Source organism: Herpailurus yagouaroundi, unplaced genomic scaffold (assembly GCF_014898765.1).
Source record: "Herpailurus yagouaroundi ecotype Mexico unplaced genomic scaffold, PumYag 160, whole genome shotgun sequence".
Classification (NCBI taxonomy): Eukaryota; Metazoa; Chordata; class Mammalia; order Carnivora; family Felidae; genus Herpailurus; species Herpailurus yagouaroundi.
In genome coordinates, this window is record NW_024412401.1 from 32,727,453 (window position 1) to 32,799,541 (window position 72,089).

A 72,089-nucleotide genomic window follows, 5' to 3' on the forward strand; every position below is an offset into this window, starting at 1 on the left:
ATACCTGTCTCTCCCTAGATTTTATGCTCTTGGAAGATAGCAGCATGTTCTTGTTGATCTGTTTTCCCAGAGCTGAGCCAATTCCCAGGCACATCTAAGTGTTCTACAAATATTTACTGAATGGACGAATAAATGAATGAATGACCTTCCACGTAAAGAGAAAGGAATAAGCAGAGGCACAGAGAAGACAAGTATCTAACTCTTTTTTAGTTTTCAGAGGTAGAGTATTTGGAAATGGAATTTAGAATCAGTTAGATTTATATTTGAACCCATCTCTTACACTTACAAATTCTTTAGTCTTGAGCAATTTACATATTCTAAAATTTGATATTCCCTTCTGTAAGCCAGGAATAGATCTCCCTGCTCAAGGATTAAGTAACATAATATAGGTAAGTACCTGGCATGCTAGTTCCTTTTCTTCCATGTGATGCAAAATAGTTATACATTCTCAGAGTGTCATAACCAATCGAGTTGGATTACAGCTCTGGAGAGAAGTGAGAGAATGGAAACAGAGAAGCTGATTACCCATCTGTCTCTATAATGGCTTTCCCTATAGGTGGTTTTTGCCACTTGCATATTGGTGACGACAGATGCAATTCTTAGGCCAGTGAGAGTTCCTCCATATTGCTTTAGTGCTGAGGGTCCCTTCAACATGGAAGTGTACAGACATTCAAGATATTTCTATGGTCATATGAGGAAAGCCTGCTCCTCACAGGCTTCCTGGAAGTAAGACATGTACACGAATCTCTTCATGGGCCTTTCCTTTGAATTTAATTACCTGTCAAATAACAGAATCTTAAGAGGCCTTGGGAGAGTCTATCTTCAGTGCAGCATTTAAAAATCCTTCCAACAGTCATTTGTTTTAGTTCAAATTTTTTGTCTCAAAAGAAGATTCTTCTCCGGAGTGATCTATTTCTCCTGTATCTCACAATCATGAGAGGAAAGGTTTCTCCAACACTAAGCAACAATTCTGCTTGCAGAGTTCTTTGGAGGCTGAGTAGGGAACCAATAAACACACCTCTCCCATTTGAGTTCTGAATCTATTTAAGAAAGAAACACTGGGGTCAAACAAAAGTCTAAATATTACTGTTACTGATGGAAAAGTGGTACTGGAAAATGTGAGATGAGAGGTTTATATGAACTTCTATTCTTTTTTCCTAAGTTCTAGATCTTGAGACAAGACTTGAAGCAAGTCGGGTCTGGCAGCTTCCAGCTACAAGAGCATCGTCACTTGCCTTATTGAGTATAGAAAGGCCAAGACACAAAGGCCACTCGTGAATAGCATTGTTTATCTTATCCAAAAGAGAACTGTCCACCAAAGTAGACTTTTACTTTCTCACCAGAGTCAGGAGCCAAGAAGCAGAGCAATGCTTTTAAATGGGAAGAAGTTCCTATGTAATGGGCTGGCAGGAAGATGGGGATACTGCTCTGGTTGTCCTGGTGCCTTTATCCTGCCTTAGTAAATCCCAGGCCCTTCATGTGTTATTCCCCCAGAGTATAACAGAGCACATGGCCTCCTACTGAGCCAAGGCTTATTTACAGTATGCCAGATTTCTTCTTCCTCACATTCTCTTTTTTAGAATCAGTGATTGTTTTTGTCACCTTATCCCTAGATCTTCTCTAAATTCCATATTTTTCAGTCAAAGGATCCTCAAAAATAACTGCTATGGCTAAGATCAACCATATGGGAATTAGGTTTTCCAACAATGGAAAAACTTTCTGCACACTGTCTGATGCCGACACTTGTGATTTATTGTGACTGAGTACTTCTTTCTTATTCAATAAATAGTTTATTTCTCTCTCCTAAGTGACTATGTTGTACTTCCCCCAGTGGTCTTCACCTACCCATTTGGCCAACCCCCAGGGTCAAGAACATTCCTAATTGTAGCCCAGCTTTCCCAAGGGCTTACTGTCATGCCAATTTATATAAGAGGCCAATTTAATGAGGATAGCTCCATTCATGTATCAAAGATGTTAATTAAATTGCCAAATACCCCAACTTCCTCCAATTCACTCAAAGGAGAAAAGAGCCCTTGAATAGCCACCAAGTACCTGATCGAATTCAGACCCTAATTTCTGGGAGCCACAGGAGCACATGAGCAATTCTAGAAATGAGTACTGTGGTCTCAAGGATCAAGAGAGAAAGGAAGGAAAGGTTTAACTAGCAGGAGGGAGACGGTGATCTGCTGAGGGTAAAGAGGACCAAACACATCACAATTGTCCTTTGGCAACTAATAACAAGTATGGCAACAATGATAATAGCCCCCTACATAATATTACACCATAAGTCCTTCCTTTTCATGGGGAACCGTGAGTCTGCTACAATTATCTGGTTAATTAAAGAGGCAGCTGCTGTTAGATAGACTATGCACTAGCCTTGGTATCAATTTTCTGGTGCTACCATACCATTCTTAGAGCTGTGACCTTGGGAAAATCACCTTCCTCATCTGGAAGATGGGTATGGTAATACCTATGTCACAAGGTTGTTGTATTGCTCAAATGGGAATGAGGATACAAAAGCACTTTGGAAACTGAAGGACTACACGAACTGAAGGTATTTTTATTGCTAATAACAGCTATTATTCCACCATCACTGAAAGGCCTATAAAGGGATGAATATTACATTACCCACTTTACAGACAAGAAGGCAGAGGTACAAAGGACCCAAGTGATTATAACATTGGAAAGTATCATGAGCTTCAGAATCAGGTGGATTTGAATCCCATATACTAGCTGTGTGAGCTGGGGGTAGTTACTTAACTTCTCTGAACTTTAGTTTCTTGCCTAAAATTGGTGTTTTTGTGGGAATTGCCCAAGATAATACCAGTAAAGTACATGATACATTTATTTAACACCTAACAAGTATTTAAGAAATGGTAACTGTTATTGTTTAACCAAGTCTACTCTACACGGCAGGATTGTTTCAGCCATCCTTATCTTACTGAATCACTTTCATCACTTTTTGTTATTTCTGAAAGACCGAGATGTGCACAGCCCTTAACTACTTTTACTTCTTGACTCAATTTGTTTTCATGGAATACACTGCCAAAAAAACAGGGAGGCAGTCACACAATAGAAAGTTTAGGAGAGACTGTGTTTTAGCTGGACAAGCATGAATGAACGGTTTCCCCTTTGGATATCCACAGGCTCTTACTGGTAGCAATGCTTAAAGGCCGAGTTAATTGGTATCAACTATGTACTATGTAAAACAAAAGGGTTTCCCCCACCACTTAAAGATAAGTTTTTCAATAAAGGAGAAAATGATGTAACAAGAAAGAGCCTTTGCAGCTGCAAATGGAAAGGCTTGGGACAAAGTGGCCGGTCACCCCAACCCTTCCTCCTTTCCTAAATCACAAAAAGTAAAAGCTTAGCTGAGACTGGGTGAGGGTGAGCGTACCCCATAGTTCTGGGTACTGTGACTCTCAGCTCCCATCTGTTGGCTGTCCGGGTTCCCCACACCTCACCCACTTGCTATGATAGGGTCACACCATGTCAGAGACTCTGGACAGCTGGTGAGATAATCTCATTTAAAACTTGTCTGTGCCTCCTAGAGAAAGGGGCCCTTGGGTATCAACGTTTTAGGCTCAGCTCAAAGCACAGAGTCCCACTCTAATCTGGGCAAGAGAATAGCACGTGTGTGCCTCTGTGTGTGTGAGGCATGTTTATGCAAGTGTGTGCTAGCATCTGTATGTATGTGCATTTATGCGTGTGTGTGCACACATACAACTTCCATTTCTGTGGAGCCCACTTGCTGCCTCAAGAGAGCAGTGAAGAGAGAGGCTATGGTGAGGTGAACCCAGAGCCATGGGGTAAATGTGGCTCAGGGAGGCCCAGGTTCTGGCTGCCTCCCATAGCCTCCTGTGCCTCAGACGCTCTGCCTTTTCCCCTTTGCGCAGTGAACATCTCATCCTTCCCTTCTCCAGTCAATGGACCTTTTCCAGTGAACCATCCTTGATCTCTAGAACTTAGTCAAACCCTCCCTTATTTCAAACTCCAAAACTGTGTTCCTTTCCCTGAGTAAATCACTCTCCTTCATGACATTTACCAGGAGCGCATTTTGACATTTTTTGAGTGATCAGTTGTCTCACCCACTAGGTGGAAATCTTCATGAGAGCAGGACAACATCTGTTATTGTTTACTAGTGTGTCTAGGCACATGGCAGATCCCACAAAAACACTTGGTACTTCAGGGAACCTTGAGTGGAGTCATTCCTAGTCTCTGCCTTTAGTACCTCCTTCTAGTAGGCAGAGGAAACTTGCAAATAGATCCTTACATTAGAATGTGCCAAGGGCTAGGGTACAAGTTTGTACTAGCAGCTCTAAGACTCAATACAGATAAGGAAAAACTTTCTCTGCTTGGGTAGATCGTTCAGGGAGGACTCTATAGGGGGCCATGCATGAGTTCCACTTTGACACACAATTCAGAATCCACCAGGCAAGGGAAGTCTAGCCCAGAGAACTAACAGCATGTCCAAAGATGAGGGATGTGACAGCAAAAGCAGGCTTGGGACTTTTCCATACCTAAGAGCGGAAATGATGTAGGCTGCAAGATGATATGGAAAACGATGCCAGAGAGGGTAACCTGACTTGCATTCCTGCTTCAGAGGAGCAAGCCGCTCCCAAAATTCTTTGATGGAAGGAAAGATCAGAACAATGGCCACCTGAAAGAATGTGAAAAATGATTTAAAAAAAAATCGGCTACCGGCAGACTGAAGCAGCTGGAGCAGATGGTTTAGACCAGTGGTTCCCTAAGTGTGGTCCCCCAATTGGCAGCATCTCTGGGGAGCTGGTTAGAAATGCAGATCTTCAGGTGCCCCTCCAGAACCGCTAAATCAGAAACTCTGGGTGTGCAGCTCAATCAACTGTGCTTTAACAGACCCTCCAGGTGATCCGACACAGTTGGAGAACTACTGGTTTATGGAGGTTCCCAGAGGGCTGTAGCTCTTTTTTTTTCTCCAGGATATAATTCACAGAGGTTGATATAAGAAGGAGTTCTTGAAAATAGCATTTTATTTATTGGCAAATAAACAAGGGCTTTGACATATCCAAGGGGCCTTCAGTCTTAAGGTACTTCCCCTTCAGGGAGACTGAGTTCCGCCAGCAAAAACAGTGCCTCCTGTTGCAAGACAGGTGCTTCTGCCTAACAGGGGAGAGGAGGAAGCCTTGCTCAGGGCATGAGGGCAAACCTGGGACCTCCTCTGGCCACAGGCTGCCAAGCCTGCCTATGGGTCTGGAAATCAGGACAAGACAAGATTCCCACGTACAAAATTAGAACTTGGAATCAGATTAGTTATCTTGGATAGACTTAGCAGGGAGGAATGTTATCACTGCACACATCTACACACAGGTCTATATGAAACTGAACTGAAACCATACAGTCTTCCAAGAGAAAGCCACCAGCCAGAGACAGCAAAGGAGCTACAGGATGCCTGTGCTACCCCTTGCCTAGAAAATTCGGGAACTGGGTTTCTATGGATTGTCTCAGGTCAGCCTCTCCCCTCTGCATTGTCATAGCCTGCTTTCCCATCCAGTCTGGGTTGGATGCAGCCTTCAGGGGACACTTCTAGATGTGTAGGACTTTTGTAATCACCTGTCGAAAGGAAGTAACATAAAGTCCAAGATACAGCAGCCAGTTGTGGTGTTTTATTTTTTAGACGAAGACTGTAATTACCCCTCAAAATGAATGAATCACAAAGCACTGTGGTGTGGCTTGACAACTGTGAAGGAAGCATTGGATGTTGTATAAATATTCTTTTCTCTCACCCAGGTCATTAACTTTTAGCACCTCATTCTTTGGCTGCCTCCCTTTCCACGGTGATCTGCCCACTTCTATGGCATAAGGGGGAAACACAAGGGGTTTAGAATGGGATGGACCCGGGCAGCTCCAACATTCACCAGCTGGGTGACCTTGGATAGGTCATTTCACTTCTCTGAACCCCACTTATCTGTGAAATAGGGAAAATAAGAACCTGCCATTTTTGTGAGGATGCAAGGAGATGATGTTTATGAAAAGTCCAGGATAATGACTGGTCCACTCTAAGAGATCAGTACATGTGGTACCTCTCCCTTCCCGGGGGGTTGTTGTAAAGACTACTTGAGATCGTATGTGAGAGGCACTTAGTGTGCTGTGAACATGTAAGTGTTGGCTGTTGTTATTCCTCTTCTCCTCTTTCCTTCTAATTTTTACCTCCAAGCTTTTCTTTACCATAGTTTTAGTTTTCAAGGCAATTACACAATATTAGCTTTAAAAAGACACCCACTAAGTGTCATGCCCACAGCTACATGCATCCCATACACTATCTCATTTAATCCACACAATGATTGGTTAATTCTCCCCCTTTTTTTTTAGAGCTAAGCAAATGCAACTCCAAGGAGTTGCCTGTGGTTTAGGGGGCTCTGCAGTCAGGACTAGCTTTTGAGCCTGTCTCAGTCTGATGCTGCACATGGTCTCCCTGGGAGAGGCCTTGAAGGTCTTTGTCACCCAATCCCAATGCTGTAGCCACAAGGGACTTGTCCAGGGTCACATAACAAATTACAGGAAGCACCAGGGTTCAACTCACAGCTCCCAGTGCTCAGGCTCCAAGATCTCTGCTCCTATGTCTGTTTCAATCACACTCTCCAGACACTGGAGAGGCAAGATCTAAATCATCCTTTCCCAAACTATCACCGAGGAGTCTCTAGTTTGACAAAGAATTCTCCTAGGGTGCTTTCTTTGTGGAGCTTCTAATCCCAGAGTGAGGTGGGGGGCGGGGGGTAGAGGGAGATCTTCAGGAGCTTAGTTCCTGTTTATCCACGTGTCATTCTTCTAGTCCCTGGGGTTATAATATCCATTTAGAAAGATTAAATCAAACAGGATTGGGGACAGAGAAAAGGGAGCTAAGACAGAGGCAGAGAGAGAAGAAAGTGGAATTCTCTAAGTATTAAAATAAAGAACCTAAGACATTACTAATTCTCAAGTAGGTATCACTTCTTAAAGGCAAGCTGCTCCTTGGGAAATCACAGGCAGGTGAAGGCAGTTTGGGTGATTATTTTTTGTCCATGAACCTGGCTTTTCTTTCCAGCATTCTCAGGTGCACTGGAGGCCCTGGGAAGAGAGAGGACTTTTTCAAAAGACACTTCCACCTCCTAATCCCTGTGCCTACAAACCAAATATTGATCTATTTAGTAAACCAGCCTGTGGGAGGAGAGATTGTAAAGCCCTGTTTACTCAGCAGTTGGGCCCCCCTGACAGCTGTTCAATGGGGGATTATGATGTCACAGTGGTAATTACACTATAAACAAGGGATGGGGAGAATAAAGCATGAAAGGAAACTGTAGGGCTAGTTACCAGGCAACGCAAAATATGTAACCTGAAACCCGACAAGCATGTTAATTTCCTTGCAAGCCTCCCAGATGTCCTCACTTTATGGCCAACGCTCAGTTTCAGTTTCAATTTGTTTATTTGCCCTTCTTCAGTCACAAATGTGGAGCTGAAAATACTGGAAGAGAGGAGAGAAAGCAAAGAAAAACGAGAAAAGGAGGGCTTGTGCTTTCCTCCTGGGATGTAAGCAGTCAGGAGAAAGCTAAGAGGTTTGGACTTCTTAGAAAGATATGGAGGTCATTGCCGAAGGAGGGAGCAGAACCAGATAAAGCCGCAAAAGGCAACCGAGCAAGTGAGCCAGAGGAGAGAGGAGGAAGAGGGGAAAAAGGAACAAAAAGTGAGAAGATGAAAGTGATTAAATGAGAGAAAGAGAAGGAAGAAGACTCCACTTCAGGATCAGCTCCCAGAGGCTAGAAGGGGCCCCAGAGCCCCGCTGCACAGCCCCCCCCCTAGTGGTTGCCCCCACATCTTCTTCCATCCCTTTGGTGCCGTAACACTCCTTATAACGCCCAGCAGTCCTGCAATCCTTTGGGCAGCTGCATCCACAAGTTCTTAACGTTGAGCTGAAATCAGCTTCCCTGTTGTAGACACCTCCCCTCAGGCTCAGGAACAGTAACTCACAGCCCCACAGAGACTGGGAAACAGGAACGAGGTATACCCTGTGTTTTCCTGCTCCTGGATTCTCATCCTGTCCACAGTTCTCCCTCCCAAAAGTGTTTGTTTTTTAAATCAAATTCTTCCTTCCGCACCCCCCCCCCTGCCCCCAAGCAATTTTCAGTTTGTCAATGTTCCTCTTAGAATCCTGGCTTTGAAACTGGACACCCCCTCAGGCGAGGTCCGACCTCACAAAACTAAGTAGGATGGACCTCAGCCCCACCTTCAGGCCCCTCTCTTCAGACAGCTGCAGAGGTGTGCTGGCCAGGGCTGGAGCAGCCTCAGGAGAACTGTGAGGTTTCCAGCAATTCCGTGAGTTGGTTTTTAAATCACTGGTAGCTTGAAATCTACCATGGTGACAGTAGTTACACCGTAGATATTGGCAAACACGACAAATCAGGGCTGCCCTTCCCCATCCTCCAGAGAGCTAATTTACCAGCTCACTGCTGTTCCTGGCCAATCACATTTGGCCTCTTTTGGGATTCAGTGATTCACAGGGGATTGACAGAAACCTGTAGCCGGGGACCCCTGCAAACCACAGACCTCCATACAAAAGCTACAGAAGAAGGATTTGTGCTAGGTAGATGTAAAGAATATGGAACAGGATTTTAATTCACCTTGACTCTTTTCATCTATAGTGACCACCTTTGCTGACTGAGACCATTTCTCTTGGGACGGATTTCCACAGGGCACTTCCAGATCCAGATGCCAAATGACCAAGTTGGGGGCCAGAGGGAGGAGCGGAGTTCACTGAACTGAATTGTAGAGGCTGCGGTGCTCCTGGTATAGGCACAAAAACAGCAGCAGGTACGATCAACAGCTTTTCTGCAAACTTGAGGATTCTGTCACATTTCTCCTCCTCCTAAATTCTAATAATAACTGTCTAGAATGACAGTTTGGTGACAAGGCTAAATTCCAGTCCTTGCTCGGCCACTCCCTCGGTGTTTGATTGGAAGCCTATGCTTGTCCCTCTCTGGGCCTCAGTGTCCCTGTCTGTCAGCAGTGAGGATGGAGTCTGAGGACCTCTGAGTCCAAATGACTTTTGCAGCTGGCTCCAACATGGGCCACAGCACTGATATTCTCACAGGCACGGCAAGCTGAGCTCGGCACTGGGGGAGGAGCGTTTTTCCACACAGCAATTCTCACTGTGAGGACTTGTTTCTCGCCTCCACTCCTCCTGTTGTCCTGGGGATGCTTTGTTTGTTGTGGCTCTCCTCAGATGCACTACAAGTCGTCCTTGATATTGCAGCCTTGGGCCACGTTCTCTCCCAGGGAATCTCACCCGAGTCCAAGCTAACTTCCAGTCACTTCCTTAAACCCAGCAACCAAGCCTCAGATGGCGCGGAGACCTGGAGGAACTTGGCAGAGATCTTCCCTTTGGCTCTTACCTGAGCTGTTCACAAGGGAAGATGCACAATGTTTTCCTCTGCCAACATTATGACAACTTAGGAAGCATCCCAGTCCTGGTGCTTGGCATCTTCAAGCCGCCTTCCTCTCGAGAGTCCAGGTTTTGAAGTTAGAGTTCAACATCACTGGCCAGCCCATGCTGATTTCCTCTCCCGTTGCAGCCCCTGCTTCCTGCTCAGCATCTGTATACCTCTTGCCCCCACTTCCCGATCACTCTTCACACACATGTCCCTGTGACCTGATTCCTTTGTGGGTCTGTTCAGATGTTACGTCCCAGGCTTGCCTCTGACAGCTCTGTATGAACAGCAACCCTCCACACGTCCCTCCTTACTCCCCTCCCAGTTTGGTCTGTCAGACTGTCACCATCAGATTGATGTATTTACCTGCATTTAACCCTTTCTCAAACATTAGATCCATGAGCACAGGAGCTTTGTTTTGTTGATCTCTAAATCCCCAGTGCCTGGAACAGTGTCTGGCAGATGGCAGATACACTATTAATACCTGCCAAATGACTGAATCTACAGTCCTCATTATTTGCAGATTCCATGTTTGTGAATTTGCCTTGTCCCTAAAATTTATTTGTAACCCCCAAATCAATATTTATGGCCATTTCATGGTCATTCACAGACTTGTGCGGAGGGGTGAAACATTTGATTTGCCTAACGCACCTGTCCCCAGTTGAAGTTGAGCACAGTGATGCTCTGCCTTCTTATTTCAGCTCTCTTTTGTTTGCAGTCTATCTGGTGGCACGTTTTTCACATCTTTGTGCTTTTTGTCAGTGATTTCACCATTTATAATGGTCCAAGCACAGTGCTAAAGTGCTGTCTAATGATCCTAAATGCAATAAGTCTATGATCGGCCTTACAGAGAAAATACATGTGTTAGATGAGTGTCATCCAGGCATGAATTATAGTGCTGTCAACCATGAATTCAGTATTAATGAATCAACAATATTAAATAATGTCCTTAAACAGAAATACACGTGAAACAAGGTTACGTATTGAATCTCCTGATGAAAATGTTCTGACCAGAGGCTCACAGGAGCCTAACCCTATATTTCCCTTAGAAGCAATGTTCATATTGTTTAACTCAGTGTCCACAGGCACTTTATAGCTATCATGAATAATGAAAATCATTTGTAGATGGGTTTGAATTTTGAGTGCTAACCCATTAAAAGCCGTGGTGATCTAGTGGGTGACTATGACTCTCTGAGCCTTAGATTCCTAACTGTCAGTTGATCATAATAGTGCCTATCCTCATAGCTGTTCAAAAGAATAAGTTAGATGATTAAAGTAACTAAATGCCTAGTGTAGCACATGGCCCAATGAGAGTAGACCATAATCACCAACTCCTCTTACCTTTCTCTTGTTCATAAACATATTTGCAGTCCACAGGGCAAATACATTTTGCTTTCCTGCTTATCAAAAGCATTTCTCCATGTAGTTCTCAGGACTTTGAAACAGCCTATCAGTTGTCCTGATCCTTTCTCTTACTGTTGGACAATGAGCTTACATCAAATTTTGAATTATGCGATGAACAACTTTTTTCGTTGTTAATGTAACTTTTCCTCTTTCTTAAGGAATTTTTTTCTTTAGATGAAAGTTCTAGGAGTGGAATTAATAATTCAATAGGTACAAATAGCTATAGAGTGCTGAGAGTAAGTTTTGATGGTGGTGATAAGAAGAGACTTCTTGGCAGATACTTGGTTGGGTGTGTGTGCACAAGACTTAGAGGTTCACCAACTGATTCACCCATTCTCCTGCAGCTTTCAGCTTCTTAAGAGAATACAGACCTGGGAGAAGGCTTAGCAACTACCTCATTATATCAAGAGGGAAACTGAGGTTATAGAAAAGAAATGGCTTGTCCAAGGTGATATGACCAGTCAGTGCCAGATAAGGACGGGGCTCCAGGTCCACTGACTTTCAGATCAGTCTTCTTCCTACCACCCCTTGGCCATAATGAAAAGTAAAGTTTTCCTACCGGGCATAGTAATGCTACTTTCTCAAGCTTTTAGGACCTATCACTTTGAGGAAAGGAAATGTGAATAGATAAAGTTTGTTTTCTATTGAGAAATTTAAATGTGCTATTCTGTTCACTTCTTCCTTTAACTTCTGTGTTGACATAGTGACTAGCAGGATAGAAAAAGAGGCTTTGTGTTCAAGAACATGCTTCAATTTCAGAAAGACCGAGGGAGAATCTAAAGCCGACCAACACAGTTCTGTCCCTGCACCTGTTGTGGAAACACTTTTCACTCAACTGTTTCCTGTAGGAGGTACCAAGACTACAACTTTTCTCACGAGACTGTGAAGCACAAACTAAGCAGCACTTTTCTGATATGAAGATAGCAGTATGCACATAAACCATCATGACAGTAATTAATGGTTCCTAGAAAATGACAAGGCCTTGAGGAGTCGTCTGCTCTATTAATACAATTTCCAAACCACTCTAAAACCCAGTTGTCTACTTTGCCTCAGAAAGTTCCCAATGACATCAGAACAGAACAAAGCACAATTAGAACTGTTCAAGTTTCATATGGACCTTTTTTGATCTTAGAAAACAGTTCTTGTTCAATTTCAGTTAAGAAAGAAAATTCCCCAGACGTTCATGGAACCAGTCTTCCTGATGGGCCAAGTAAAGCCAATGACCCTCAGGTTGACATTGAGTATGAGAAGAGTTTCACAGAAATGTGTGCCTCACTTAAAATCTTGGGATGAGGATGAGATGGGTTTATCTGCCATCAGAATAATTGCAATGACATAAGAACAGACTTTGCACCTTTTCTCTATAGAAGCTAGCAGCACCATGTGTTTGCCTAAGGTTGCTTATCTTTATAGGAAGGAAGGAAGGCAGGCAGGCAAGCAGGCACAGAGGGAGGGAGGGAGGAGGGAAAGAAGAGAGGGCAAAAGGGAGAGAAGGAAGGAAAGGACAACCTTTGAATTCCACAGAAATTTCTCATACAAAATATATATTGACTGTACAAAAAGAAATTCATATCCCATTTCCTTACTATTTAGTAAAAAATATTTTCTTTTAACCAGAACCAAAGACTTCTTCTCTTTCCGTTTGGATATGATTAACTGTCTTTTATTTCAATCAGCAGCTGCCACACGCATCTTGGATAAAGGGTCAACTTCTTCTCCCTAAAGCTAGTTTTTTTCCATAAAGACAGGTGTCTACTCTAACGTTGGTACCAAGAATAACAGTGAAGATTTTAGCTATGTTTAATAAGGATCCATCAGCAACTATGTGTTTAGTATCCACTGAATACTCAGCACTGTCCTAGGCAATGGAAGATGTACAAAGAATTGAACAAAAAGTTATTCAATATTATTTAGCTCCTGCTCTATGATGACAAAAATGTTCCCATCCTAGATCCTGCTCTTGAGGACCCCAGAAGGGAAATGGACAGATAAGGGGGGAAATTAATATGATGTGACATAGCAATATAAAGGAGTATAAGTTATAAAAATAAAACAAAAAGAGAAATAATTGTCAGGGAAGTAGGGGGGTGATTATAGAAGATTACATTCAGGAGGTAACTGCTGACTTGTGACTTCTGAAGAATAATTAGGAATGCTCCAGATGAATGACCTGGAAAGGGAAAGCACACAACAGCCAATTGGAACCTTCAACATAAAGGCCTTGAACTGTCATCCAACAGAGGGAACATTAGATTGGAGGTATAGGTAAAGGGCCACTGAATGTCATGGTGCACATTTTAGACTCACAGAAGAAGCCCCCAAAGGATTTTGAGAACTCTTTCAGGCAGCAATATGAAGGGTAAACTGAAGGGGTCAGGCACTAGAGATAAGATATTATAGGTAAGAAAAGGTCTTTGCCATGGCCTCATAGAATAGAAGAGAGGAAGGGAGAGCAGGGGAAACCATGTCAGGACACTCGACCACAGATAATTTCCCAAGGAGTGGAAATCCTATACAGTAGGTCAGCATTTCATAGCAGAGATCAGGAAATGCCCAAGCCTGGTAACAAACTGCAGCAGGGCGGTTTTAGACACCCACCTCTAGCCCCTGAGCTTTCCTTCCTTAATGAACTGATTCACAATCCTTCAAGTGAAAGAAAGCAGATACTGCTCATAGGTTTTTTCTGGGTCCAATGGATGTACAACTCTCTGACTTGGAAGGAGTATTAGTAGAAATCAGCCTAGGTTCAGTCTCACTGCACAACAAATGCCAAGGTGAGACCTCATGGTCAACAGGACTGTAATATGGCAACTGTCAATTAGAAGGTGACTCTGCAAGGAAATATTGAGAAGCCAGGAACACAGCCTTCTTCTCTCCATGCCCCGAGGCTAAAAGCCAGAGGAAGCTGGACACGGAATGCTTGCTTGATGGGCTTCCTGAGAGGAAAGAGATGGTAAGTCCACAGTAGCATCTCAAGACTCTGCTTTGGTGGGAAATCTTCCATTTGATCCACTGCTGGCTAATTTAGCAAATTATGTGTGCCTTTCTGAAAACCACTGGGAAATTCTGAAAAGGAAAAAGCACACAAATAAGGGTTCCAACACCAAAGATGGGAGTAGAGATGTAGCTCTCATGACATGTATACATCCCCTCCTCTTTAATCCCGTTGGTTCTATCAGGTGTCTCCCTAGAGAGTGACCAAGCAGACAATCCCATTCATAGTTCTGAAAGTGATTGAGGCCTTATAAGACTAAGGTAACCTCACTAACTGTGCTGAATTCTATCCTAAAAGTTCAAAAGGGCATAAGGATAAAGTGGCTTAGTAAACAATGGGGCAAACAAATAATGAGGGTTATAAGCCATCATTCTAGGTGATGCACCATAGAATATACTGAGAGCATTGTTAAATTTTTTATTAGACCAGTCTTTGAAAGAGCATGCCTTGTTGTTTTAATTTCAAGTACTATAACTCACATCACTGGATTCTTGTTATACCAGCCCTACTACTCAAAAAAAGTTTACAACAATTGACAATTCTTTTACCTGAAGGCCCACAAATTACACTAAAAAGAATCAATAATTTTCCCTAATCATTTATTTTGAATAAGCCATGAATGGAGATGAACGTGGAAGCGAAATATCTTATGAACCTACCAATTTTGATCTGAAGGACAGATTTGTCACCACATCAAAGCACAGTGGGTAATTACCAGGTGGTTGAAATGACAATTAACTCCATCGTTAATAATTATAATTTGACAGACAATAAATCAAGATGGCAGCCATCTGTAAATAAACACCCACAGAGCCAGCTGAATAGTATTGCACAATAGCTTAACCTCATAAAACCAGCAAACTAGTTCTGACTAGCGAGCAAGTAAATCTCCCAAAGACCAGAGAGAAGCAAATTTTTGGGTCACCATGTTCCTACACTTGTCAGCTGGATACAATTGAGGGCCCAGTGTTGTTTTATTTTGTTTTGTTTTGTTTTTATTTGATTTTTTTCTAAGACAATTATTGTTATTTTCCACAAAACACTCACTCATTTTAAAATATGGGATTATGACTTTTTGATGCAAATGAAACGATTCTCTCAAATAGCTCTACCCTGGAGCCTAATCTCCTCCTCAGGATACTTAGCCCTGACCACAGAGCAACATCTACAGAGTTTACTGTTCCCTTTCTTGAAGACCTCTCCTCACTTATCTTCCATTACACTCCCCTACTTTTTCGACTTTTCAGGAGTCCTTCCTGGATTTTGATGATAACCGTGATGTTAGTAACAACAACGACTACTACCTATATTCTTTGTTACTGTCTGCTAACTGATTTCTATGCACGTTATTGGTTAATTCTCTCAACAGCCCTCTGACATGGAGATCTTTTTTCTAATTACCCTTGAGGATATGGAGGCCAAGAATCATCCAGTCACTTCTCCATGGTCATAAAGCTGGTAAATGGTGGAGCAAAGGTTTTTAACTCGAGTCTGTAATTCCAGAGCCCTTGCTTTCAACTCTGCCACTTCATCTGTACAGTCTTTAATTATTACTATTTTTTTCCAAGTTTTATGTTGGCCTTCTTTTTTTTTCAAATCTCACTCAATATCTTTTCCTTGGTCTGTCTTAGCTACTCCCACACATCTGTGACCTCATTGCTAAGGATTCCAAATCTATCTTTAACCTAGATCTACCTGCTGAGTACCAGCTCCTTGCAGCAACACACTGCTATGGTCCCCACTTGAATTAATTCTTTCATTCAGCGGATATCTATTGAACAACTTGTGGTCAGGCACTATTCGAGGTATAGGGAACAGAGAGGGGAACAGTACAGGAATCAGGGCCATCATGACACATGTATTAGAGATAGATGCAAGAGGGTGGGGGGAGACAAATAATAGATAAAAGCTAATGGTAAATAAGAGTATGATAGATGGTGATATGTGCTAAAGAAAAAATGCAGAAAAGCAACGGATGCACTGGGAAATCAGAGGTAAGAGGGACCTGCCGATTTTAGTAAGGCAGTCAGAGAAGGTCTCACTGAGTAGATGACATTGGAGTGAAGACCTGAGGAGGCGAGGGAGATGATTAGGTGAGCATCTGAGGAGAAGCCGTTCTAGGCAGGGGAATAGTCATTGGAAATGCTAATAGGTAGAAGGATGTCACACGTCTCAGGAACAGTAAAGAACCCACTAGGGCAGAGAGATGCCAAAGAGGACGGGAATAGGAGTCTAAATAGCATTAGATCCAGGAGCTCTGAGGGCTGCATCTTGCAAACCATCACTGTAAATACTTTGGGATTTTGGTCTGAGCAAGATGGGAAGGATATAGAAGCTGTGAACAGTGTAGTCATGACCTGACTTCTTTTTATGAGGACCACTCTGGGGGTGCCTGGGTGGCTCAGTTAGGCATCTGACTCTTGGTTTCAGCTCAAGTCATGATCTCATGGTTGGTGGGTTTCAGCCCCACATTGGGTTATATGCTGACAGTATGGAGCCTGCTTGGGATTCTCTCTCTCTCTCTCTCTCTCTCTCTCTCTCTCTCTCTCTGCACCACCCCTGGTTGTCTCTCTGTCTCTCTCTCAAAATAAATAAATAAACTTAAAGTAAAAACCTTTACTTTAAATAAACTTAAAGTAAAAAAAAAAAAAAAAAAAGAGAGAGAGAGGACCACTCTGACTCTGACAGTTTAGGGGACTATTTCAATAATCCCAGGGGCGCCTGAGTGGCTTCATTGGTTAAGTGTCCAACTCTTGATTTCAGCTCAGGTTATGATCTCACAGTCGTGAGACTGAGCTCTGCATTGGAGTCACAATCAGTGTGGAACCTGCTTAAGATTCTCTCTCTCTCTCTCTCTCTCTCTCCCTCCCTCCCTCCCTCCCTCCCTCTCCCTCTGCCCCTTCCTCCCTACTCTCTCTGAAAAAAAAATGACAATGTTCAATAATCCCATAAAAGATGATGGTGACTTTGAAGAGAGCGGTAGCCACGAATATGGTAAGAAACGATCAATTGCTGGATATATTTTGAAGAAAAGGAAAACTGAATTTGCTGAAGGATCAAAAATAGGATTTAAGAGAGAGGAATCATGGAGGACTCTAAAGAATAGAGCTGCCATTTGCTAAGAAGGGGAAATTTGCCAGGATACAAATCTGAAGGTAAGACTGGGGACAAGATCAGGAGCTTAATATTAAATATTCCCAAGTGGCTTTTGTACACATGTGTACAAAACAGACCAGATACTTCTTGTTTCCAGTTGAAAACTCACACACACACACACACACACACACACACACACACACACACACCATACATTTTTCTTGTATTTTCCTCACCTTCATTAACAACATCACACTATTCCATTCAGGCATTCATGCCAGATATAAGGGCTCTTTTTCATGCTCCCTTTTCCTTCAATCCCACATTGAAGCATCCCTCAATTCATCCCTCTCAGCATTAGACAAGTTCTTATGCCATGAATACACCTTGTTTTTCTGTTTCAGGGCACAAATCCTTCACTCGATCTAGATAATCCACCTAATCATGTACTGCCGTACCTTCCTTGGCCAATATCAACTTATTCTTCAAGATACAACTTAAATATCTTTTCTTTGGAGGCTTCCATGAGCCCATCAGCAAAATTACCTGCTCATTCCTCTTACTGAATTATTACTTATCCATGAAGCCAGTATAACTTTTCCACTTTGGACATTTGTTGGTATTTGTAGTATAGCATACATGTGGGAGTGACAAGAGATGAGACCAAAAGAGGAGAAAGGATTGAGTTTATGAAGGACCCTGAATGTAATGCTAGGGGATTGTACTTAGTCCTGAAGTTGATTAGGAATAGTGGCATTGTTTGGAGAAGGTAAGGGGCCTGGTTTAATGCGAGTCTTCAAGGATTCACTCCACTGACAATGTGAAGGGTGAGCCAGACAGTAAAGTAAGTCAGGCAAAACTTGATGACTTCCTAAAATAAGGTAGGAATAATGGGGATAGAGACAAAAAAGAGAACTTTTCTGAACTAGACTCCATGCACTGAGGATAATAACATTTATTGAGCCTTGCCACTGAATCAGACACAAATTTAAGAACTCCTCTTGTATTAACTCATTTAATGCTCTTAATCATCTCATGAGGGAGGTAGTATTCCTATCCCTATTTTGCGAAGGAGTTAAACTAAGACATAGATTTACTAAGCTGCCCAAGTCACATAGCTATTAACTAATGGAGGCTGGATATATATACTGTCAGCTGCTCCAGGATCCATGCTCTTCTCCCCTACTCTATACCTCTTACAACATAATGGATTAATATAAAACTATAGTTAGCTGCACAAGAACATTTTATCACCCATATCAATCCAAATTGAATGTCTACTTCAATCTTTTTGCAAAATTACCCTGCCAAAATACACCGTTCATGAGCAGTATATTCTACAATTCGTGTTTATATGGATGCTTACCCACTATGTGATGTTTCTCTTAGCCTTTTTTCTCCCTCAGTCAAATGAGGGGAAACATCCAGCATATGGAAGCATTTCCACACTGCAAGTTATACTGAAGGGGAATATTATGCAATTTGCAAACACTGTCAAATGAAATATAAATATGCATTAGAAAAAATGCTACACATAGACAAAAATATCTTTGTATAGAAGAGTCATTCAGTCAATCATTTTTTCATTCAACCAACATTAATCAGGCACCCAATTTATGGCAGGGGCAGTGGTCAGCAGTGAGAAGAGAGAGGTGAATAAAACTTATGCCTTGTCATGAAGAAACTCGCAGCCTTGTGGTTTTTATTTTTAAATGGCCACAGCTGGATGAAAATATTGCAGTTGATTCTCTGTAACCCTCTTAAAGATAAACAGAGTTCTGTGTTTTGATTCAGATAGAGCCATGGTCTCTAGTTCTACCTCTTAGAAGCTGGACATGCCCCCCCCACCCCATCTAATCTGATGAGCCTCCGTTTCCTCAAATGAAAATAAGATACTACCTTCCATGGTGGTTATGAGAATTAGGGATTATGCCCAGTACATAACTCCTAGTTTGAACCAATGAACAGTAAGTGAATGACTACTGTGGCTTTTTATTTTTCAATCACCAGTAAGCTTTCCAAGGGTCCAGCCAAAATTCACAATGAACCAAACATTCCCACCTGTTCCCAAACTAGCAAATAACAACATACAGCAAACAGAAACCTCCCTAGTGACTTCAAGTAGGAAGGAAATGGCCCTACTATCAGGAACTGAATTGACCAAGTTCTTGCAAAAGCAGCCAATGTCTTGTCAACAGCTAACGCACAACAGGAGGAAGGACAAACTTTTTGAGCATTAGCCTATGAATGTGGAATGAAAGTTGCTAAAGAAATGGTGAAGACTCATACAGCAATGCGGGGACCAGCTCCCTAAGCACCAGTGCCCCTGTGGAGAGATAAAATCGGAGTTTTCCTAAAGATGTCCAGACAGGTTTTCTTTAAAAAGTGACACTAGGAAAACGGTCAGTTCTTTACTGATAAGGGGACCCCAGTAAACAAGTTGTTAAACAAGTCCCACCCACCTTTCCAGCTATGAGTCAACAGGGGACTCCCAGTAAAAAAGAAATAAATGGTCAGACTGGTTCTCCCACCTCCACAGGGCAGGCATCTCACCATTTAAGGGATAACTAATTGGAGGAAATCAACAAATGCCAAATACGTTCTAAGTGTCAAACATTATGTCAGGCTCTTCTCCTTGGGTAACTTGTTTAATATTCACAACAATTCAAGCAGGTAGGTAAGTAGGAAGCTATTATTTCCATTTTGCTGGAGGAAGACACTGACATTCAGAGAGGGTAAGTTAGAATTCACGTGAAGCAGTCCAACAGGTTTTCTCCAGAAAAGACCCCAAGATATGACCATTAGTAGGTGGAATTTGGGTCTTGATCTTCCTTACATGAAAACCTCTGTTCATTCAGTTATGCCACTCTGTCTCTCAGAGTAAAATCAGAAATGGGTTGGTATTTCAGATTTGGGGTATATAGAGACCCCAAACAAGTCTCTGCCCTTCTCTATCATGGACCCCCAGCAGGCTGACCTCACTGATGAGTACTCCCTGGGCTTGGCAAATGGGCAGCACCAGCAGGAGATTAGAGGGTGCAAGGAGAGGGAGGTCAGGCATTTCTTCTCCTGTTTCTACCCAGCCTTGCTTTCCTCAGTCATGCTGAATTCCAACAGCTATGGGGCCTGTGTCGGTCCACCCCTCTTCCAGGGGTCTAGAGTCCAAGGCCTACCTCCCATCCCTTTCCGCCTGGGGCAGCAAGTCCTTCCTGATGTTGACAACTCCTGGAATACACCATGCCTTGCGTATTCCCTTAATGGTGCCCATGCCTCATAAATACTCTCTTCACAAAATTATATTCAGCTAAACCCTTGGAGTGTGCCATTAGTCTCCTGCTAAGATTCTAATGATATATAATGAGTTAAAAACTGTTGTATATTTAATTCTACCACAGTTTAGATTCTCAAATTGGGTCTTTGGGTATCTAGTAAATAGCATCAACTTGTATCTTATGGAAATGAGTCAGCTGAAATCGAAGAGAACACATTTTGTTTGGATATGATGAGCTGGCCGGAGGGACAATACACTCCCCACATGTTATTGGCAAACTCTGTGGTGAATGAAGCTTCCCAGTCACACTTGGAATGTGATGTTTTTCATGAGGCCATGCTACAAAGATGAGATCCAAGGAATATGAAAACACACTTTGCAGACCCTGCCAAGAAGCTCTCTAGAATGTATGCAAAATGGAGCCGAAAGTATTTGTAACTCTGTCATAGAAAGTAAAGCTTCAGTTGGGAAAACTTGACTGAGATCACTTGAGCTCTCCTGTCGCTGGCTTTTGGAAAGGAGGAGTGAGTAATTTGAAAATGAATTAAGAAACCTTTCAGCCTTAATGACCTTTTTGAAGTTTTCACAGGGCTCCTACACAACAGTAGTCTGTCCAGGAAACACATAAATCAAACAGGCCAAATTGTGGGGCTTGCAGTCATGCCTCAGTGGGTCTGCTCGGTGAAGGTTCAGCCTCTGTTTACACTATAAAAATGAAGTTGAGATTTTAGCTCCTGATCCCCAAAAGTATGCTTCTTGCCCCCACCCCAAAAAGTGCACCAAAAAACAATCACCAGATACTTCTCCTAAAAATTCCCTGCACGATTGTCTCCTTCTCTGCCTTCACCCACAACTAAACACCTGACTTGTGGTTAGTTACATGACGCACAGGAGGTGTTTGTCTTTGCAGAAGTTTGAGAGGACAGTTTTGTGGTTGGGGTTCTTTGGTCTTACAGCTTTTGGCCTTACTGCAAACACACTACTTCAATTTTTATGCCTTCTTTCCTGAAGAACATCCTATAAGACTATGTTTACTTTTCTAAATCCACCTATGACTCGTTTAGTATCTATCTTCCCTCTCTTCCCCTCCCCCCAACCCCAACAAAGTTTTCCTACATGGACTTTACACCCACAGTACAGTACACGGTAGGTGCTCAAATATTTCCATGAATAAATGTAAGCGTTCCATTAACCTATTTATATTTTTAATCAGTGACCACTGTTGTGTGGGTTAGGGAATAGGGCTATAGCAAGCGTGACAAGTTTTAATTGCCCTGAACATAGGAGGTATTCTTCTTTATCCATCTGCTAGCTGTGTGGCTTCAGGAAAGGTAACCCATCTCTCACTTTTCCCTTCCATAGAGCAGGGACATGAGCTCTTGTTTCACTGATCATTGTGGTGATTAAATACTATAAACTCTGTGAGGGGCATGGCACAGCGATGGACTCATGAAAGAGGCTTCCTAAAGTCCAGCCCAGGCCATTCCTTCTGAACTGGTACCAGGGACACACTATGTGAATAGAGTGAGGGATGGAGGAGATTAAGGGAGGTTCCTTATTTGGAAGAAACACGGTTTTAGTTTGATTTAATCTAATTTCATCCTACTCAAAGCTTTGCTGATGTTTCAGACCTTGTAAGTAGGCAACTTTCTTCAGGTTTCCCTAGAGGGCAGATAGTATTGTTAAGCAGTTTGCTAATATATGGCTACCAGGAATATTTCAAATGACAAATTTTACATGTTATCCAATTTTTCCATCTCTGAATCCTCCCCTAGCTCTCTAGCAGATGCCAATTGGTCCCCGATAGTTTGAGAAGTCTCTGATTCCACATGCACTTCCCACATTTGACTTCTTCATCATTTAGAAACACTTCCTGTGTGCCGGGCACAGTGCTACGGACTGAGGTTAGGAAGGAATAAGACATGACCCCTCAGCTAAAGGCGTTCACATTCCAACCAGGAAGACAGACCAACAAATAAAATTCTACAGTGTAATCATGATGACAGGTTGTAGGAAATGTTGAATCCAGGGTCAGGATAGGGGTGAGGCAAGTGAGGCACCTATGGGGCAAAACTGAAGGAGCCACTCGCTGTCAGGACCCCGGGATATGCAGAGTCAGCACTAATACCACCCTGATAACGGAAGCCTGTTTAACTTTTGCACCCAACGCACGTCCTCAGTACCTTTGCCCTGGCCCTGGGAGAAACACAGCAGAAAGATGCAACACCTCTCTACAGAGTAGGAAGTTTCCTGGAGCAGATGACTTTGAACTCAAGCCTCTGAGAAGGGAAGGAGTTGGCCAGGCAGAGAAAGGTAAGCGTGGGGAAGGATGTGAGGGCATCCTTGGCAGACCATCAGCCAAGTGCACACCTGTAGAGGTGAGAGACAGCATTGCTCACAGGTGCACCTTCAAGTAGACTGACACAGGCGGATCGCTGCAGGGTGGAGGGGACAGTGCGGAGAGGGGTGGCAGGACAGGGACTGACTAGGAATGGGTCGAGGGCCAGTTCATAGGACCCAGGAGAGAAACAGGGTGTATATTTGGGAGGAGTGAATAATTTATCATTGAAGTGGGACACTTTTGGGGGTGAAAGGAGGTGCTATCGCTACTTGTCAGAGCAGTGAGAGCAAAGTAGGATATGTCTGTGTACTGTGCATCCACAGGCCATGGCAGGCTGATGCCTCCCGACTCCGTCCTCAGGCAGGCTTTCCCACCCCCACCACGTGTTGCACACACATCACTCTTCCGTATCTAGCGCAGACCTGGGAGAAACAGAGGTCAGACAAATGGCTTGTGACTAGGAGTCCAGTAAAACTCCCTCATAAATGTGAGTTTTAGAACTGTGTTGAGGCCAGTATCACACCTTGTATGTAAAGACCATGTGGCCAGCTTGGCAAAGATCTTTCTACTCTTTAACAAGTGTGTACTTGCAAACATGAATATGTTATCTGAGTTTTGCTTTTCAAGTGGGAAAAGGACTGTGGTATTTTTGTGTATGGTAGTGAACAGGCCAGAAATTTAAAGAGTTTATCCCACCAAGCATGATGCCAGTCTGCCAGCTCACATCCCTATTACCCTCCAGGGGGTTCTAGTGATTTCTGAGTAAGCTCTGCTGAGGCATGGCTGGGGCATGCAATGCGATTCTGGATTTGAGTGAGGTTCCGATGCACTGACTGGAAGAAAATTGTGAAAGAGAATACTCATTTACTTAATGGCATTTAAGACAAATGAGGTCTTTTGAGACACATTGTCCCTCGTCATCATAACATTGTGATATAGTTATGATTCTATTTCACTTTTTATTATTAAGTATAGAAAAGTAGAGAGAAAAAGTGCAATAAACACCTATATATCACCTGGACTTATATAGCAATAACATTTCACTACATTTTAGTTCATGTGTGTATGCACATGTATGTACACATACACAATTTCCAAAGTAAAACACAGATATCAGGATATTTCTCCCTTAAATACTTGACTTTGCATTTCTAAATGATGAGAACAAGTTCCTTCAAATACCTAATAAAATTAACAGAAAAAAACCACAGTAACTCTGTAACATCATCTACTACAATTTTCATACCCAAATTTTCCCAATTACATTCCAAATTTTCCGAGTTGTACCTTCAAGCATGTCCCAATCAAAGACAATGTATTGCATTTAGTTATTATGCCCCTTCTCTTAAATCTTTTGAAAATACAGAACAATCCCCATTTCCTTGGCCCATTGAAGAAGCCAGGCTAGTTGTTATGTAGAATGTCCACTTTCAGGACTTGTTCTCTTGCTGTGTTGTTTCCTCATGATGTCTATTCTTTTTGTGCTATTGACATTCCTAGGTCCTATTCCTTCTAGTAAGCTGGAAGTTGCATCTATAGGTTTAGTTATATTCTAGTTAAAAGTCTGTGGCAAGAATACATCATAGGTGAGTCTCTTTACTTCATATTAAATCACACTAGGAAGCACACTTAACCCAATTTACCATAAAGATATTAGTGATACCGACATCAATTTAACTGACCCTACTTAGGGAGGAGAACTCTAAAGTTAGGGAGATTAGTAATGTACCTAACATAATGCAATTAGTAAGAGATTGAGGTGGAATTCAATGTGTTACCTGCCCAAGCAAGTCAGAGAGGGAGGGGCTGAGGGACAGATTCTCAAAATATCGTAAGCAGACAACTAGGACTATATGACAGGGCCCAGATGCAAGACTACAAGAAATGCTCATGGAAAGAGAACTGTCTTCAATGGCAGTGGGTGGGAATAAGATGATGAGTTGTGACCAGCTCAACATATGAGCTGATAAATGCTTAGTGGGAAACTTTCTTTTGAAAGCTTATATTACAGTCAATTAGGCATTAAAGTAAACTTTTTAATGCTCTCTTACAAACAGACTTGTGTTACAGCGTTTGAGAGAAGGCAGTCAGAGATATGTGTAAGGAGCTCAATGAGCTGATCTGGCACATAATAGGCAGTTAATAGCTATTTGTTCATTGAATGAACCTATTTGTGTCCAGTGTTTAGTACTCATTCTGCCTCAACCCTGACAGCTAATCAATCCCAAGGCCACTGATGCTAGTTCTTCAGTATCTCCTGATTCCATGCACTCTTCCACATCATTCCTCCAAATGCCTTACGGTGAGCCACCATCTCTCCTGAAAATACTGCAGCAACCTCCCAATTGGTCTACTCTCTTCCACACGTACCCCTTTCCAATCCATTTGCCATGCTGCTGCCAAAATAATTTTAACATTGTGAGTTGGATCGAAAAGAGGCTTAAACCCTCTCAGTAGTTTACACTCAGAGTAAGACTCAAGAGTCTTGCCTTGTCTGACAAGGCTCTGCATGATGTATCCCATCTACTTCTCCAGGCTCCTCTCTTTCTCCATTGTTCTACCTCCATTTGTCTTGCCTTCTTCCTTGAACACATCCATCTCTCTCCTACTTCTGAGCCTATCCACATGCTGTTCCTCTTGTCTGGTATCCTCTGCCTCCTACTCTGCTTTATAGCACAGACATCCTGACTATTTCACTTTGAATAGCACTTTTTCCAGGGTGCTTTCTTGGACTTTCAGATTGGGTTAGATCTCCCTATTACAGTCTTCATCTAATGCCTTGCTTTTAATTTGTAGGTCTAATCAAGTTTGTGATTAAATTACTGCTTATATATAATTGCATGCATGTTTGTACATATGTCTTTCTAACTAACCTGTTAACTGCCTATCTATAAGGAACCACCTATAATCCCCAGCACTCTGTATAGATCTAGCACAAGGTAGGTGCTTAATAAAAATATTTAATATTTAATAAAAAATAGCTCAAAGTATGAATGAAGAATGGATGAATGAATGAATGAATGAATGAATGAATGAAGTTATTGTTTCATGCTTCTACTCACATATCATTTCTAAGACTGGTTAGTGGTTTTGGTCCTCAGTCCTCCGTACAGTGTCAGCTTTGCAAACCCTCCTTTATCGATCAGGATTCTACAACATTAGGGTCTTGGGTGCCCTAACATTTGGGCCAAAAACATACTGCAGAGCAGAGCATTCCTTCTTCATTCATGTCAACTACCAGGGGGCAGGTGTAATAGTAAAGGATAGAGCAAGAGCCAGGAAAGCCCAAAGGCAATAACTCTACAGATTTGCTGTAGGGGAAGTGGGAAGTGGAGATAACAGAGGAGACTTCCTAAATAAGCAGACTCCTGACCTAGGTAGTACAACTCTTTATGAGTTGGCCAGAGGAATAAGAATAGAGAGGGTGGGCATTCTAGACAGATGGAACAGCATATGCAAAGGCATGGAGAAAGGCGAGAATATAGCACTTTCAGGGCACTGCAAGTAGCTTAGTGTGGCTAAAGAGTGAGCGATGAGACCAGAAGCTAGGAAGGTACATGAGATGTGAGTCTTCTAGCCATATCAAGGAGCTTAAACTTTATGCAAAATATAATGGAAAGCCAATGAAGGAGATATGGCAAGGAGTGAAATGAGCAGATACGAATTTTTAAGCAATTGCACACACCATGTCTCAAACGAAGAAGAAAGACACACACTCCAAATTCAATTTGGTAAGTGTATTGAATTCGATTTGATAATTCTTGACTTTGTCAGGACATGTGTTTTTGTGCTTCTTTTTCTACTTGCCAAATCAAACATGCCTATAGCACTGTGTAGAAGTAGCATAATCTGCTACTTAACCCTTTCCTTCTCTAGTGCAGAGAAGATTGAATTAATGCATTGCCTAATTACTTACATATGAGGCAGGGTCCCCCTTAAGTTGTCCCAGATAGTTGGGTTCTGCTGCTGGTTTTGTAGTTTTTATTTATTTAACCAGAGCTAGAAACATGGAAAACAACAGACTCTGAGCACGTGGATGGGTTTCCTTGCAGGAGTCTGAGCTGGCAGTTATTTTAATTAGCAACACATTTTATAAGGGCAGAATCAGAAATGGAAACATGTCAAGGCCTCTTTAGCTATTACGTTTGGCAGACTCACATGAGTGTGCCTGGGCATGGTAATCAGCTCCTGACTACCTTCCATCTCTCCCAAGGAAACACGTGAACGTATGGAACTCTCCCCGTGCACAGGGCACCCCCTTGGGTGTCGGAGGACTTATCGATGTCACACACCAAATGCAGAGGACGCGGGAGTCCTCTCGGAGGTAGTTCTGGGAAACAAAGTCTTCTCAATTTAGGCCTTAGGTCATTCCTCTTTCATCTACCTCCAAGCCAATTTCTCTGTTCTATCCCCTTTCAAGAAACAACCCTTCTAGATATGCATCCCAATTTACTACATTTATCTCTCTAAAATCTACTTTGCAGTTGACAAATGATTTCCTCTTCTTATTGCCACAGTGGTTTCCCAGAATCCTGGGTGTGTGTGTGTGTGTGTGTGTGTGTGTGTGTGTGTGTGAACCTACCTTCTAAAAATTACTGGCACCTATGTATACTGTTCTAATATGAAGGTCTCCTCAATAAATGAAGCTGACAGGACATCATCTCTATTCCCTCATCCATTCATCGAATAGTCACTCAACTTCTTTCCGTGCCAGACATATGCTAAGTGTGGGGCATAGGAAGAAATAGGTCTGTGAATTTGAGAAAGTTTCAATTTAATGGGGAAAAGTGACCCACAGACTGGGTTAAAACAAAGTGGTTAGGGTGGTGATAGACATATACACAAGGTTCTCCAGTTTGCAAGTGTCAGAAACCAATCTGAAGCAGCTTGATGAAGACTGAGAATTTGCAGGCAGGCGAAAAAATATTCCATTAAATTCAAAGTCATATGTTGGGAGCAGACTGGAGGACTTTAGACACAGCCTCTCTCATTCTATCACTCTTTCTTTGTGTCTCCTTTATTCTTCTCTCCCTGCTGACTAGCTTTCTCTGCCTCACTCAAGCTCCTAACAATTCTTTACCCAAATTCAAACAAATATCCCAGACTGAAATTAATCTCTTAGTTACAATTCAAACATTTCAGGGCAGAAAATCTGATTAGATTAAGCATCTATCCCTGGTCTGATCAGCTGTGGCCAGGTGGTGAATTGTCCACTACAACCGGTAAGTGGCAGTCACTCCATGCAAACACAAATCAATATTCTGAAACTCAACATGTGCAGCCTCAAATTTGTTCTCAAGAAGACCAAAAATTATTTTCCTATTCCATGTTGTTTTTCTCTACAATAAGACATTAACATCAATAGATACCTTTCATGTGATTAGCTAGTTTAGTCACATTTCTTGGGAGAATACAAAGAATCCACGGGAGTCAGTTTTAAACTTTTAAAAGAGAAATAGCCGAGGGAGGAGAGAGAGGAAAGAGATCCTTTCATCCTAAAAAACACAATGCACCAAAATTTCTAAAATATCTGATGAAACACCGTTTTGCACTGTGTTCAGTTTTTAGGCCAAAGATGCCAAAATTGTGGCTTATCCAATGAGGACAGCTTAGCACCAATTGGCAGAAGTCCATAAAAAGAACTATCTGGTTAGAATGTACTGGAATCTTACTCCTGTAACTTGTAGATTCAAACAAGCCCTTGTTCTGCCCCATAAGCCCCTCCTGAAAGCTATAAGGGCTTTTCAAGGCCATTGACTTAAGACCGTAAATTATTGTTTGTAAATATAATCTCTCCCTTCACAATCCAACAACACCTACATTATTAAGACCGGTCACAACGCCTCTGGAACCAATGAATTAAAAGCACTTGTCAATCCATTTTGGAGCAGACTGGGTCAAAACAAAAGAGAACAACCTTGACTTTGGGGCGCATAGCCTCCAGTTTTAATATCTGTTGCTTTGGTATTAAAAAGTACTTTTAAAAGTATATAACTGCTTTTGCTTTGAGATGCTGGCAGCCACAGTCAGAACTGTAGCAGATGATCTGAGTCTTCCCAGGAGGTGGCTGCAGTAAAAATCAGAGTTGGTACTGGCCACAAATCTCACTGGCATATTGGGTGGCGTCTACCTTTGTTCATTGTCAAGCGTTCATTCGACCAGCACTTGGTTCCTATTGAGCCCTGCCTGTGAGGTTCTGTGGGGAATCCAAGGACAGGCAAACCACAGTTAGTAAACACACATCACTTCCAGTCTAAAATGAGGGATAGCTAAACAGCAGAGCAGAGTGTACTAAGCAAGGTACAAGGCACTTGGAAGGGAGTGTAGTGGGTAAGGACCCTGGACCTGCCATTCCTAGCAATGTGACCCTGCTCAAGTTTTTACTGTCATTTAACATTAGTGTTTTCTTTTTTTAAGTTTGTTATTATTTTTACTTGACAGAGAAAGAGAGAGAGAGAGAGAGAGAGAGAGAGAGAGAGAGAGACAGAACATGCATGAAAGCAGGGGAGGAGCAGAGGGAGAGGGAAGGAAAGAATTTCAGGTAGGTTCCATGCCCAGTGCAGAGCCTGACATGGGGCTCAATGCAGGGCTCAGTCTCATGACCGTGAGATCATGACCGGAGCCAAAATCAAGAGTGGGTCGCTTAACCAACCGAGCTACCCAGGCTCCCCAAACGTTAGTATTTTCATCTGCAAAATGAGGATAATAAGAATATTCACCTTACGGGGTTGTGGTGTATATAAAGTTAGCAAAGATGGAAAAAGAACATGATTGTTGTATGGAAGAAATATTATTTATCCTAGGCCTTAAGGGATGCTTTCTATATTGGAAAAATAATGTAAATGATATACCTTTATTATACATATTAGCTACACAAAATCTGGAAAATTTAGTAAGTGTTAAGAAAAGAAAAATAAACTCCAATTCTCATTTCTGGAGATGACTACTGTGGCAATTTTGGTAAACCTCCGTCTGGCCTTCTTTCTTCTCATACATTATTACATCTAACAAATAGATTATATAGTTAAATTTCCTATAGTTTAGAGTCACATAAACTAGTTTTTCTCTTTATAATTTTCTAGTGCTTTTTATTTTGGAGGGCCTGCTCCGTTCTACAACTTATACACTTTATTTTAATTTATACTGTATTACAGTATCCTCAGCTAGGGCTTCCTGAACTCCCTTGTACAACTCGAGGATAACAGGACAAGATGAAGTAATAAATGACAAATTAAGTAAGCTTTTCTTAGAAAAATAAAAAAGGAAAAGATCTATATTAAAACGGATGAAATAAAGTTGCTCACTCATTAACCCAATTTCTGTGGACACACTATGTGCTGTTGTATACATACTATGTGCTGCAGTGCTTGGCTCTGAGGATTCTGCAACTGCACTAGACCTTGTTCTTGTCCCAAAGAGAACCGCCCTCTCAGTGAACTCAGTCTGACCAAAGTCAGCTAGAAATCATTATTAAACTGTATGCCAATGGGAAAGGAAAGGAAACCAATGCATATTGAGCTTCTATTCTACATGCTGTAGTGAAATACCATCTACCTCTCATGGTGGCCCATTTCACAAGTGAGGAGACTGAGGTCAGAAAGGAGATGTGACTTGCTCTAAGTAACGGGGTAGGTGAACTAGACCTGCAACCAGCTGGTGTCGTGGACGGAGTTGCACAGGACCTGCTGCTCAAAAGGCCCCAATTGTCGCCATCTTGAAACGATCATTTCAAGTCATATTTTATTATCATTTTTATGAATAATTCATCTTTTAATAATTTTATCTCTGAATTTGAGTTTATAAGTGAAGCCTCATAGGACAATGGTGCGCATTCTAGGAACTTAGAGCCCTCAACTCAGGGTACACTCTCCTCTCCCACCACTTCCCTGCCTGTCTGGATGGGTTCTAGGCCTCCTAATCCCTGATTCTGACTCTCGGCTGACCAACCTTTCCCTCTCCGCCTACTATACTAGGCCTTCCACCCAGGACAGCAGCTGGGTCTTATTGGCAGAAAGAGATCTGTCTTCTGCCCTTGCCCCCTACCCCAGTAAAGGCCTATGGCCATGGGGACAGTTAATGTCAAGCATCTCTAGATGGGGCAAGGCAGTGGTTGCTCTTGCCATGGGCTGGCAGTGCCACATTCCGTCCAGCAAGCAACTCAGTGGGGCCCCCTTACTCAGTCCCATCCAGTTACTGACAACGTCCCTGCACAGAGATTGCAGTCCCTTAGGGGCTGCCCATCAGCCATTGGGACCATGATCCTATGGGGAGGGGAGACTGGGGCATCACATTTTCTCTTTCCACGGGCTTTGCCAACTATGAAGCGGCTCTGCCAGGAATCCAAACCAGAATGACCTTAAAGCCTTTGTTCCCTATAATGTCCCACAAAGTTAGGGATCATGTGAAACAGAGTGTGAGGTCAGAGGGCTTGAGCCAGCCACATGCCACAAGTCCAGATAGGAACTTGTCAGCCTGCTGCAGCACCTCTGGGACTCCCCACCAGCTGCCAGGGAGAACATCCATCATCCTTTTGATCATGCATGTGCTGCCTCCCTCCTTTTCTCTCTCTTCCTGTGGGGAAGTTCCTTTGCTTTACTGTACAGAAGTAACTCTATCTACATGGCACTTCAGAGAAATCTTGCCAGTGGTAACATGTGGGTGGAGCTGGGTGGAGACAGACCTGAGAGATCCTGGAAAGGCACAAATGCACAGTAGGAAGGAACTGAACCAGGAAGGAGGCAAGGGAAACAGAGATAAGGGGGAGAATGTTCTGGTTTTCACAGAGTTGAGTGTTTTCCCAGGACGAGGAACTTGCAGTGCTAAAGCAGGATCGCCCGTGGCAAATTCGGTTGGTCACTCTAGAGGGTCATCACAGAAACAGTGGCAACTAACAGGGCCAGTGTTTTACAGGTGCCAGAGCTGTTTCCCTTCTGTGATCAGATCTCATTCTGGCAACCTCTGTGGGAGGAAGGCAGACTCGGTCACCCTCCCATTTATGAAAAAACTCAGAGAATACAAATGACTTCGCCTCAAAAACTTAGTGAGTACTGGAACAAGACTGCAAATCCCTATCAGTTAACAAAACAGAAATAATGGAATCTGATAATGGATATAATGTTCAGAGGAAGAAAGAGAGGAGATGGGTTTTTGAGTTGACTGAAAGCTAGATACTTCCTTGAAAAGAAATTAAGAGGAAAGAATCATTTGGGTTGGAGTATATCAAGCTCTGAATCTGCTGAGTGACACAGAATTTCTTAGTGGTCCAACGTCTTAAAAATGCCTCCACCAAAATCATGTTTGCCTAATCAGCCAATCTGTCTTGGATGCTGCAAAGCTCTGTGACACACCTTGGCAACGGATTTCTGCTTCTACTTGGGAAATATTCTGGGTCACCTTCCTGACAACATAAGCGTAAGAACCGGCAGTAAACTACTGTGACTGTACAGTGAGCAGGAAGTAAGCAATATGCAACTAATTCTCTTAAAGGACCCGAGTATGGGAACCACAGAAGAAGCCCAGAAGTGAGGGGGTGTGGCGGCAGAAGTTGGGATTCTCTCTTTAGGATGTTTTTCATTTACATTTTTTTTTCATTTTACCATTACCCATCTCATTTCTTTCTTTCTTTCTTTCTTTTTTTTTTTTTTTTTTGAAGTTTATTTATTTATTTTCAGAGAGAGAGCACGAGTTGGGTAGGAACAGGGAGAGAGGGAGAGAGAATTCTAAGCAAGCTCCGGACTGTCAGCACAGAGCCCAACACAGGGCTCAAACTTACGAACCGTGAGATAATAACCTAAGCCAAAATCAAGAGTTGGACACTTAACCAACTAAGCCACCCAGATGCCCCCCCCATTTCATTTTCATTTAATTTATTTCCTTGACAATCGATTTGCAGAAGCCATGCTACACTGAGAGACTGCAAAGTCACAGTCCTGCCATTGAGAACCTCATTTATCTGTCACTGAGGTGGACAGCCTGTGAACAGTGCTATAATACAGGTCTGTCCCTGTTTTGATGGAAGTCTCCAGAAGAATAATACAAATGAAGCCTTGAAGAATGAGTAAAGACAAAAATACATCCGGTAAAAAGGTGTAGAAAAGTGCAATTCATTTCCTTCTTCATTTACTCAACTAAGATTTATTTAGCATCTATGGTGCACCTGGCCCTCTTCTAAGTGATTTGTCTCGGGATGCACAGCTCAGGGATTGTGCTCAAGCCTATCTTACTCCAATTTTCACCATACTGAGACTCCTCCAGAGAGGATCATGACCTTCTGGAAAAGGGCAGGGGTTCTAGGTGGAAGACAGGGGTTAGGTCCAAAGATAAATTTCCCTATAGTCCTCTACTTCAAGCTTACCTCAAGGGTAGACATAGGTACACAGAGAATTTAGGGAACAAGTACAACAAATGTAGAAGCTACCAATCCCTAAGCGCATACCACCTGCCCAGCACTGGGCTACATCACATTTTAAACTCATTCTAACTTTGCTCCTTATGCCAAAATGCAAACTCAGAGAGACTATTAAATACCTTACCCAAGGCCACACAGCCAATAAGTAATAAAGTCCAGTGTCTTTCTGACTCATATTCTGTGTTCTTACCCCAGCACTGGACTTTCCCTAAAGCATGTAACGCGTGGCTGCCTATTTAACTGAAATTCTCAACCCTTCGTAACTTACATTCCACCAATTGCTCTACTTTTATAATTATCATTATTCCTTCTGCTACAAAAATTAGTGACTAGCAAACAGGAATTTTTATGACAATCATATTTCACAACAGAACTACAACTGGGCTTTTCTAGGCTCTTCCAATACGGAAGAGCTAGATGAAATTAACTGCGTGAGCTTTAAGACCTCTCCTACTCTTAAAATGAGATTCCCTGAAAACTCCTAAATAGAGCTGGTAATTAACCTTGTTGAATTTCACTAGTGAGGAACACTTTTGAAATTTCCCCTCCCTACTCTCCCTGCTTTTTTGTTTGTTTTTGTTTTTGTTTTTTACTTGTTTGTTTGTTTTACTGTGCCTTTGTTGAATTCTCCCAATATGCCAGTTGAGGTTAGCAAAGTTGTGCAAGACCTCACATTATCAATCTAGGCTATTCAAAGCATATGCTAGTACTGACTGCTTTGTGGATATTATTCCTCTTGGTTACAATTTATGACAACCAAATAGAGCTTTTGCTACAAACAAAGTTGCAATTACAAATTAAAAAAAGAAAAGTATCTGGGCAACACACAGAGAAAGGCTGTATCTCTGAAATTGACTCTTGGTTTTTGGAAGGCGCAGTGGGGCAGGGAGAGGGGGAGGACAGAGGATTATGCCTCCTGAATTCAGAGATTCCATCCAGAGAGCAGCCCAGCCTCACTTCTGTGGCCGAGAACTTCGACTCCAGCTTCCATCTGGTTTCCATAAGGCAAGGGAACTTGGCGAATGGCTGGCCACGTAACTGTAGCACGTGCACATCCTGACCACGAGTACCAGTAAAAGGAGCCAAAGAGAATGAAGAAATTTCCCTCAGTTCCTCTGCACAGTCTAGGGCAGGAAAAGTTGCTTTCGAGAGAAATAGAGTGCTCTTCCGCCCTGCTGGGCAGGTTCACAAAGAACTAACTGCCGCACTGAATCAAAAATGCCCAGACCTAATGATGGGGTGTTACCAATTATTCTAGAAATGTCAAGTAAATGATTTAATACCACTGCTGCAATTAATTCTATACAGTTTGCACACAGGAAGCGGGATCTAAGGGAAAGAACCTATACGTGTATCCAAATGAATATGACCATTCTGTTAATGTGGAGCCTTGAACAGATTACTTAAACAGCCTGAAAATTATGCAGAGTGTCCTTAACTTATAAGATTTTTACTGATGATTTATATAAAACATCTTGTACACAGGGCATGCTTAATAAATGGTTAATTAATTAAGGTTGAGGTGATGCTTTCTTCTAAGACTTATAATGATTAAAACATGCTTACATGCTTTATGAAAAAGGTACATCTAGCCCAAGGATACTCCATCAATCTTTTTTATTAACACACCTTTGTTGTTTTTAATTTATACAATTTGCAGTGCTTTAATTCAAAGAATCACGGAAAATGCAGTTTGAAAGTCATGTCCAATTCCTTCACCTTACAGATGAAGGCACCAAGGATGTTACTTACAGCAGAAAAAAGGCCAAATGATCCCCAATACAGATAGCAAGTCAGTGGTAGATCCAGGGCCACCCCGTGTCCTGGCTCTCAGTTTTCCTGTTTACTATTCTACTTGATCTCATAAATCTTTCTGAGGCTACAATAATTTCAGTTGTCCCTCATAAAGACGCATTATAAAATTACAGATCTGGGATAGGTTTGAAAAGTTCCTACAGTACTGTTTATAGCAGTGAGGTAGTCTGAATGATGGTTCCCAAAGATGCCTCATCCCTGGATCCACTGAATGTTACCTTCGATTTTTAAAAAAGGGACTCTGCACATGTGATTAAGTTAAAGATCTTGGGAGAGGGAGAGTATTCTGAATCACCCCAGTGGGCCTGATGTAATCACAATAGTCCTCATCATAGGGAGGCTAGAGGAGTCCCGGGGCAGAGGGAAGGCCATGTGATAACAGAAGCAGTAACTGTACTGATGCACTCGGGAGATGGAGGAAGGAAGGGGCCATAAGGCAAGGAATATGGACAGCTTCTCAAAACCGGAAAAGGGAAGGAAAAAGATTTTTCTCTAGGAGGCTGAGAAACTTAACAGAAGACCATGGGGGAGTTACAGAGAGGGAGGGAGGCAAACCATAAGAGACTCTTAAATACTGAGAACAAACTGAGGGTTGATGGGGGGTGAGAGGGAGGGGAAAGTGGGTGATGGGCATTGAGGAGGGCACCTGTTGGGATGAGCACTGGGTGTTGTATGGAAACCAATTTGACAATAAATTATATATATATATGAACTTCCAAAAGGAACCAGCTCCATCAATACCTTGACTGTAGCCCAGTGAAACTGATTTTGAATTTATGGTTTCTAGAACTGCCAGAGAATAAATTTGTGTTGTTGTAAGTCAGTCAGTTTGTGACAATTTGTTACTACAGCAATAAAAAACTAACACAACACATAACACAGTATACAGAAATGTTGGCAGTCAAAATATCCAACAATCAGGAATTAAATAAATAAATTATAGAATACAATGCAGCCTTTTAAAAAGTATTGGTTCATATTTATTGAAATAGGAAAATGTGTATAATTTTAAATAAAAAAGCAGTTTATGACACCACACATAGACTATGACTCCATTTTTAAAGAGAAAATAAGACTGGAGGTATATATTCCAAATTATTTACAGTGATTATCATTGATGGTGGAACTTTTCTATGTACTTTATGTAGTTTTCTGCATTCTGCAAATATGATGCAGCAAATGTGTTAATTTTATAATTAGAAAAACAGATTCTTTTCTTAAAAACACAAGTCTATTTTTCCTTGATCCTTTCATTTTATGAAACAGGAAACATATATGTAAAGCAGACAAGTTGCTGACTCAGAGAAGGGATAGCTAGACCAAAGTTCTCAGTTTAGATCTGGAAGCTTATCCTTAACTTATAAAAGGCATAAGAAGCCCAACTTGACTCATTCCTATGAAAGCTCGTAGAGATGACACACACTTCCTTCTCTGACTTCAATTCCCTTCTACAGACTGTCCTTTAGTAATTAAGAAGAGTTAATAAGTGCTTCCTCCTCTGGACAAGCCATGAAGAGTGCTACAGAGCATAATTACATGGAGCGTTTTGCAGACTTGCGCAGAATCTCCCAGTGTGGATGTCATACCAAAGGATTCCACTCAGAGAAAAACTGAAATGTAAAGAGACTGATATTCTAGACCATTGTGATATTCTCATAAGCCGTGAGATTGAGGTGCTTATTGGTTCTTTACTACTCATTTCTACTCTGCTCTTATGAGTTCTTTGACTCTTCTTGCTTTTTCTCATATCTCTTTCCTCAGAGCATGGGATATTCCTTAATCAATCATCCCTGGATCATGGGATACTCCTTAACCAATCATCTCTGGATCTTTCTTGCTGTTTCCTGTCTAATTCAGTCTGGAACATTCCTGAGTTCCTACAAAACTCCAAAGAGTGTACAGAGTTCTGGGGTTGCAACGGTTAATAAAACAGAGTCCTTGCCTTCAACTCACTTCCAATCTGGTGGCACAGCTAAGCACATGCAAAAGAAGTAAATCTCTTATACGGAAAGTTAATACTAGAGACTGTCAGGTTCAGGCAGCACAAAGGAGAGATTAGAGCTCAGTGTAATTCCAATAGAAGACGAATGATTTCACAGAGGGGACCTCTGCTATTCATTTATTTGTCTCTTTGCTCTGCGATTCGTTCCTCACTCTCTTCCCTGCTCTGCATTTTATCAACGGAGGGTTGATCCCTGAAAACTACATTTCCCAGGCTCCTTTGCCAACTAGCTAGATTCGGTCAGTGAGAGACTCAGGCAGGAGACTGGAGGAAGGCAGAAGGCCAAGTATTTCTGTGTCTCTCTATGCTTTAGGTAGCATCAATGGCTGTGGCTGAATCTCTGTCATGCTTCAGCATCCACTGGATGGCCCCCACTCCTTATCTCTAGGACCACCCCTTCTGCTGTTCCTCCAGCCCTGGCAATAGCAGTGCAGCAGCTTCCCGTGGTGGCTCATCTCTTAATTGTCTCGCCATCCTCTGTTGGGTTTTTCAGCTCTGCCAGCAGGTTTTTGACTCATTCCCCAGGTTAAATATCCTGCATTTAACTACCAGCTGTGGTTTCTGTTTTACAGACTGGGCACTCAGGAGTTGAAGAGCCAGAAGATTCTTTATAGGTAAAAAAAAAAAAATTAATAAATTAATAAATTAAAAAATGAAGAAATTAATGAATAAATAATCAATCTAGGTAGAGATGACAGCATGGCCACAGTCCAAAGTGGAAAAAAAGTGACCAGGGCAATCAATGGAGCTGTGTCTCAGAAGTCATTAGGGAATATACTGGAGAGTTGATTGGCAATCTAGGGAGAATCAGATCACAGAGGCCCTTGAGTTCACAAATTGAGGAATATGGATTTTACTCCACATTTTTGGACAATTGTTGAAGATGCTGAACACAGTAGGATGACCAGACTTATTCTTTAGGAAGTTCAACCTGTAAGTGGCAGGAGATTCAACTAAGCAATGTTAAGGAGAGCCCAATGCAGGGCAATAGCAGTGCAAACAGCAAGGAGAGGGTGCATTTGAGCAGAGCCCGTTTAATTTGGCAAAAGGAAAGGGAAGTGTTAGGGGTGTCTGGGAAATGATGAGCGTGAGTGACTGAGTGGCCATACCAGTGACCAGGAGGAAACTGCAGAGGTGAGCCTGATCTGTGCTAATATGACAGGAAAAGCACTGCTTTGAAAACATGGACTTGATACTCACAGTAGAGATACCTCTGGGAGAATTTTTTTTTAAACCCCTTTTGGTGTAGGCACCATGGGGTGGTACAGAGTACATAGATTTGGAATGAGGCTTTGTGATTTTTCTTTTTTAAGTAAACTACCCACAAAGCGGGGCTTGAACTTATGACTCCAAGATCAAGAGTCACATGCTTTACTGCCTGGTCCAGAATACCCCCGGAGGAGATTATTTTAAAAGGCATTCTCACTCACTGACAAATCAGTTTGCGGGAATGAAGGAAATATTTAGAAGATTTATGTTGACAAGAAGCACTCACCTTGATTAAATTAATGTAATTTTTAATGTTGTTATTTAATTATTAATGATAAATTCATAAGAAGATGCCATTTTCATGCCACAATGACTGTTCTGTTAACTTATTTTTATTAGTATTACAGGTAAAATACAAACTGCTTTCATGACCTATATTTTAAATACTAGAATGAAATCATCAGTTTTTAGTGATGATAAAAAGGAAGCTCAGCTGATCTTTTCCCTAAAGGTGACAGGGCTTTTGTCCCCTTCCTGTATTCCAGACCAATAATAGCTTATGGGTCAAAATAATTAGCTTATATGTACATGTGTGTACTCTTCTAACTTCTTCATTTGTCTTTCCAAACCCAGAGAATGTCTACTACATAAACAACTTCCAAATGTCATTATATGAGTAATCACTCTAATTAGAAATTAAGTGCCAATAATTTGCCCTATTAAAAACTTAGCTTTTAAAAAAGGAATGATTTATTTCCCTATTATGCCACTTGAATATTATCCTAAAACCAAAGAACTATTTTTTTTTTTTAAGATTTGTCAAAATCAGAGTACTTTAAAAACAAACTCCCATCTAGTAATACGACTTTGTTTATGTGATTTGGGGTCCCGATGAGTCCATTTGTTCCAAAATTTGCAGGTGCTTTATGAAAATGACTGCCTGAACAATGTGCATTTTGGAGCTACAAGGAGCCATTGAGATCTTGTATTCAATTTTACAGAGGAATAAACTGAGACTATAGGAAGTTAAATAAAGTGCCTAAAATGTCAGTTAGTCACGGAGGCCAGCCATATTCCTATCCGACATTCTTGCTATCACCATCACATGGGCCTCTCAGCTTCTAGCACTATGGCCACCTTTGGTACCACCCTGTATGAAACCAGAGCCTGCTGCTTGACCCAGGGGAGGGAGCCTCCCAGATCCATCAGAGTTCCTGCCTCTGATGACAGGTAGGCGTCAGAGCAGAACAAAGTCACTCAAGCTTCACCTTTGGGGAATACGGGTTTTATTAACTTCACACACTCACTCCTCTGGCTGTACAGCTGCAGCTTTCTGAATACAGTCCATCAGTCTCCAATGGGTCCTCCTGCCAGTGCCACATCTAACAGCAGCAGACCCAGGATGACTCTGACCGCCTCTCTGGTGCAAATATAATGGATTTATGTCTCAACACACACACACCACAGAACACTGAAGGGAGATTCTGGCTTGGGACAGAGTCAGGCACATGCTTGCAAACAGAGCAGGATGGGTGTGAATTATTCATTGCTCCCCTCCCTATGGACCCAGGACCACTCCCTTCATAGAAGTTCTTTTTTACAGGTTGCTGTACATCCTCCAAAATTCTAGAGCTGTCTCTAAACACAGTTACCAGTCTACTTTCTTTTTCCAAAACCCTCTTTCAGGAGAGCTTCTGTATTTCACCTCTATGACGTGTTAGGGTCTAAAGACAGGTAAATGGCCATTTTTTTCTGTGTTTCCTCTCATAGGAGACATGACTCTCTTTTATTCTCAGTAATCCAGGGGTCTGGCTTAACAGTAACCACACATAATCTGCCTGAAACTTCCTGCTGCTATGGGAGACAGGAGAAAATAGATCTGTTATTGGATCAGTTCAGATGCTCAGGTCCTCATAGGGTGTTAGGAACTAAATTGTGTCCCCAACCCCAAATTCACATGTTGAAGCTTCCATACCTTAGAGTGTTACTATATTTGGAGACAGGGTCTTTATAGAGATAATTAAGGTTAAATGAGGTCATGAGGCTAGGGTCTTAATCTAATATGACTAGCATCCTTAAAAAAGGAGGGAACGATGCCAGGGATGTGCACACAGAGAATAAGCCATGCAAGGAATAAAGAGAAGGCAGCTGTCTGCACACCACGGAGAGAGGCCTCAGGAGAACCCAAACCCGCCAAACTTTGATCTTACACTTCTAGCCTCCAGAACTGTGAGAAAATTAATTTCTGTTGTTTAAGCCACCTGGTCTGTGGTATTTTCTTATGGTATCCCTAAAAAACCCATCCATAGGGTGATGTAGAAAGCAACACGGATCTTGATTTTGATCATAAAACCTAGCACCCAAAGGGTGCAAGAGGCTTTGTGCTTTTTGTCATGGGACATGATCAAATCTGACCAGTTTCCCTGTGGATGAAGCACAAGCCAAGGTATTCAATCTCACAAGCAATGGAAAGGAAGAATGGCGACCTTGCAGCCAGGTGGATTTCTTTTTGGCAGGCATGGAGCAGAGTCATATGTCATGGAGCTGGGTCACATTTCAGAGAGCAACCTATATCCAAAGACTATCTTGCCCGAGAAAATATCTGTCCTATCAAATATCCTTTAGTCTATACGTTATAGTCCTGGCATATATTGTAAGAGCTCATTAGTTCAAACCTTCCAGTTACTTGAGTTTTGTGAAAAAAGTTATACTAAAGTTTATCTTTATACAAAGTACAAATGAGGTGATGAAGAAATCAATCGATCAACTTCAAGGAAGTGGTATATTTACTTAGAGCGGCTTCAAGAACCTTAGAAGTATGCATCTTCATGTAAATAATGATTGTACCAAAGCGTGAGGTGTTCATCTCTCATCATAGTCCAGCTCCCTCCCTTTCTCTCTCACCCTAAAGAGCGGTTCTTAACCCCTGCTCACTTTGAAAGTTGATTTAGAGAAATTAGGAAGATGAATGAGAATACCAGAACCTACAGGAAGGACAGGATAGGATCAGTATGATTTATTACACATCTGCAAACATAGTCAAAATATCTACTACATAGTAGGTACTCCCTAAGTGTCCTTCCCAATCTCCTTTCCCACTTAATCTAAAAGTAAGCTTTACAACAGTGATTAATGTTGGCACTGAAGGATCATGGAAGTTCATAAATTATACAGCTGAAATGAAATTAGAGACTATCAACTCCAATTCCTTTATGCTAAGTAAGATGTAGAAACTGAGGCCAACAGAGGTTAAGTGATTTCTTCAAGTTCATTCACTCATCAATGAATACCTGTTGTGTGGCAAGCATTGGGCTGGCTACAGAGTTGGTTGTTGACAAAATCAGGACCAGGATCCAGGACCTTTGACCTTGAGCTCCTTCCACCCCTAATCCCAGTGCTGCCCCTGAATTAGTTTTGTTTCAGAAATCACCATGTGATCTCAAGCATATCTTGCCACCTTTGCCCATTATTTAGGGATAATTCTTATTCCTTAAATGAGGTAAAAGAAGATACATAAAATAAATCCTAAATTGTGACAGGATTACACTCAGAGAAAAGAAGAAAAACATCTACAAATGCCCCTTTGGGTGTTTGAGAATGCCTGACAGGTTTCAGTGACACTCTACTTTGAGTAGAACCACGGCACAGATGGAACTGAATGCAAAAGGGCCATCGAGAGGGTGTGGACTAGGTCAGCAGGAGGGATTCTGTGAGAGCAGTTGTACCAAGTGTGGAGGTAGACATGGGAGGTTGGGAACAAACTGAGATTATTGCTGAAGAATGACTCAAACTGCAGAGACAGAAAGGAGTGGTGTTCTAGGCAGAGGAAGCAGAACAAACACATGTGCATGGGAACATCTGTTCAATGTGGAATCTGAAAAGGCTTTAAAAAGTAGAAAGTAGGATACAAAAACATGTCATTATTAATAGCTTATAATCCTCCTGTCTAAGAATTTATGTAAATAGGCTATTTTCAGCCTGATTCATTTTTCTTGTAAACTGGCTTCTTCAAGCTCCAAGAGTGCCTTGAATGCAAACACAACAACTTTGTTGAAAAAGTCAGTATTTACCCTTTTATGTGCTTTCTAATTTCAACTTCGTCATTCAGCTAATATTTTAGCAGGGCCTCTAAACTGGCCATAAGGAAGCTTGAGATGCTTCCCAGGCCTGTGAATGAACCAAACATAGCATTGTACCTGCTATGCTCACAAACTGAGCTTAGTTTACTAGTGCCAAAGTTTTTTAAAAGTGAGAGTGGTAAATTTCTCCAGAAGAAAATGTATGCGATCCAAGTAGCAGCAACACACACACACACACACAAACACACACACACACACACACACACACACACACACACACACACAGCTTCCCATCTGTTTAATACTTTGGAATCTGAGACTCAAAAAATGTCTATTTTGTATAGTGTCCTGGAAACATTTTAAAAAGAAGAAAAATCTCAGTTCATAAGGAGATACTTCAACTTTCTCATGGTTATTATTAAAAAACAAATCTTGCCTCTGGCCTATGATAGAATATCTGGTATCAGACTAGTTCTCCTACTATAAACCTTAAAACTAGAAACAAATCATTAGGAAGTGAAATTTAAAAATAGTATTTGCAATAACATCATAAACACAAAATTCTTAGAAATAAATTAATGAAAGATGGGAAAGATGGCCTTTAAAAACTAAATAAATGCATAGGTATACTATGTCTATGGATCAGAAAACTCAATATTGTTAATACGTCCATCCTATACAAATTAACCCATAGACTTAATGCAATCTCAACCAAATTTCTAGAAGACAAGATGATTCAAAAAATTTTATGTAAATACAAAGTGGCAAGAATGCAAAGACAGTATTAAAAAGGAACAAAGACTGGGCGAATTACACCACCTAATGCAAAGATTTATTACAAACTTCAATAAGCAAGACATCATCCTGTTGGCTAAAAACACAGATATAAATCAACAAGAAGGACTAGACAGTCCAGATATAAACTAGACAGGCCAACTGATTTTTGAAAAATGCACCAACATAATTTAATGGGAAAGGAGAATCTTTTCAACATAGGCTTCTGAAATAGGTGGACCTCCACATGCCAAAATGCGCGCACACACACACACACACACACACACACACACACAACACCAGAATCTCAGCTCCTGTTTCATGCCATACACAAATTTAATTTAAAATAAATCACAGACATAAAAAGGTAAAATTATAAAAATTTGAGAAGAAAATGTAAGACAAAATCTTTATAACCTTTGTGTAGGCAAAGATTTCTTAAACAAGACACTACAAGTACACACCATAGAGGAATAAAAAAGTGATAAATCTATCTTCATCAAAAGTAAAATAGTCTGCTCTTCAAAAGATAGTTAGGAAATTGAAAATGTAAGCCACTGACAGGAAAAAAATATTCACAATGCAGACGTATGACAAAGTACTAGACTATAAAAACTCTGCCAACTCAATAAGAAAAAAAATAAAATAAACCAAAAAATGCACGAAAGATTTAAATAGACACTTGATAAAAGAAGATATTCAACTAGTCATAAGTGCATGAAAATATAGTAAACATCTTTAATCATCATGCAAATACAAGAATGGCTAGAATTAAAAGACCAAAAATACCAAGTGTTGACAAGGACTGGGGGGCAACTCATACAGTGTTATGGATGGTAAAATGGCGCAACCACTCTGTGGTTTCCTCTAAAGTGAATCATACACTTAGCATACTACTCAATGATTTTAATCATAGCATTTGCCTGAAAGAAATGAAAATGTATATTCACAAAAAGATTTTATGTGAATATTTAAAGCGGCCTTATTCATAATAGCTCCAAACTAGAAATAATACAAATTTTCATCAGTTGGTGAACAGATAACTGAACTATTGTATATTCAAACAATGGAATACTACTCAACAATAAAAAGGAATTAACTACAGATAGACGCAACTACAGATAGATGAATGAATCTACAACATTCTGCTGAGTGAAAGAAACCAAACACAAAACAGTATATCCAAAATGACTCTAATTATATTAATTCCTTGATCATGCAAAACTAATTAATGGTGATGGAAATCAGATAAATGTTTGCATGAGGCAAAGATTATTGGCGGGGAGGGGGGTGCGGGGATGAAATGCAAAGGGCCAAGAGAGAAGTTTCTGGAGTGATAGAAATGTCCTACATAATATTGAATTGGTGGTTACTCTTGTGTATACATTTGTCAAACTCATCAAAGTATCCACTTGAAATGTCAATTATTCTGGAAGAAATTTGATTTAAAAAATAAAAATTATAGGAGCGCCTGGGTGGCTCAGTCAGTTAAGCATCTGACTCTTGATTTTGGCTCAGATCATGATCTCACAGTTCTTGAGTATGAGCTTCATGCCGGGCTCTGTGCTGACAGTGTGGAGCCTGCTTGGGATTCTCTCTCTCCCTCTTTCTCCGCCCCTCCCCCACTTCCATGAAAACACACACTCTCTCTCAAAACAAATAAGTAAACATTAAAAAAATAAAGATCATAAGATAAACAGAAACTTGCACAGTACAGTTTACAAAGGCATTTCATTTTTGGGTTGAACTTCTTAATCCCTATCACCACCTTGTGAAGTAAACATACTACAAGCTTCTCTTGTGAAAAAATTACAAAATCACAGTCTGTTTATGAGCTACAGTGTCTCACTTGAGCATAGGTTTTATCCCAACACCCCCTGGAAGAGTGAGATGAACACCCCCACTGCCCCACTCACACAAATTATAAAAGTTGTTTCGGATGGAGCATCACCTAGATTTTCAGGGAGGGAGAGGGAGTGCTTATAATAATAATGGCTATATTGATTTATTATTTACTTATCAGGTCCTGTCGTGTGCCAGACATTGTGGCAAGCTCTGGTCAAGCAATTCTGAAAACAGTTCTGGGAAGCAGGTATTATTATGCTCTCTATTCACAGATGAGGACGATGAGCCTCAGTGAAGTTAAGGGACTTTCCCAAGTTCACACAGCTAGTAAATGGCAGAGCTGGGGACACAGATCTGATGGACTCAAAGGTGCAGCTCTTCCCATACACAGCACCACACTGGCTCCATGTTTAAGCTAAATGGAGCAGTTTCTTTTTGGCAACTAAATTTACCCAAGGGAGCTGGCAGGGAGTTGTCCTTTGGAGATTAAGCTAAGGTCAAATGAACTTCAGGATTGAGATGATGTGTTCCATACCTGAAGGATCCTGTGAGTGCCAATGCTTCTCTTAACCTAGTGGACACTGAGCTCCAAAGGAAAGAGGGGTGTCACTGTGAGGGAACCTGTGCTGATCACCTCAATGGTTGAATATTGATATGAAAAAGCAGGGGAGACTTGAGCGTGATCATGCAGGCAGTACTTGCTGGTGTGAGATGATGTTTTTGGTTAGAGACCTGGAATCACAGAGTCCTAGATGCAAAGTATTGTGGCATGAAGTTTTCATGCTGACTAATAGCTTATGTAGACCCATTTTTCTTTTAAAGAAGAAAAATGAAAGAGGCATCAAAACATAATGGGTTGTTATTATATATTTGGGGTTAAGTGCCAAATCTAACACTTGGTAAAAAATGAATTTAAAGCTAGAGAATAGTGGGTTAAGATCCTGACTCTGTACTTGCACTGTGCAATCTTGGGTGGGTTACTTCTCTGAGCCTCCCTCACCTCGGCTGGCAGATGTGATAATGGCACGTATTTCGTGGCACTGATGATAAGGCAGATATTTGTCAGTGCCTGGCACTATGTAATTGCTTGACTCCTCCTTTGAGTAGCCCATCTGGAACCTTAGGCTTCAACTTTGTTGTGAATCTCTAAACTTCAGTCCTGGCTGTACGAACTTGCCTGGAAACCCATCTATGTCCAGGGAATGGAATCTGCTAGCAGATTCTTCTCAGCTCCTTCCATCTCTCTCTTCCGGGGTCCTGCTTTCTTCCTGCACCCCAGGCTTAATACTATCCACTCCTTGCTTCTGGGCCTGCTGAGTCTGCCCAGCTGCCCAGCTGCCCAGAGACCTCAACTCTCTGTCATCAACCTGCCCATGTTCCCTGTAGCTGGCTCAGATGAGAGGGGCAGGTCTGTTCTGATAAAAACTCAGTCACAAAGCCTCCAGGCCTTTCTGCTGAATTCTTTCCTAACTGGACTTTTAAAAAGGCAAACCTGACCATGTTATGCTCTTGATTAAAGTCTGCTTCATTTTTCCTCAAGACAAAGTCCAAAATCCCTAGCACGGCCTGCAAAATGCCACAGAATACAATTTATAGCAACCTACCTTCCACTGTCTCCCATCTGCACCTCCACCTGCCCCAACCAGCCCTCCTCTACCTTCCAACCAGATTGAACTACCTACACTTCCCAAATGGGCTATACTCCTTCTTACCTCAGGGACTTTGCATATCCTATTTCTATTTCCTCCAATTCTTGTCTCCCATTTCCTTCAAAGTTCATCTTTTCTATTCTTCGTGAATCAGTTTAGCCATCACTTGGAAAATTGTCTCTGATTGCCAGGGCTATTCAGGACCCATCTTGTCTGCATCCCTGAATCTGAAAGCTTCCATTACAGGCCTGATTACTGATTAGCCATTAATTGGCTTTCTTATGTCTTTTCTCAAAGAAGGTGAGTACTTGGAGAGTGAGACTACATTTGCATTGCTGTGCCTCCAGTATCTACCAGGGTGTCTGGCATCTAAGGGGCACTCAGGGAGCATTTGTAGAACAAATACATGAAAAGAACGACAGCAAGTCAGGAATGATGAGTGACAACTGCATACCTTTGAAGGAGGCTAAGGGCCCTGGAAAAGATAGCCCTTAGAGGAAAGAAAGCAACAGTCAGAATTTCAGCAATAAGCTTTCTGTGAGATTTCCCAAAGGATCCCAGCAAATGGGGCCGACTGCAGTCCAAGACCACTGGACCACCCTGGAAAAGCAAAGCCTTCTCAGAGTTGTGTGGGAACCCCTTCCACCTACATTGTGCTCTCAGCCCACTCAGTCTGGAAATGGAGTGTCACATATTTTGGTCGGTGCTGTGTGCTGGCCTGCTCCAAAGTTGAAGAGAAAGGCATTCTCTAGGCACAAAGAATGCACCCAGACCCACTGATTAGGAATGCATTTTTAAACCAAAAAGTTTGGGAAGAGTTAAGCAGCCTGGAAGCTTTTAGAGATCTTTGGCAAATGGGACTCAGCACAAAGACCTCCCAGGATGTAGAACTTGTCCCAGACAGGAATCAAAGCTGTCCCAGATCTGCTAACGATTTCTAGGGGCTTAAATAATTACCAAAGATCTATTTGTAGCAGGTCCCCAAGGTGGATCCTAAGACTCCTAAGATCTGCTCTCATATAAGACCTGCAAATGCAGGCTTCTTTGACCCAGCAGATGGGCAAATTTTGAGAAATATAGGCTGAGTTGAGATGATCACAGGATCCTTGAGATACACTTGTATAGAAAGACTTCAAACCCATTTCTGGCCTGGTCATTATATGGATGCATCACTGGTGACAGTCTCCTACAAATTCTATTTCTTCATCTTGAAAATGCAGACCCACTGAGACTATGTTCCCAGAGGACCACAAATCAGTGCAGTGGACTTGACAGTGAACTGATACTGCACAGCAGTTGACATTCTCTGGGGTCTGAATGCCTGGATTCAACCTTGGCTCTATCACTCGTGTGACTACGAGCCTCACTTTCTACATCTGTAAAATGGGAATAACGAGAGGATGTGTAATAGTAAAGATACAGTAGAATTCAAATTTAGTGTAGAATCCTTGCAAGCTCCTGGCACACAGTACAATCAGTGAGTTTTAAGTACCATTAGTGAAGTGGGAGTCTCCTTAACAATCTGGGTGCAGAGTAGCCACAGGACTGACCACAACACAATCTTTGCTCAAGTGGCTCACCTCATAACACTACAAAACAACTCCATAGCCTCAGCTATAAGATGGTCACTGACTTGGGTTTGTTCTCTGTGTTAATCAGCATATATTTACCAAAATTATGTGCCCACCTAATGCCTGGCTCTGAGGCTACAAAGATGAAGAAGGAATGGTCCCTGCTTAATCCAGTTTTGTTAAATTCTCTGATGGGTGGGAGAGTCAGATCCAAATAGATGTCATGGAAGAATAATATCTGTCTCATTACAGTGTGATAAGTTAAGTGAAAGAGGGAGGCAGGGTTGCTGTGGATGCACAGAGCAAGGGCCGAGGGTGTGTGGAAGTCTTCCTAAAGGGCAGAGATTTGGGGGAGACACAAAAGAATGAATAGGCAGAGATCACCAGCTGAAGAAGGCAAAGGAAGCAGGTTCAAAGCAGTAAGTCCAGCCAGTGCAAGGGCCCAGAGATGCCACGCACTTTGGAAACTATTGGAATGACTTGGAGATATGGGAGTAATTCACCTCAGCTAGAGGCCAGGATATGAAGGTAGTGATGAAGCTGGAGCTTGATGTAAGTAGAAGAGATCTCAGGGAGATCCCATGAGCTGAATTTGGGTTTCTCAACCTCGCCACTACCACCATTTTGGGGCAGGATGGTTGTTTGTTGTGGGGCTGTCCATGCATTGTAGGATACTTAATAGTATCCCTAGCCTCCACCCTCCAGATGCCAGCAGCATGTACACATCCCCTTCCCCACTCTGATGACCAAAATCATCTCTAGACATTGTCAAATGTCCCTCAAGGGGCAAAATCTCCTAGTTGAGAACCAGTGGACTAAATTAAGGACTTCGCACTTTGTGCTGGGTTAGAGGTTCCTAAGGTAAGGCGATATGGCCAAATATGCATTAAATTTCGATTGTTTGGGATTAGAAAGAGGACAAAGACAAATAGCAATGTGGCTATTGCAACCATCTAAGAAAGGCATTATAAGTGACAGCAGAAATGCTAAAGAAGGGATGTTCTCTACACAGAGATATAAACATAGATGTATAGAAAGTTTATACATCTCTCTCTATATATTCTTTATACAGAGATATACATATATACTAAACATATAATAATATATACTAATATTATATATATATAGCATATGTAATGCTAATTATATATTAAGATGTATAACATATAATACACACACACACTCATTGACTCTATAGGAAAATTGAGGGAGGTTAAGAGAGAAGGGGGTGATGAGTCTTTACCTCCTATCCAAGGACAAATATGAAAACTTTGTTTGAATTGTTTATAATCCTCCAGAAAAATTATGAATGGCACCATTACACTTTAAAATTAATAACACAATTTCACAGACACATTAGCTCGTGAAATTCACACAACAGTCTCCCAGATTGGGCTTTGTAATCTGAATACTACATGTGAAGAAACTGCTACCTAGAGAGTTAGGGATTTAGCCAGAGTCACACAGCCAGTTGACTGTGGAGTGTGGACTCACTTGAATCTAATCCCGTTCTCTTCCCCGCCCCCCCAACCACGTCACAAAAGATGTTTCGTAACATCTGGCTTATAATATTCTAACCCATTGCAATCAGTTTGATCTGGGGCATTTTAAAACTAATTCCATCTAGTTTTTCAAACAATACATTTCCAAGCAGACGATCTCATGAAAATACATAGAGAAGAGAACCACAAAAAGTTCTGGAAAGTTTTGTATGCCTTTTTCTTTTTCTTTTTAATTTTTTGGTATGTGCTTTCTTTCTTTTTTTCCCTCTTTCTTATGGTGTTAATTAAGGATGCACTGTCCCTGTTTTACTCAGTTCTGGCTCTTATAACGAGAGCTCATCAGCCCTAGCTAAAGTACTCATCCCATACCCACCATGCTTTCTCCCCCAGTAACTCCCCAGGTTTCTGTGAATTTGATGCCTAGAGTCCATGTGTCACAACCAGGCCATTGAGGGGCAGAGAGAATGAAGCCCTGCACTTAATTTGTTTGATTTGCTCTGTTGCTGACAAATCTTTCTGCTTTATCTTTAGAAAGAGGAAAAAAAAATGTTCCTTTTTTTTTTTTCATGGTGCAAAATTTACAGCTGATAAATCTGTCTAAATGCTGTTAACAGGTAAAGTGCACCTGGGGGCCAAACATGATTTCACCAGACCAATGAAGAATGTGTGCATTTTCCCCAGTTGTGCCCACACATCATTTGTTACACTGTTTGAAAGGCTTGGCCAGTGGCTGTACTCAACTTCACTCCCACCCCGAGTCAAAGAGCCTCCACTTACACAGTTTTCCAACTATTGCTAGGGGAAAATTTCAGAGGCAAACATCAGTATTGTTCCGCACACTGGGAGAGAAACAGAAAAGTTACAGAATGTATTCAAACTATGCAGTTGCTCTATTTTTTTAAATTCAGATTTGCTTGAGAATTGCATTAAAAGTCAGAGGGCTAATATGGCCCCTGGAGGTGAAAAGAAACCAAAATTTATCCAGAGCTTTTCATGGGTTAGGTCTTCTACTTGTCACTTTGCCTGCTTATCTCATCGATTCTCACTGCAATGCTATAAGAGATTATCCCTTTATCCTCATTTTCTAAAAGGAAATTTGGAGGCTCAGAGAATATAAAAGACTTGCCCAAGACCACTCAGCAAATGAAGGTAGAATTAATAATATTGTTCACTCACTCAGCTGTTTGTTGAGTGCTTTTGCCAAGCACTGTTCTGGGCACTGAAGATACATCTGGGAACAAGACTAAGACCTCTGTCTTCATGGAGCAAACATTCTGGACAGGAGACAGATAATAAACATGGTAAAGATATAAAATATCTAGTATGTTGAAACAACGAATGCTTCAGTAGTCATTGAGGCTGTTTACCAAATATTTCCTGTGCTCAGCTTTCTCTGTGTCTGGCTCTAGCAAATGAGTGGTAGGTGGAATCGCTTCTGACTGGAGTATGTGATTGCTGGTTTGAGACTCTCCAGGACACTCTCTATCCCCTCCCATGCTGATAGGCAAGGCTTTAGGTGATAATCATTCCATGAGTCTGGGTCCCAGGTAATAACTCAAGAGCTCAGCGCTACAAACAGGGTAAAGGTTGTATGCAAAAGAGAGGTTCAACTACAAGTGTAAGGAATGGACATTTAATTAGGAATAACACAGTAAGGGGAGCTCTGAGGCCCTGCTCTGGAGTTCAAATCCAACAGTACAAATGAGCCTAAAGCCTGAAGCCAAGGAAATAGGGTTTTACAAGTCACATCCCATTGGGGAAAGAGCATGATACAGTGCAGGAGAGACAGAAAGTGACTCAAGGAGATGTGGGTTCAAATCTCAGCTCTACCATTACTAACCAGCTGAACAAAAACCTTTGAAACAGTTGAAACAGCTAATAGATGAACATCAGTTTATTTGCAAATGCAAATGACAAAGTTGCTGTATAGAATTGTTGTAGTAAGGGCTAAATACGGTATATTATGTGAAGTCAAAGTGCTTGGTCCCATGTTCATTAACTGTCAGTGCTGCACTATCCCTGTCTCCCGCACCCCACTAGCCTTCTTCAGGCCTCCGTTCCTGAGAATTAGAAGTTGTGTGTTGTCTGCAACAGGCTACAAGCATGACTTTTCTCAAATGACTGTAATTAGAGTCTTTCCTTTTAAGAGTCTGGTTCTTGTATTCCTCACTTTGGTTTCTTGTTTTGTTTTGTTTGTGTGCTTTCTTTCTTCTTCTTCTGTTTTTTGTTTGTTTGTTTTGTTTTATTTTGTTTTTTGCTTCATTTGTCTTCAAAAAATCATTAATGTGTCCACTGTTCAACAACATGCCAAAGACTAAACACTGATTCTCATTTCCTATGGCAGTCACTATATTTCCTTCTCCTCTTTTTGCCTCTCTCTCTTTCCAAAACAAAGCAAAACAAAAACAAAACAAACAAGCAAACAAAGAAACCAGTGAGAGCACAGCTTCCTAGCTCCCCTGCAGTGGTCTCCATCCTGTGCATCTTCCTCTCCTCTCTTGGGACGTTGTCTGTTGATTGAGACATATAATTGGATTAAGCAGGTTTATGTCTCTGTGTCCTGTTTCCTGTACAATTTATGTCCTTCACCACACATCAGTAAGAAGCAAAAAAGGAAGTGTCTTCCTTGTTCACAGAGAAAAACCAATTATCCTTCTTCTAAAATGAAATCATATGTATTTATTTGGTGGGAAGTCTTCAAAGAAACCAAAAGGATCCCTCTAAAATACTCAGGCCATCTTTACAACCCCCTGGAGTCAGGCTTAATGTTTATTAACTAAAAGTTTATTGGTTACCTACTAGGCACTAGATATCAAATACAAACAAGAAGGGGTCACTCCCCTTAAGAAGTTCACAGTCTGGGAGGGAAGCAGACATGACTCATTACACTGCAGTGTGATTCATACAGTGTAAGACTGCAGTGGTCAGAAGTGGCCCAAGGGAAGGTGTGATTAATGCAGTGGTGCTTGGGGCAGGAATGGTGGGCTGGATGGGACGTAAGATGGCGATAAGGTTGGAGAGATCAGCCAGGCCTGGTCATGTAGAACTCCAATTATATGGGAGAAAAAAGTGTGGAGTTTTCTTGTTTTCCCCAAGAGAGGAGAGGATTAGAAGACGTGGATGTGGAGGTTGATTCCATTGTGAATCTGGATTGGTTCTAATTAAAAAATGGAAAGAGGAGAGAATGGAATTAATTAGACACTGTGCTGGGAAGTTAAACATATTACCTTGTTTGAACCTCAGAACACCACAGCATGTACCTGCTTTGCCCCAACCTGTTCTTATTGCCCCTATTTTATACATGAGAAGACTAAGGTTCAGAAACATTTGTCTCACATCTGCCCACTGGCCTTGAGAGACATAGCAAAGCTCTTGAGTGCTGGTTGGGGAACCAAAATGATATGTCCTTTCCACATGGGTTTTCTTCTACTAGTCTGTCCATGCCAAGGGCTTTTATGATTATGGCTTCTTTTTTTTTTTTTTTTAATTTTTAATTTATTTTGAGAGAGAGAAAAAGCACAAGCAGGGGAGGGGTAGAGAGCGAGGAAGAGAGAGAATCCCAAGCAGGCTCCTCGCTGTCAGTGCAAAGCCTGACACAGGGCTGGACCTCAGGAACGATGAGATCATGACCTGAGCTGAAATCAAGAGTTGGATGCTTAACCAACTATGCCACCCAGGTGCCCCTATGATTATGGTTTCTTAAAGCCGACAGAAGCTAGATGAACGAATGGTAGCTGGAAAAAAGATGAATACTCAGTAAACTGTTCAGTTACCAAAGATGGCATAATTTCAGATAAAGATGTTAAGGCCTCTGAAACACCTTTGCTCTCTCCCACTGTTTGGAACTTCAACATTGATACACAAGAGAACCTTAGACCCCAGAAGATCATAATTGAATGAACAGTGCTTGCATAAAAGACATATGGCCATCACAAAGCTTTGCCCTACAACACAAAGAAGCATTTCTTGGGGGTCCAAAGTAAACCATCTCATCATCACCAAGCAACCAGATCATATTCTCACATCGTCTTCTGACAGAGGAGACGGATGGTGGTGCTGGGGGCTCCAAACAACTCCCACGGGCAGGCAAGTTCTTCAGCAAGCTTCCTCCCTGGGGTTGACTACCTGGAAAAGGAGATCTTCTCCACCCTTGCTTCTGTGGGGTGAATCAGGAGGAGTGGACCAATAAATCTGGTCTTCCTCTCAAGTCCACATTCTCAAAAAGGATGGTGATTTTTATTTTGCAGTTGCAGGTTCACCAGGACATATCACCAGGTGACTGGCCAATAAAGGCCCAAAACAACATGGATGTCGGGCAGGACCATGGCCACTGGACCAAGAACCTAGGTCTCCAGAAACCAGCTCAAGCCATCTCTCCGGATTACATGTGCCAGGCTGGCTGGCAACGTGAAGAAACTCAGATGTGCAGCCAAAGAATCACTACTCAATCTGTTCAGAGGGTTAGGCTTCCAAAGAGGGAGGAAGTAGTTCAGGGAAAGATGTGAGGGGTCATGGTGGCCCGGCCTATCGCTCCTCCCTACAGGTCAGCCAAGTCAGGCCCTGTTTTATCAGATGGGATGCAGCCTCTCTTCTTTCACTGCTTCCTTGAAATGTACAGCCCAGATTTAGCAATTCTTGCCTCCATTATGTTCGGACAGAACTGATTCTTTGGCTCAAGAACTGAAAAGCAGACATTCTGTGGGTTGCCTGGCACCCTTGGTCTCCCTTCACTCCCCTAAAAGCCCTTTAGGTCAGATGACGCAGATAATACCAATGACCTCTCTCTGACAAATGAGGACTCCGACAGAGGGAGACTGCCTGACTACTCCAGCAGTTTTCTCCTTGCATGTCCTGCGGGATCAGACAGTGTGGCCCTGGTTCTCACTGCCACACACTTCTTACATGCTGCAATTTTAAGCCAAATGAGTCTCTCCTTTTTCAAACTGCTGTAGGGCAATAGTTTCATAATGCGGAGGAACTCCATCAAATTTGGATTTTATTTATAAGATGAAAGGTCCCCTTTGTATACAGGCACAATGGGAAGCGGATACACGTCAAGACCATCTTCCTGAACTCTTATGGTTTTTTGTCCATCTCAAAGCAATGCTGTGTGTCTAAAAAAAGCCAAGAATCATTGCTATTATTGCTGTTTTTGTTGTTAACATTCTTCTTATTGATTGGTTGGTTGATTGATTGATAGTGGTGGTTGTTGTTGTCCTGGCCTCACTCTCAATCTCTCAATTCCTAATTCAAACGTTTGTTTTTCTGGCTTCTTTACCAAAACCTTATAATGACAAGAAATTTACCATCTACATGGCCCTGCTCTGCCTCCATCCCCTCCCTAATTTTTTCCTCACTATAGAAGTCATAAAGTCACACATTTTGCAGCCTTTATCCATTTCCTATGGTTGTAAAACTTCAAGGCACTAGGATTTCTTTCCAACTATAAGATGTTCTAATTCAAAATTTTGTGTTCCTTTATGTCAGTGCTAAGCAACCTTCTTACGCTTAGGTAATTTAGGAAAAAAATAACATCTACACGTTATTCTTTTTTCTCTACAGTTCAAAATGAAGACGGCTGTATTGGATCCCAAGAGGCCTCCACTGCTGGAGGGACTGGAGAGCTGGGCCCCAGAAAGCTCTTCTGCCCCTTCATCACAATGGCCTTGGGAGTTGAGAGTCGCTCCAGGGCAGACTCCTCGATTTTTATGCATCCCCTGAGAGTCAGAAACCTAAGGACGCTTCCCTGGCACCACCCTCCGTGGTGGTACCAATGAGTTCTAGCGATGTCTGTGCTGCTGTGTCCTTGTTTAATATACTTCTGAGTTGGTTATGCTTATAAAATACAGTACATTCATTTGTCGATAAGTCTTCTTTAAAGTCTCATTAAGAATTCTATGGTGGGGTGCTTGGGTGGCTCAGTTAGTAAAGCATCTGACCTCAGTTCGGGTCATGATCTCGTGGTTCCTGAGTTCAAGCCCCCCATCAGGCTCTGTGCTGACAGCTCAGAGCCTGGAGCATGCTTCAGATTCTATGTCTCCCTCTCTCTCTGCCTCTCTGTCTCTCAAAAATAAATAAACATGAAAATTTTTTTTAATTAAAAAATAATTCTATGGTGAATGATGTATATAAAACTGATGGTCTGTCCTTGGGGCCCATTTGACTTAACATGGCTTCTCCTGTGCCTATTTCATAATATTTTTGAATTGTGAAGAAAGAAAGTAATTTTTTCTGTGCACATATTCCCACTGTTCTTTTTTGACAATAAAGTCAGTATGATGTTAAGGAGTCAGAAATAGGGTTTATAGCACTACTTGACTCATGGCAAAGTAAATGAAAGAATGATATTTGTTGTGATTTCTTCATCAATATAATTTTGGTGAAAAATGGATTGGTTTAAAATAGATGAAGTTTAATTATTTACTCAAGAAATACAGCCAGTGATAACAATGAAGACTTGACTCGAATTTTATTCCATAGCCTGGCTGTCTTGCACATTTGGATTAGGAAGCCAGAGCAGATATCCAGTTTGTTTTTCAGGCTACCTTTTTCCTTTTCATTCTACAAATGAAAGAACAGAGGGCACAATAGGGTAGGGGTGTCTCCCTAGTCTCACGGAAGGTTGATGGCTGGGATGCGGTGAGAAGGGATGCCTCCTAACTCCCCAGGCAGCACTTGGCCACTCTTCCAGGGCTCCTTACTAGCTCAGGACCATTTTCTACTGCTATTCCATGTGGGGCACCCCTTAACCCTCTCTCTTTTATTGTATTAAATGGTTGATTACTGAGGCTCAAAGCAACATGTATAAACATAGTTCCGCATCCCTGTGCACACATATTCTTCTATTTCCTCCTAGGAACTGAATCTTTTAAAGTATGGTATAAGAAAACAAATATGTTCAGTTGAAAGGCAATGTGATAGAGTTAAAAGGGTTTGGGCTTTAAAATCAGACCAATTTGGGGCGCCTGGGGGGCTCAGCCGGTTAAGCATCCGACTTCGGCTCAGGTCATGATCTCGCAGTTTGTGGGTTCGAGCCCCGCGTCAGACTCTGTGCTGACAGCTCAGAGCCTGGAGCCTGCTTCAGATTCTGTGTCTCCCTCTCTCTCTGCCCCTCCCCCCACTCACTCTCCCTTTCTCTCTCTCTCTCTCAAAAATAAATAAACATAAAAAAAAAACTTTAAAATCAGACCAATTTGGGTTTTAAAGCTGGCTATATCTCTAGCTAGCTGCATGGCCTTGACCATATTACAGTGCCTCCCTGAGCTTGAGGTCACTATTTGGACCATGGAGATGTTCCATGTACATTCCTTAGCCTTCTTTCCCATCCATGACAGTCTGTGCCAGGCAAGATAGCAGACAGATCATATCTGAAAATTCAGAACAGAAAAGTGGCTCCACAAGTTCTCAAACGTGAGGACATTTTGAAGTGAAAAATGTTCATGTGCTATTTCGATATCCCATGTGTACATGCAACATGTAATACTGATCCAATCTATATGTAGTTCTTGGGACATGTATAAGTTTCTCAAATCTTGCCATAACTCTTCAGGTATACCTTCCCTACCATCTACAATAAAAATGCCATCTCACCTTTGGTTCTCAGGATTATGCCCATCTAGCAAATCACCTTTGGTTCTCAGGATTATGCCCATCTAGCAAATACCTGATTATTCAATAACCACTATTACATATCTGCATTTTCTGTAATGACATACCAAATAGAGAATATGTAGTATTAGAAAATATAATTTTCTGTACAACAAAAACCTACTGTGTACTTGAAGAATAAAAGAGCACTTTTAATAAATGGGGAAATGCATATTTTTAGAAAATATAAATTTAGAAAAGATATTTATCTTTCAGCTGTTAAGAAAGCACAGTTAACAAAGTAAGCTTTTTATCAGTTTACAACTTAAATATATCCTTTGAAATGTAAAAGCTGCAATATTTTTGTATATTCCCTTTTCTAAAACTTTCAGATAACTTCCACTAATATTTATAAGATTCTCATCAGGAAGGATAAATGCAGTTGTAACTGGATCTACTCAAATGAGGCATTAAAAAAAAAAAAAAAAAAAAAAAAGTTATGTTGCCTGACTGGCCCAGAGAGTCAACAATAGTTTGAACACTCTGAAGGAGGCAATATCCAGGCACTTCATGGTCCCTAGGCCCTTTGGCTCTTCACCACCCTCAAGCATGAAGAGGAGTTGGTGGTCACAGTGGTACCCTTCAGTCCAGAATCCGACCCAAGAGAAGTATCCTATGAAACAAGTCTGGTGAAAGTCCTAAATAACCCAACTGGGCTCCTTTCTGCCATCGCTTTGTATGTGAACACAACCCCCCTAAACCTTTACAGACACTAGGGTTTAATTTCAAGCTTTCTAGTCACTGCTTCATTCTTCTCCGAGAGTCAACCATGTGAAGCTCCATCCAATTTCCTTGTCACTTCTAAGTTATACAAGTGAGTTTTTACTGCCGAATGACAATTACATTAAATGGAAACGGTCTGTACATACAATGATTTGATGTGAATAAGGAGGCCACTTTCCCTGATCTTGTGGGTCTCTGGGTATGCTAATGTCTTTGGGACAGAAAAGGCGTATTGAATGAATGTGCTTGCCCATGTGAATTCTCTTGTCAAGACCCATACTGCCTAACGCCAGTTCTCAGGGAGAATTCTCCACTGCCAATCTCAAATTGCATATTGTTAATGCGTGCCATTAAGATTAATCTTTGCTTTAGCTGTCAGTTCTTATTTACAGACCCCAATTTTCTTTGCTGCAGTTACCTCTAGCTATGAAATCTTCCCTCATTCTGAGGCCCTCATGCCACCTCAAATTGGCCTTAATTTGAGGATGGAACATGTATGGAGGGGATTAAGACCCACCTGAATTCACCGTTCAGTTAATATAGATGAAACCTCCTTATCTAGTAGATTCTTCAAAAGAGTATTAATAGTGTGGCCCCCAAATTTTATTGCACATACAAATTACAATGTTCTTGGCCGAACACAGATGTCAAGAGGGAAGAAAACTATATTAATTGAAAACCTACCAAATATAAACATTGTCATGCTCAAAGCTTTACATACATTAAGTCATTAACAACAACCCTATGAAGAAATTAATATTTTCTCCAAATTACAAATATAGAATGTATATCTTACCCAAAGTACCCAGAGTACTTACCCAAAGTAACCCAAAGTTACCCAAAGTAACTTACCCAAAGTCACAAAGATATTAAATATAGTGGCTGAATTTTTTTTTAAGTGGGGTTGGGATATCTGTTCTGCTAGTGCTCTTTCACTAGAACAGATAGAACAAGAAGTTAAGAGCTTCCAATTTTCTCACTTTCTCAACTAATGACCATAAGAATTATGTTCTAGGAGTTTATATTATTTAGCACATAATGGTAAATAGTTGCATCTCATATTTAGAGCATATCTAATTCTAAAGGTTGTAAAGAATTAGGGAACTGATTTATTGGGATCCATTTTCTCTCTCTTGTCTCTCAACTAATTATCCTTTAATTTCAGCCGAGGGGTTCTGTTTGTACCGTGTCAGTCACTCCCACCAAAAAAGTACTTGTGGGTAAGAGTTTTCAGTAGTGGACTTAAGGATCTATTTCACTAATTCAATTTCCTCAAGTAACCTGCAGCCCTCTGCATTTATTGAAAATGGACATTCCTTAGGTTGAGTCTTACGGAAATTCACAGGTGACCAACTTAACTAGAATGCATAAATATGACTTCTCCTCCTTGTCAACAGCAGTTTGTTGGCTCTTAGCACAGTCTACACAGGACTGGAATCAGAAGAGAGCGGAGCTATCTCTATATCCTAGCCATGGATATGTAGAATCAAAGGCACCAAAACAATGACTTTTATAGACACAACTTCTCATTTGGCATAGTTATGCAGTTAGTGCTTATGGGAAGGAATAAAAAAAAAAAAACTCAAAGGGAGGAGGAGAGGAAAGAAAGATATAGCAGCTTCCCCAGATAAACTTTTCCTTGAAAACATCGAATTCAATCTCTGCTTAAAAATGTGGGGCTAAACATACATACTTAACCCCTTGCTCCCTCCTTCCCAAAAGGCACTATAATGTGTTATTATTGTTTGTTTGTCTGCCCATCTGTTTGCTTTAAAGTATAGATATAGAAGGACAAAGAAAACAGAGGAGCTAAGAGAAAGAAAATTTGGGAAGGTGGAAAGTAACTGGATGAGTAGTAATAAACTACCAGAATCCTAAACTGGAGAAAGATGTAATTTCAAAACAATGGGAACAAAGAGGATCCTACAGATTTGCTGAGAAGAAATACAGCTTTCATGTAAAGGTTTAAGAGTTGTACTGGCATCATACTTCCTAACACAAAACGTGGAAACAAAAGAAAATTGAACAATGCCTTCAGAATTCTGAGGGAAATTATTTCTTTCCCTGAAGATTATGCCCAACTAAGCTATCAGCTATATGTGATAGGAATAAATGTTCAGACACACAGGTTTTAAAAAGATAATTTCCTTGTAACTCTTCTTGGGAAACTACTAGAGAGTAAAGCAAAGAGAAGAAGGCTTGAGATCCTAAAAATAGAGAATCTAACATGTATCAAAGGGAATCTCCAGGATGACAGTGAAGGGAAATTGCAAGAAAACTCTCCCTAGAGAGTAACTAGTTTGAGAAGCAGGCACTGAAGGGTTTCGCATGCAGAATATTTATTAGCTATCAATACTTCTCAGATTATAGGAAGAAAGGAGAGGACAAGAGGACAAGAGGACAAGACAGATGCAAGACTGAGCAGACTGAAGAACTGCATTGTGATGCAGATAAAATAATACCTTGGCCACCCCCTTGGGAAGCTGTGGAATATTACAGCATGTTGAAGTTATCCCACAGTGGGCTGAAGTGCCTTTTATTCCCTCTCCATATCGATCTTTGGATACAGGCCACCTTGGGAAGGCCATGCCCTTGGGAGGGCCAGCTCTCTGCAGGGGAGGCAGAAGACGAGGAAGCTGACAACAGCTGGAACAAAAAAAGATCCCGCCCTTGAAAGGGCTTCTGGGCAACACATCTCCATGTTCACCACACCATCCCAGGTGGGAGCAGGTTAAAAGAATACAGAAGAAAGTTCTTCAAAGAGATGAAATTAATAAACTAATATGTTTTGATTTTACACAACTGGGAGTAAATTTGGGGATGAACTGAAGAGAACATACAAACCTAAGCAAAGGACAAAAACAAGATTAACTCCAAGGACAATGAAATATTGTGCGAGAAAAGGAATCGTGCAATACTGCGTGCCCAGCTATGAATCATCTTTATACGGTCACATAATTATTTTGAAAGTGGGGAAATGCGCACTGTGGATAGGGGTAAATCCTCATCTACCATACTGGGAAATCAACATGAGCACTTTAAAAAGTTTTTGCAAACCAAGAAATAGCAACATTCTAATATTTAGTTGGCTTTCTGTGAATTACAAGTGTACAATAGAGTAATAGTGGTATTATTATTATTATATCATTATTATTACTTATAAAAACAAACAAGAGGGCTGGATAGCTTTTATTTCGTGGCCTGTAAACCTATCTTACTAGAAATGATGCCTGCCTATCTATATATAATCTTCTGGACTATTCTATTCCAGAATATTTTAATACCTGACTAACAAGGGTCTCAGGTTATAAGTTCCACTTCATCAATTCTCATTCAACAAGTGGAATGATAGAAGAAAAACTTGCCGTGGCCCTGACAACAACCTGGATATTCATCAAATGCTCCGTGTTCCCAGACTTAGGGCTTTGCACATGATTTTCTGGCTTCTTGGACTGGTCTTGGCCCCATTCTCTGCAGAAGTTGCTGCTTCTCTTTGAAGCTTGAATGTCAGCCATAGCCTGAGGCCTTCCAGGAGTAGGACCCCTCTATCTCAATACGTCTTCTGTTACTCTCTGACCGAGTCCCCAACATTTCCAACAAGCTCCCGTTATTTTATTTATTCACTCATCCGGTTTTCTTCTTAACTCTCTCCAGCCTCAAAAGACATTTCCATACAACTGGGGGCCCTGTCTGTCCTTTTTACTCTGTATCCAGGTACTTGGTAGGTGCTCAATGAACAGGTATTGGAATAAGTGCATAAATACATAACATGAGCTTCACAGTTAAGATGATTAGGCAACCTTCTGATTTGGGGGTGTATTTCAGAGTAGTCCCAATGTCGCTGATGGTGGCTGTTTGATCTCGTCACTGCAAATGTGGGACTGAGCACTCTCAACTGAGTTTTCACAGCCACTAGACAGATAACCTCCTACATTCCAAACCACACCTTTCTAAATGCCCAAGTTCAGAGCCACAGTTGGTAAGTCGCTCAGTATGTGCCAGCCATTCCACCAATACAGAAATTGACAGAGCAGAAAGCAAAGATACGAACACATTGTTACCATCATTTATTGAGCATTTACTACCAATAAGGCACTCTCTCACCCTCGTAATAATCCCGATAATTTTGTTTTGTTTTTTTGATTCTCAGTTTAAGATGAGAAAATAGAGGCTCAGAGAACTTAGTAACTTGTCTAAGAACACACGGCAAGTAATTATCTGAGTGCTAAATGAGAACTCAGGTCTGTCATTTCTAAAGCTGGTGCTCTTTCTGCTATAAAATGTCATTTCTAGAATTTAAATTTGTACCTTTTCACACCCAGAAGATCAAACCACAGTAGCTAAAACTGTGCCATTACAATAACACAGCCCTTTTATAAAAGGAAAACTTAGGAAACCAACTCCTCCTTCAGTTTGTTGTCAAGAAATTTAAAGAGTTTTTTTGTTCATGGATCACTTACGCAATTTTATATAATGACCCTGAGAATCACGGCTCAATCACTGAGGCCTCAGCATAAATCAAGAGAGGAAATGATAATAAATATCTTTGAGCTAATAATGGAAAAGTACCAAAGTCTTCCAGGGTTACAGGTTAGCAGGAAAAGATATAAAATGTAAATGACACTTCATTTACTGTAAGAACAAGGTACAAATGTTCAGAGTAATTTCTTTCCACCATGAATTCCTAATGAAATGTTGAGATCAATGTCAAGCAGATTACGGAAACAGGACATGGAATTGATGTCAAAATAAGTCAAACCCAATGAAGTAAGTTAGAGGAAACGGGGCCATATGATCCTTTGTCTTTGGTTTCAAGAACAAAGAACCACATTTCTTTCTCTTCTCAAAGCAACAGTATTTAGAAGTTATTAGTTATGCTGAAAATGCCAAATTTTTATGGTACAGTTATAGCTTCAAAAGATGCTGGACAAAACAAAACAATCTCCCCCTTAAAACAAAACTTATCAAAATAATTTTTAACACAATCTTAATTTCAAGTTTCCATATTAATTGTTATTTTGATAGACACATGAAGATAATTTATAGTGAAAAATATATGGAAAAAAATCTTTGTTTGTGAGAACAGAGTCCCAATTTCCTATTTTCAGAAGAATCATAATCACAATTTCTCTAATTATAAAATACACGTTCATTATTTGAAACTTGAAAAATGAGAAAGAAAACTCTTCCATAATCCTACAAACCATGATAATTTTCCTATAGGAATAAATACATTTATATATTACATATGTAATAGATATTTCATGCTTCATTTTAGGATGTTCATAATCTACTCCCTACTCTGTGCTTGGAGATTAGGGTTTTCCAGGATGATCATGATTTTATGTATTTTTTTTTTAATTATGGTGGTCTTTATTGAACATACGGTTGCACATGATGTGGTTCATATGCCTTCAAAAATTTTTTCATATAAATACATTTGGCAGTCTTGCTGGATGGTGTTTTCACACTGAGTTCAAAATCTATGTTATTAAAACCTCACAATCCACCTTCACGCCACGCGTGTTATCAGACACCTGACCCGGAAGGACATGGGTTGAGGGTGTCGAACTGACACCCTAGTGAAGCCCCATCCTGCTGACCCTTCTCGGCACCATCCCCTTTTCTCTTTGCTCAGCAGCCATCTCCATAGAAATCTCTTTCAGAATCTCACATTATAGGTATCAATGAAAGGGAGTGGGTTTTGCCCTTGCCCATTACTGCCATAAAACCAACCCAGAGGCTTCCTCCTCTCTATCATCAGCTGCTTCTTTGGGTGTCATGGTGCTCAGCAACTTCTTTTCTTTTTTTCTTTTCTTTCTTTCTTTCTTTTTTTTTTTTTTTTTTGAGGAGGGTTTATAATTGTCCCAAGCCATGGAAAAGACGGCACAGAGCACTTCTTGCACCTCAGCGAGATCCTGGGCTGAAGAAGCTATAGAGGACCACTGTGTGGACCCTGCCACCCCACCACATGGACACCCAGGTCTGCCCCTCCACCTCACACGCCCCAGCTGCACAAGGTCACTTCTCCTCTTCCTCCCAAACCACGCTGAAACCGCAAGTGAGACAACTCTTCTCAGATTTCCTGTGTTGGCATAAAAGTTCACACCCTGCTTCCCTCCAGCCTGCCCTTTGTGTCTCAAAAGCCTGTGCTGAAGGTTAAAAAAAAAAAAAAAAAAAAAAAAAAAAAAAAAAAAAAAAAAAAAAAAGAAAAAGAAAACCAAGAAAAAGAAAGCCTGTGCTGAAGGTTAAAAAAAAAAACAACAAGAAAAGAAAACCTCTCTGTTTCTTACCCTTTCAGTCCTGTTTCCCCAGAGTCAGCGTGAAAGCCGCCAAGGAAAGGTCACGTGCAAGGGGGGAGAGGTTCATATTCCAAAACATCATCCCACTGATTCAATTACTGTCTGCTCCTCAACAACTGTGAGCAGCATGAGGGCAGAAGCGCCATTCCTGATGCCTGCAGCCCAGTGCTGAGCACCACTTCTGGCACAGCTGTGTGGTCTCAGCAACTCCCCACTGAACAAATACGCACTGAGTTATCTATCACGATTTTTGCTTATCAGATATGGAGAAGTTTGGCTGCAACAAACGGTATTCTTAACAACTTCCAACAGTGCAAAGTTTCAATCAAGCAGAAACATGCTTTATTTCGAAGTGGAATACTGGAATACTTAGTGTAAACTGTTGAATTAAACAGATTTATGATAGTTCTGCAAGAGTAAAAGTTTACAAGGTGTTTTAAAGAAACTGATATCACACGCCATATAATTTCCACAAGCATTTCAATGTAAGACTGTGTAATTCCTCTGCATCTGATGGTGATGTAAGTGCAGGCATCCAACACTCAGCCCTCCACCCTCAGTCAAATGGGATGACCAACGGATATAAAATTAGGGAAAAACCAGCATCAGTGTTGGAAAATAGGAAGGATGCCATACATATGCCCAACACGTTAGGGGATGCATATTTCATATAGGCTAATGGTAATGAACCCAAGGCACCATTTAGGCTCTATTCATGATTGTCCCTATGATAGAGAAGGAGTAGAAAGGAAGTAGAGGGACCAAGACAATCCCTAGAAGAGTAATTTGCAGGGGTGAAAAGAGATCTTGGGATGGGAAAACCCAACCATCAAAATGCTAGTTCTGCTGCTAGCCTTTCTCCTTAAGTCAGGACCCATCTCAAGAAGAAACTGCTCACAACAGAAGCAAAGGGCCACGTCAAGTAGGAGGCCATGCCAAACAGCGGGTTGGTCCTAGGTCCTGAAAAGAAGCTGCACGTACGAATAAGAAAATCACCTTGAAGACATAAAATGCTTCTTTTGAAACATGTACTCTAAGAAATAACACAAATATACTAATTTGTTTCTCAGAAAGACTCTGGAGGGCTTCTGAATGAGTCTCTGATAACAGAGTCAGGAGTGGAAGTAAAAACAAAACAAAACAATACAAAACAACTGTTGGATGTGGCATAGATGACTGACTGTCCACCAAAGATTCATGGTCTCCCTTCCATTGTTATTCTTTGAAGATACCTTCCACTTCACATTACGGTAGAGCCATAAGAACAGTTCTTGCCAAAGGAATATGAGTAAAAGTGAAGTTCGACTAAGGCTTTTGAGAAACCAGTATATCTTCTCTGTCAAATCTGCCTGCTTTGGCAGAAAGGTCCTCAGGAATGGAAGAAAACTGGGACTCTGGATCATCAAGGGGTGGAGGAGGGTAGAGAATAAACTTCTATTGTTAAGAATGTTGGAGTTTAATTCATGCAAATTGTTTAATGGCTGCAAATTCCTACTTTCCCAGCATCCATGCCCTGTTGCAATGTGACTGCAATGCCTTGGTGAGATAGGGAAACTAAAGAAACTCCATAAAGGACTGCTTTTTTGCTCCTTTTCCTGCTTCCATTCTTGTTAGGATCTGCATCCCTGCCTTACCCACACCTTATAGTACAGATAATGTTTGTCCTCCTTGTAAAGGCCAAGGAGTTGATTTCCTTGGAGCCTTCTAGCACAATAGACAACATCTAATGAGTGACAAGGAGGAGTTATCATGTGTATTTTCCAGGCCACTAACTCACCAAGACCCCTGGCTCTAGGGCACAAGTGGCTTACAGAAGACACCTAAATACTCACCTTTGCTCCTGGACACCTGAGGAGACATGTACACAAGAGCACAAGTCTCAACACAACCCCAGAACCCAGGTAAAGACAAGATTCACTCTTCTTTCTTTTCCCAGTCTCCCAGACATTCCGCACTCTCACTAGGTCTTCAATAAACTCTGTTCTCGCTTTCCTTACACTTGCATTTGATTTCTAGGCTGCACAAAGCCAAGGACCCTCTTGGCTAAAACTGTGGAATCCCCTCTAATTCCTTGGACCTAGCCTGCATCATTGGGAAAGGAAAAATTCTACTTCTTCTCTATACCGTCTTTACCAACTAAAGGAAAACTCTGTTTTTCCATACTCTACTATGCTCACACTAATACTAATACTTCACTTCTGACAACAGATGTGTGAGTATTTTTCCATACTAAGCAATTCTTCAATTCTCTGTGGACAGCTGGGTATTCTAGCTACCCGGAGTTCACATCAGATCCCACAGGTTAAGGGCTCAGTTCCACAAGACTACCCCCACTTCAGATGCCAATCACAAGTTGAGGTTTTTATCTGTGCTTCTCACCGACTGGCAATAAATTGGGGGTCCCATGAATCCCTCCTTTGGTTCAACAATTTGTTAGAATGGCTCATAGAACTCAGGAAAACAATTTACGAACCACATTATCAGTTTATTATAAAAGAATACGACACAGGAACAGTTAGGTGTAAGAGACGCACAGGGCAAGGTGTTGGGAAAGGGACATGAGCTTCCATGCTCTCTCTGGCATGCCACCCTCCCAGTACCTCCATGTGTTTGGCAAAGTGAACTTCTCCAAACCCCTTCAGTTAGGATTTTTATAGAGGCTTCACTATGTAGGTAGGATTAAGTCATTGGCCATCACTGATTAAGTCAAGCACTAGCCCCTCTCCCCTCCCCAGGGATTGGAAGGTAGGCCTGAAAGTTCCAACCCCCTAATCATGTGGTTGATTCCCTTGAGTCTATTCAGAAGCCCCCAGCCACCACCTTCTCATTAGCATCCAAAAGATCTGTCACTGTGGAGATTCCACAGGTTTTAGCTTCAGAACAGGGATAAAGATCAAATGTATATTTCTCATTATCAATCACAATGCCACACCCTCTATCCAGAGGTGGATAGAATCTGGCTGGCCTTGTGACTTGTCTAGACTAACAGGAAGTGTCAGAAGTAACGTGGGCAAGTTCTAGAGCCTAGGCCTTGAGCTCTGTCTTCACCTATTGGGACATCCTCATCACCATGTAATGTGGCCTGGGTCATTAGAGAGAGAGGTTGGAGAAAGACCCCTGTAACAGCCAATACCAAGGCCTCAGACTGCATGAAACCATCTGAGGCTATCTTAGACCCTCTAGTGCCAGGTGAAAAGATAAAGACAATAGCCATGGGAGTGAGTCCAGGAGAAACCAGTAGAAGAATCACAGAAATCAAAATGAAGAAAAAAAAAATAACATTAAAAAATACAGTAGAGATAAAACAGACATCTTTGCATTGCAAATTTCCAGAAACAACGGAGTGCTGTCTACAGCATTTTGAGGGGAAAATATTGTGACAAAGAATTCTATAACTAAACAATTGAGTCTGTATATGAAGCTAAAAAAAAAAAAAATCAATTAGTGATTTAATCAAGACATAAACCAAAATTTTTACAATTCAAGAATGTGGAAGTTGTGGTAGAAAAGCTTCAGTGATATAATCAAAGTTGTTTAAATAATTATAAATATGGTTTTAAAACCTAATATAGACATTAATAATAATTCTCAGAAAGGAAGCTACATGATGAAAATGATAATAATTTGGGTCAAAATCAAAACTTATTTTCATTTTTTTTTCAACGTTTTATTTATTTTTGGGACAGAGAGAGACAGAGCATGAACGGGGGAGGGGCAGAGAGAGAGGGAGACACAGAATGGGAAACAGGCTCCAGGCTCTGAGCCATCAGCCCAGAGCCCGACGCGGGGCTCGAATTCACGGACCGCGAGATCGTGACCTGGCTGAAGTCGGACGCTTAACCGACTGCGCCACCCAGGCGCCCCTCAAAACTTATTTTCAATAAAAATTAGGACATGAGGGAAAAAATATATGCAAGTATGTTAACTTTCTTATGCAATGGAAATAAACATAGTTTAATTCTCAACATCAATAATTAGAGAAAATACATTCAAATTTTTTTTATTAATTAAAGGAAAAATATATAAGCCAAATTTAAAAACTGTCCTTCTTATTTTTATCAGTGAGACTTCGAGCAATATATCTCCGCTCCAGAGATTTTTTTTTTAAGTTTGTTTATTGTGAGAGAGAGAGAGAGAAAGAGCACAAACCATGAGATCATGACCTAAGTTGCAGTCAAGAGTCAGATGCTTAACCAACTGAGCCATCCAGGCACCCCAGAATTATTAATAAATTATATATAAATACATGTACCATTGTATGTACATGTATATGTACATTCATTATAGAACATACAGTAACAGAATCATGAAAAGCATGAGATATAACCTGAAATTAACATTAATTTAAAACAAATTCTATTAATAATACAAACAACTTTTTGGTTTCACTAAAATAATAACTTTTATTGAGAGAAGAATGATTAAATTTTCTTTCAATGTTTTTGGAAATCTTGGTTCCATCTCTTGCAATGTGGCAATTCAAAGGTGCAATTCTGGGTCTGTTTTTATTTCAAACTTGGTTTTCATGACTAATAACTAAATAAGATCTTTCAAGGAGATTAGACAAACTCAAGGCAAAGAAACATGTCATTCACTACACTTAAAAATCAAGACACTTGTGTTCTATTTCCCCCTTTACCAATTATGTAATTGTTATTGTTGAAATGTGGTAGTAAATTTCCACTTTCAATTGTTCTTGAAAAGGTACCAGTATGTCTTATATTTTTATTCTTCAACAAATGGTTTTAAAATTATCTAAAACTTTTAAATAGGATAAAAATTCTATTTCAAGTTTTTAAAGTATGTTGATATGAGAGACTATTTTTTATAAGTGTAACATTTATATTGATTTCAGCAATGTATCAGATAGCAGTGGAAACACTAGGAAACATTTCCAAACATCCGTTTTGAAAACGTTCTCTATTACCTCATAATGTGGCTGATGGTGAATTCCTGCCAGGAAAAGGGAAAGTATTACCTAGTCTACTTTTGGGGGGTGGGGGGTGGTGGAAGGGAGAGAGTTGTTATTATTGTTCTCTTGTGTTTGTGTTTGCACAATGGACGTTACTTTTAACCTGCCTTTCTTTTTTTTTTTTTTTCCAGGAATTATTTTCAAGATTCTTGCCAATTTTGTGAATTAGCATAGATAAAAGTAAAAGAAATAACCTTTAAAACCACTTACCTGAGCACACTTAAATTCCAGTGAGTCAAGAAAACTGAGCAAAATGTAAAAGTGTCACCATCATTCACCCTGACTCTAGAAATCACTCTCTTCTACCTCACTCACTGTGAACAAACAGAGTGGGTCTGCCTTACATGTGGACCTGAGCAAAATACCGGTATCAAAGCATATTAAATATTAGTAAAGCTTAATATCTTTCTTATTTTTATTTTTTTCAACGTTTATTTATTTTTGGGACAGAGAGAGACAGAGCATGAACGGGGGAGGGGCAGAGAGAGAGGGAGACACAGAATGGGAAACAGGCTCCAGGCTCTGAGCCATCAGCCCAGAGCCCGACGCGGGGCTCGAATTCACGGACCGCGAGATCGTGACCTGGCTGAAGTCGGACGCTTAACCGACTGCGCCACCCAGGCGCCCCTCTTTCTTATTTTTAAATAAAAAAATATTTTCTTCTGACTTTCCAATGAATGATCTTATACACCAGCTGGGACATATGCATCCTACTCTGGAGAATAAAACTCTAATAAAATAAATCAGTATGGAAGCATAATAGAAAGAAGATCATAGAAATGAGACCAAATGTATCAACTGTGACAGTAAATATAAATGGTCAGAAATCAAAACATAACTGGAAGAGACACCTATAAATCCAAAGTATTAAATTATTTTAAAAGATCAAACATACAAAGAAAGGGAAAGCATTCTTATGTTTTAGCAAGTCCAATCAAAAAGGAATTAGGACTCACAATAAAAATTTCAGACAAAAGAGAATATGCAGCAAGTGGTATTAAACAGGACTGGGAATATCCTTGCATATTGACAAAAAGCACAGTACACAGAGATTTCAAGAATAAAAATGCATATAAATTAGAAATACTAGGTAAAATATTCAGAAACACAACTATTAGACACTAAAATACCAACCCAACTTTGGCCATTCAAGTAGATAAAAACCAACGAAAGATACAGACAATCTGAATAACAAAGTTAATAAGTTAATATATACATAGTGATTTCAGGGGAAGAAAAGAGAATATACCTTCATTAAAAGACCTTAAGGAACATTTACGTATGTAGGTCATATATTTGGCTACAAAAATAAAGGCAAGATAAATTCCCAAAAGTAGAAATTGTATATATAGGTCATGTTCTCAGAGCACACTGAAATTGAAATGTAGAAATTAGTAACTTATATGGTGTCACTGGCTTTTCACTATAAGCCAGTCTCTCTAAACCTTTCTAAAGCTTTCCACCAAAACATCATAGAAACTACTGTCATCTAGGAATACATAAATTTATCATGTTCTTAGAATATTCCTCTTCTAACTTTATGGAAAAGGGTAATTCAAGGCTTAGTCCACTTCAAAGTTGAAGAAATACATGTATATTGTAAGGAATTTTGACAATCAATAAAAGTGAAAAAAAAAAAAGGAAAGTAAAAATCATCCATAAGCACACCACCCTGAGATATTTTTGAGATATAACCACTTCAGGCTTTTTCCTACACACACACACACACACACACACACACACACACACACACTCACGCAAGCACCCACATGCTTTCCCCCCCGACACACAAAATAGAGTCATAGTGTAAGTTTTTAATTTTCTGTTCATTGACTAATGTATCACAGGCATATTTCCATGCAATGAATGACAAGCTACACTACTGTCTCCAAAAACAGTGATTTTCTACGGTGCACGAATATACCAGGAGTTAATTCACAAATCCTCTACTGAACTCCTTTATTCATTGATCTATTAATATTTAACCACATTGCTTACATGTGTGCCAGTGTGTCATCTGACGGTGTTTTCTGTGGATTTTCTCTGTTGTTGCTTGGTTGATCTAGTTTAATTTGTAATATTTTGTATTTTGTTAGATTGGTTTGGTTTTGCTAAAATATTTTTAATTTTTATACAGTCAAATCTTTTTTTCTTTTATAATTTCTGATTTTAATGTCATTAAAAACACCTTACATATCCCAAAATTATAGAAAGATTTTTTTTAGATTTTGGTTTTAAATGTACTTTAAAAACTTCAATCTGTTTGAAATGTATTTGGGTGCAAGTCATGAGGCTGTGAGAAAGTAAAACATAATGGTTAAAAGCAATGAACCCAGAGTCTAGACTGCCTGGGTTCCAATTCCAGCTCTACTTCTGACTACTTGTATGATCTTGGATGAACTACTTAGCTTGTCTGTATCTCAATTTCCTCATCTGTAAAATAGTGATAATAATAGTATCTACTTATGGAATTCCTGTGAAAATTAAAAATGTTAATTGGTATAAAATATGGAGAGCTATGCCTAACACATAGCACTAGCTACCATTTTTCCAGATGACAAGCCAATTGTGCCAATCCATTCACTAAATAATCTCTGCTCTTATTCCTAATTTGAAATCTCATTTTTATCACTTACTAAAATCTAGTATACTATCCATCTGTCTGGCCCTATCCCTGTACCAACAATTTTTAAATTACTTTGTAACTTTCTAACATGCTTTCATGTATCTGTAGTAGCAGGCCTTCATCATTCCTTTTTTCCAAGGTGTTCTTGACTCACGCTATCCTGATATTTTTCTAGATGAACTTGAAAATATCTCACCAAATCCTAAAAATAATTCCATTGGACTTTTAATTGGAAATGGGTTGAAGCTCTGGGTTTAGGGGTAATTAGCCTCTTTACATCAAAAAATTTTAATGACAAATAGTTTACATTTTCCAAAAATATACATTGCCTCCATTTAACAGACACACAAGGTTCAAAAAAGCTCAGGAGCTCACAGAGCAAATAGGTCTCGAGATTTATATCTGGATCTAGGTTGTCCTC

At 40.9% G+C, this 72,089-nt stretch overlaps 1 long non-coding RNA gene across 1 annotated transcript; it reads left to right on the forward strand.

Moving 5' to 3' along the window:
* The first annotated feature begins 16,703 nt into the window (after positions 1-16,703).
* On the forward strand, positions 16,704-55,266 carry LOC121034801 (uncharacterized). The gene is made up of 4 exons (XR_005792623.1): positions 16,704-16,991; positions 37,342-37,383; positions 44,855-44,923; positions 54,961-55,266. It is a non-coding gene; the product is annotated as an uncharacterized LOC121034801 (long non-coding RNA).
* Positions 55,267-72,089: the final 16,823 nt, after the last annotated feature.